At 35.5% G+C, this 72,089-nt stretch overlaps 2 protein-coding genes, 2 long non-coding RNA genes and 1 pseudogene across 6 annotated transcripts; 2 read left to right on the forward strand and 3 right to left on the reverse strand.

Moving 5' to 3' along the window:
- Positions 1 to 22,864: 22,864 nt before the first annotated feature.
- LOC143593886 (uncharacterized) lies at positions 22,865 to 23,479 on the forward strand. The gene has a single exon (XM_077073361.1). It carries the CDS (start codon positions 22,865 to 22,867, stop codon positions 23,477 to 23,479), a length of 615 nt encoding a protein of 204 aa, XP_076929476.1.
- A 7,761-nt stretch (positions 23,480 to 31,240) lies between these two features.
- LOC143593882 (delta-9 acyl-lipid desaturase 2-like) lies at positions 31,241 to 32,823 on the forward strand (annotated as a pseudogene).
- A 1,435-nt stretch (positions 32,824 to 34,258) lies between these two features.
- LOC143593883 (uncharacterized) lies at positions 34,259 to 35,472 on the reverse strand. Its single transcript, XR_013146213.1, has 2 exons — positions 35,014 to 35,472; positions 34,259 to 34,971 (listed from the first exon to the last, which is right to left on the reverse strand). It is a non-coding gene; the product is annotated as an uncharacterized LOC143593883 (long non-coding RNA).
- A 308-nt stretch (positions 35,473 to 35,780) lies between these two features.
- Positions 35,781 to 40,010, reverse strand: LOC143593884 (uncharacterized). 3 transcript variants are annotated; one of them, XR_013146216.1, is made up of 4 exons: positions 39,653 to 40,010; positions 38,322 to 38,388; positions 38,093 to 38,236; positions 35,781 to 36,063 (listed from the first exon to the last, which is right to left on the reverse strand). It is a non-coding gene; the product is annotated as an uncharacterized LOC143593884 (long non-coding RNA). The 3 variants fall into 3 exon arrangements; XR_013146215.1 differs by having other exon boundaries at positions 38,093 to 38,388; positions 39,697 to 40,010; XR_013146214.1 differs by having other exon boundaries at positions 38,093 to 38,388.
- Positions 40,011 to 41,409: 1,399 nt separating this feature from the next.
- LOC143593885 (uncharacterized) lies at positions 41,410 to 42,897 on the reverse strand. The gene has a single exon (XM_077073360.1). The coding sequence runs from the start codon at positions 42,830 to 42,832 to the stop codon at positions 41,456 to 41,458; it is 1,377 nt and encodes a 458-aa protein (XP_076929475.1). The 5' UTR covers positions 42,833 to 42,897; the 3' UTR covers positions 41,410 to 41,455.
- Between the last annotated feature and the right edge of the window lie 29,192 nt (positions 42,898 to 72,089).

The following is a 72,089-nucleotide window of genomic DNA, read 5'->3' on the forward strand; positions in this document are numbered from 1 at the left end:
AGATTTCTTCAAAATTAAAGAAAACGTAATTTTTGGTCAATCAACGTCTTCCATTAAGAGGGCTAATTCAAATAATTAGTCATTTTAATATTTTTTAGTTACCCTTTAAATGTTTTTTAAGAATGCATTTTTTTTGTAAACGTGCAACTTCAACGCTAAGAGAACTACTTACTAGCATTTTGAACGGTAAGATTTTATTTTAAACGCGTTAACACACTATATTTTATTAAAATATAATTTTTTATTAACTAAAATATAGTAAATAAAAATTAATATGTTATTAACTAAAAATTAGGCACATATAACAGAAAATTATAAACAACTTTAATATGTTTATAATTAACTATATTATACCTTTTTGATAAACAAATTTTAATAACATTGAATGTATGTTTACACATTTCTATTTTCTATTTTCTTATTTAGAAATGATACGAAACATAATTTTCAGTTATTCAATACTATTTTTTTTTCTTAAAACCAATTAAAATATATGTATTAATTAAGATGTCTATACGAATCAATTTATGTTAGTTAGAGGCGCAAAGATATTTCTCCATTATTTTTTTACTTATATTTGGTTAACTCAATTTATATTATTTCTATACTTTCCAACAAAAATTCACAAATTTAGTTGTGGTCCATATAAAAAATCAGTTTTTTGGATTTTAAGTAAGATCATACTAATTATTTTTTTATATCTTAATTCGAACTAAAATTTTCATAAACACATTATGTTAAATAAAATAAAAAAGACCAAAATTATTTTGACTCATATATTGGTTCTAAAAGTCGGTGTGCCAATAATGTGTTTCTATGGAATATGATCAGAAGAACGATTTGTGTGATGGAACTAGATTGCGAGTAATTAATTTGGGTAGGCGTTTTGTTGTAGTAAAAGTTATTTCAGGTACTAATACTGGTTATCGCACTTATATAATTCGTTTTGTTCTAACACCTTCAGATAAGAAACTTTCATTTAAATTGAAGAGAATGTAGTTTTTCCAGTTGTATTTTGTTTTCCAATGACCATTAACAAAAGTGAAGGTCAATCTCTAGCAAGAGTTGACATATATCTCAGAGACCCGGTGTTTACAAATAGACAACTCTATTTATCACTCGAAAAAACAACGCTTTCAGCAACAACTACAATCCAGGATGGAGAAACCACCCGAATTTCAGCTGGAAAGACGGAGGCAACACTCAACCCTTACCCGAATTCAAAAAAATACCAATGAATCAATCCTTCCAGCCTAAACCTCAATTCCAAGATCAAAGTTCCAGTAACCATCAAAACCCGAGCTACTCAAAGATCGAAGAGATGTTAATCCAACTCATAACCAAAACAAATGAAGCAGAGAAGAAGGCCGACTCAAGAGCTGTTGATATCAGCGGAGTATTGTTTAAACATGAAGCCGACCTCAAAAGTCAAAAAACATCATTACAGAATCTAGAAACTCAAATCGGACAAATTGCCCGACAATTATCAGAAAGACCACCCGACGCTCTTCCAAGCAACACAATAACAAACCCAAATGCAGCAGCCAACGCTGTTACATTAAGAAGTGGCACAACCACTATTGTCTCACCAACTTCAGAACCAGTTATGGAGAAGGAATCCCCTGAGAAAACGCAGGAAAGACTGATCCCGACAGGCACCGTACAACCTAAGGAACCAGTCCGAACTTATGTTCCACCTATTCCATACCCTGGACGGCTGAAACAGGAGAGATTGGAAGCTCAGAACGGGAAGTTTTTAGAACTCTTCAAACAACTCCATATCAACATCCCTTTGTCGAAGCCATTGCTCAAATGCCGAACTATGCAAAGTTTCTCAAAGAAGTGCTGACCAACAAAAGGAAGCTGGAAGAGCTCTCGCATGTCACCTTGAGTAAAGAATGTTCAGCTATCTTTCAAAGCAAGTTGCCACAAAAAATGACCGATCCAGGGAGTTTTACTATCCCTTGTCTCAAAGGAAATTTTTCTGTAAGCAATGCCCTGGCTGACCTAGGAGCTAGTATTAATTTAATGCCTTATGCGGTTTTTGCAAAACTAGGGATAGGAGAACCAAAGCCCACCCGCATGAGCATTCAATTAGCTGACCGATCTGTTAAATATCCTCGGGGCATTGTTGAAAACATGCTTGTCAAAATTGACAAGTTTGTTTTCCTAGTAGATTTTGTAATTCTAGACATGGAGGAAGACAAAAGTGTACCTCTGATTTTAGGAAGACCCTTTTTAGCCACCGCAAAGGCTATTATTGATGTTTGCACCAGCAAACTCAATCTCAGGGTCAATGACGAGGCAGTCACTTTTGACATAGGAAAATCCATGCAATATCCGCAACATCACAATGACACATTATACTGTGTTGACATCATTGATTCTATCGTGAGTTGCTATGTGTGAAAATCTTCCATTAATACCTCATTAGAAACGCAAATCTTAACTGACACTATTACCAAACCCAATTTAGAAAACGATAATCTCAATACTATCAATAACTATCATGATACATCAGAAATAGTATAGAAGATCACTTAATGTAATGAAAAATCAAAACCATCAATCGAAGAACCACCAGCCTTAGCGTTAAAAGAACTACCAAGCCATATCGAATACACCTTTCTAGAAAAAGACTCTCAACTCCTAGTAATTATTTCATCTCACCTTTCTAAAGAAGAGAAAGACGAACTTCTTAAGGTTCTCAAAAACCATAAGAAGGCTATCGCATGGAAGATCATGGATATCAAGGGAATCAGTCTATCCTTTTGTACTCACAAAATTCTCATGGAAGAAGAATACAAACTCGTGGTCCAACATCAAAGACGTCTCAATCCCAACATGCAACATGTGGTGAAGAAGGAAATAATAAAACTGCTTGATGCCGGATTAATCTACCCAATCTCGGATTCACCTTGGGTTAGTCCCGTTCAAGTAGTACCCAAGAAGGGAGGAATGACGGTCGTAATGAACGAGAAGGACAAATTAATACCAATGAGAACCATCACAGGCTGACGAGTTTGCATTAATTACCGAAAGCTTAATGACGCCAAAAGAATAGATCATTTTCCTCTTCCTTTCATCGATCAAATGCTTGAACGATTATCTGGAAAAATGTTCTACTGTTTTCTTGATGGATTCTCCGCCTAATTCCAGATTCCCATCGCTCCTAAGGATCAGGAAAAAACAACCTTTACATGTCCGTATGGCACCTTCGCCTACCGAAGAATGCCATTTGGACTATGTAATGCTCCAGCCACCTTCCAACATTGCATGGTGGCCATCTTTCATGAAATGATCGAAAACTCGATGGAAGTCTTCATGGATGACTTCTCAGTCTTCGGAGACTCCTTCGATCATTGTTTGAAAAACCTAGACAAAATGTTAGCTAGGTGTGAAGAAGTGAATCTAGTGCTCAACTGGGAAAAATGCCACTTTATAGTAAAGGAAGGCATTGTTCTCGGTCACAAGATATCCCAAGCAGGACTAAAAGTTGATAGGGCCAAAATAGAAACCACATCCAAACTTCCACCACCACTTCAGTCAGAGCAATTAGAAGTTTTCTAGGTCACGCAGGCTTCTACCGCCGCTTCATAAAAGACTTCTCAAAAATTGCTAGACCTATGACCAAACTTCTGGAGAAAGACGCACCATTTGTCTTCTCTGAAGAATGTGTTGAATCATTCAACATATTAAAAGACAAACTTGTCAACGCACCGATCATGACTACACCCGATTGGACCCTTCCATTCGAGATCATGTGCGATGCAAGTGACTTTGCAGTTGAAGCCGTACTCGGACAACGCAAAGAAAAACACTTTCACCCAATTTACTATGCCAGTAAAAATCTTAACGATGCACAAGAAAACTACACCACAACAGAAAAAGAGTTATTAGCAGTAGTTTTCGCTTTTGAAAAATTTAGATCCTACCTAGTTCTTTCCAAAACCATAGTATACACTGACCATGCCACCATAAGATACCTCTTCAACAAACAAGATGCAAAACCCAGACTCATCCGATGGATTCTATTACTCCAAGAATTCGACATTAAAGTTAAGGACAAAAAAGGTGCAGAAAATGTAGCCGCAGACCATCTTTCGCGCTTAGAATGCCCAGCTTCAAAAGGACACCACGAGGAAATTATCAATGACAATTTTCTACATGATGTTCTCATGCATATCCAAGCAGTCATGCAGGAGGAAGATGAAAGTCCTTGGTTTGCCGATTTCGCGAACTATTTAGCATGTAGAATCTTAAGGAAAGGGCTCACTCATCAACAGCGGAAGAAATTCTTCTCCGACCTTAAGTTCTACTTCTGGGAAGACCTTTACTTATTTAGGATAGGTGCTGATCAGGTAGTTCGTAGGTGTGTATCAGGAAACGAAGCCTTAGATATTCTCAAACACTGCCATGAATGACCTACTGGGGGACACCACAGTACCGCCACCATGGTCAGAAAAGTGTTTGATGCAGGATTTTTCTGGCCCACCATATATAAAGACACACATGCTTTGATCCAAGCATGCGATGCTTGTCAAAGAGCCGGAAACATCTCAGCCAAAAATGAGATGGCTCAAAAAGGCATTCAATTTTGTGAGGTCTTTGATGTATGGGGAATAGATTTCATGGGCCCATTTCTTAACTCATTCGAAAATAAGTACATCCTTGTAGCATTCGACTACGTGTCTAAATGGGTAGAAGCTCAAGCTCTTCCCACTAACGATGCTCGAGTAGTTGTACGATTTCTGAAAAAGTTGTTTTCACGATTCGGTACTCCAAAAGCCCTAATCAGCGACAGAGGTAACCACTTCTGTAATACCTTAATGGACAAAGTCTTAGCACCATATGGAGTTCACTACCGTTTGGCAACACCATATCACCCTCAGACCAGTGGGCAAGTATAAGTCTCGAATCAGGGAATTAAAAGGATTCTAGAAAGAACCATAGGAATGAATCGCAAAAATTGGGCAGAAAAGTTAGATGACGCTTTGTGGGCCCTCAGGACGGCTTACAAAACCCCCATAGGAACAACACCATTCAAACTTGTTTATGGGAAAGCATGTCATCTACCCGTAGAACTAAAACACAAAGCGTAATGGGCTCTGAGAGCAGTGAATTTTGATCTAATATCCGCCGGTAAAAACCGAGAAGATCAAATTCACGAGCTCGAAGAACTAAGAGCACTGGCATATGAAAATTCCTGGTCTTACAAAGAAAAGACTAAACGTTTACACGACGCCCATTTAAAAGGAAATAAGAAATTTCAAGTTGGCGATCGTGTACTCTTATATAACACACGTTTACGTCTTTTCCCAGGAAAATTGAAATCTCGTGGACAGGTCCACCACATAGTTGAATTAGTTTTCGACTATGGGACAGTTGAGATTTCAAATTCTGACGGCCACAAGTTAAAAGTTAATGGACATCGATTAAAACCATACATCGATGGACCATTCGAGACCTTCACGGAGGTACTAATCCTCCACTAGAACTAATGAACATATTGAAATTAGGGTATGGCCAAGACCCTGATTAAACTAGGCATTGTAAATAGAAATAAAAATAAATAAATAAATAATAATAATAATAAAAAAAATAATAATAATTTTCAGTATTATTATGCCTTGGTTGTTTGTTTGCAGTTTTATGATTTAGGTACACTACAGGAAAACGGACGAAAAACAGGGGACGCTCTATCGAAATTTCGTTGGCCCATGGGGAAGTTCCTTTCCATTTTACCCTCCATACTTTATATGAATCTTATTATTAATCTTTTTATGAATCTTTTCACATTGAGGACAATGTGAGATTCAAGTGTGGGGAGGGGAATTACTTGACCAATTGCTTGCTCAACTAATTATAAGATTCTCTAATAACAAAATTTTTGTAGCAAATAAAAACTATGTTTATAACAAAACCAAAAGAAAATCTAAGAGAATTTTTTGCAAATAACCAACTACAAATCTATTATAACTAAAGAAAAGTGAAAAGGTAAAAAGAAGTTTTGTAATATTGAGAATAAATTTATGCAAAATATGGCGTTAATACCCAATTCCTCCGTTACTGTGAGATAAACCTCATGCCATATAAATATTTTTTCGGAAGCTTTGAGTGAGTCATATGTTTCATGTGATTTAGAACTTGTCGCAATTATTCATTTCAAGACCGCATGAAGCGTTGTATAAGGAAGAAGGTAATATCTACACAATTCCATCAAACCCATTATCAAATTACAAAACCCAAGAATCTGATCACCTTATCCACTTTCACCGGTAAAATACAACACTAGTCTTTTACTGGCAGACCCTAAAGAACTGGAAATGCATTCTTTCGATTTCAATTTCCTTTGGTGCATACATTTCGCAAAAACCTAGGTTGCCTCCAGAACTTAGGGAGAGAATATTTCTCTTTAACAATGAGGTAAGGAAAAAGTGGCGCCAAGATGAACAAAGGCCACCATTCTGTGGAATTTCCAAAAACGCAATGAAGAGAAGAGCAAAAAGGTATGAACGATGCTTAGGTTGCGGAAACTGGTCCCACGAAGGAAGATGTAGAAAAATTCAAACTCAGTCTCAGCATGAATATACCGAACTAATGAGGGTGGGGGATATTAGGCTCAAAGCCAAACGATCCATTAAAGTTGGGAGTTATGTTCAGAGCAGGATTGAGGAAGAACTGATCCACATCCTCGACAAAACTGATCTTGACGATCTGACCTTAAAAGAGTCACTAGTTAAAAAAAATAGCAATCGGGAGAAAGGAGCTAACCGTTGAAGACATCTTAAGACTCCCGACAATCAGCAGAAGTTGTATTTACCATCCTCATTAACCTAAAACCCTTGAACCACCACCAAATACCAAATCCCTACCCAAAACCAACCCATATTACCTTCTAATCTATGCAACCCTTCACGAAGGTGAAGATTTGAACTTGTTACAAGCTTATTTTCACAGGTTACATTTTGACTAAGAGTGTTCACATACATACATCACAGGTATAATCAGATATAAAACCGAGAGTGAGTGAACATTGTGAGAACGTGACGTTTCGCATAAACAGAAGCTCATAAAAATAAATCGCCTTTTTATATATCACTTCATATGTTCTTATGATTTAAGGTTGGTTATTTTGTTCCCATTTTCTTGGAACTCTTTTAGGGGATGTTTAAGCTATGGTCCTAACTTGCTATTTTTAGAGAACATTTATAAGTAGCTTGCTTGAGGACAAGCAAGGTTCAAGTGTGGGGATGTTTGATGTATATAAAAATATACATCTTTTTAAGCATCAAATAATCTCTAAAACTGCAACTTCTATCGTATAATATAGTTAAAATAACTGCTTATCATATTAAAATGTATTTTCAGGTGAATCCAAGCCTCAAACGAAGAAACGAATGAAAAAAACAAAGAAAAACCAAATAAAACAGCAAAACATGGGGCTGTGCTTTTGGAAACACGGGGCTGTGCTTTTGGGAAACACAGGGCTGTGCTTTTGGAAGCACGGGGTCGTGCTTCTGGTCACTTTTCAGAAAAGACAAAATAGTGAACAGCTGGACACGGGGCCGTGCTTTTGGAAGAACGGGGCCGTGCTTACCTCTCAGAAATGACAAAAAGAATTAGCACATGTCACTAAAAAGCATGGGGGCGTGCCTCAGGAAGCACGGGGCCATGTCCAGCTGTTCACTATTTTGTCTTTTTTGTAGATTTTTTTGTCTTTTCTGAAAAGTGACCAGAAGCACGGCCCCGTGCTTCCAAAAGCGCAGCCCCGTGTTTCCCAAAAGCGCAGCCCCGTGTTTCCAAAAGCACAGCCCCGTGTTTCCAAAAGCACAGCCCCATGTTTTGCTGTTTTCTTTGGTTTTTCTTTGTTTTTTTTCATTTGTTTCTTCTTTCGAGGCTTGGATTCACCTGAAAATACATTTTAATATGATAAGTAGTTATTTTAACTATATTATACGATAGAAGTTGCAGTTTTAGAGATTATTTGATGCTTAAAAAGATGTATATTTTTATATACATCACAAACAATCTTAACTAAGCTTCACATAAAAGGCAATTGTACCGGTCGCGTAGCAACACAATCTAATGGAAGTCCAGACGTCGAACACAAAGACACGTGGGATTGGGTCAGATAATTAACCCTAATATAAGTCCTTCCTAAATAATATATTTATTTATCTTAATTACTTAAACTAACTTAACTTAACTAACAGTGAAACTTAATGGAAATAACGATAATAAGAAAACGAATCACCTAGGTAGGATGACTTAACGGTCGTAAGATGACACAGTGCTAACACATGGTTGAAACCAGAATTCTAAAGATGAGCTAACATAGGTAAGGTCAAGGCACTAGGTCCCTACGACAGTTTTACCAAAAAACCCTAACAAAGTCTAGATAGCTTTTAATTTGTGGTTGTTTATCTAAGTACCCTAATGACTCATCACTTGGCCCATGTCTAAATCACAGGTCCCACTAAGGCTCGAGCTATTACAAACCTAGGAGAATAGGGGTAATTCAATACTAAGGATAAAATAACTCAACTTACAAACTAACCTAGTCAACAGCTTGAAAACCGCACGTGGTCTCACAACGACTAACCAAATCAACTAAACCAGCAAGATAAGCCGACACCTAAGGTCTTGGTCCAACTTAAAGGTGGTGAACTCACTAACTTGAATGACTCAAGAAACACAATCCCTAATGGTATGCCTACCACAATCAATCAACACACAGAGTATTAACCGAAACATGCAATTAACGCCTACACGAAACTAATTTATGCTATGATCAACCACATGGGTCACATGCAACCTAATTATAAACTTTATGGCAGTAGGTATACATGGAATAACATCACAAATTATAAACTTTACAATATGAAAACAATCAACCACTTGTTAAGCACCCTAAACTAGTTAATTTAAGTCGTTAAACATCAAACCTAGGTGATTCTAACCAATCTAGCCAATCATAATCAATGAACATTATATAAAATAGATATGAATGATAAACATGTTCATTAGAATCTTATTACAAAAGGTTTGAATGATTAAAACTCAAAAACAAACTTACAATCGTTAAACCAATAAAAACCGACAACCGAAGGATAAAAGATAGAACCATAAGCTTATCCTTCTTGGTTTCTCTCCTAAAAAAAGTGTGGTGGCTAGAAAGATGATTAAAATTCGTTCATAGGGTTTATTTTCCTTAAGCGTATCTCTAAACTTGCATAACAAGTCAAAACTTGGTCAAAACCCAAGCCCACAAGCCCATTAAAGGACAAAACAGTTAGGCTGCTTGATTTTGGGCAGCATCTTGGACATAGGGGTGCCGCTTAGCGCGACCTTGGACCCCCACCTTGGTCGTGTGGCGCGGCCAAGGCCTTTTTCGTCCATTTCTTCGTTTTCCAGCTCGTTAAAACTCGTATAAGCGTTCCGTCTTCGATATAATCTTCTCTAAGCTTCGTTTCTTCTTCTTAGTTCTCGTTTTCTATGCACTTAAACCATGGTACCTACATCAATCAATAATATGTAACTTTACGCATGAAACAATGGATAACAGTTAAAAGTTAAACGTAAAACAAGCGCAACAATGGGGTAAAAAGCTATGTATTTTGCAACACATCAGTATACTACACAATTAGTGGGAGGGTTTCACCCGAGTGCACTGTTAGTGCATGTTTTGTGTTTGTCTTTGTACAAATATACATGGTTTAGTCTTGCATTGAATACCATGCTCATACGCACGAAGATGCCATGTGTATAACACTCATATGTATGAAATGCCTTCATATGCATTAAAAGCACTATTGGAAATTGGGCTTTAATGGCACGCGGACTTTGACACACAATGATTTAATGACGAACAAAAGTGTGTGTCATAAAAAAATGTTATCTTCTATAAAATATGAAGGAACGATGAGTCGCATGTTTCTGTGTCATGGTTTTAATGTCACTAAACACATAATACACTTAATTTGTGTTTCATATTTTCGGATGTCATTTTATGTTTTATAAAACAGCTCAATTTCTCGTCACTTTCAGATCATTATGTTTGTAACCTCAACAATTATCACTCGTTTCTTCAATCAAACCCTACACATTGTCGCTAATCAATAAGCAAATCACAAGCACAATGACATTCGATTGATCCGCCTCTAGAGACTTTGGCGGCAACGGTTTTCTCCAAGGAGTCGTTTGCCATGGGCGCAAGTTGTTCGTGGCAGAGGTGAGCTAGAATCTATCACATGGCGTTCTCCATCGATTGTTGTTACATAGCAAACGACGACGTTTTCCGATCAGTTGACGGTAACGGAGTCGCAGATGGTGGGGACGGTGGATAGCAATTTGGAAGGTTTGAAAGGTGGTAATGATGAGAACGAGAGTGGTGTAAAGGTCTGTTGGAGTAAACTCTAAAAGAATGGTGATGGGAGCTGCGGCATGGCCGGTGATTGTTTTTGATGGCACATGCCAACTTAGGGTCTGGACGTGACTACTAGTTGGTATTGGTTTGTTTAATAATGTATCAGAGTTACATTTATTTAGAGAAAGTCTTTAGTTTTAAATTTAAAATATTCGTTTATATGTAAAAAGATGGGAATTGATTACCCATTAAATTACAAATGCCGGTTTTTATAGTTATCAAAATTTGAGTCATTTGGAAAAACAACATCTCGCTCCATATCATGAATCCTTAACCTTGTATACTTTCTATGCCTAACAATCTGAAATGGTTTGGAAATACATCAGTCATATGCTGGTGAAATGTTTGAGAGACTCTAAAATATTGTAATATTCATTATTTCACAATAAATAAGTTTATTCTCTCGGAAGGTTGACGTTGACCCCGAATGCGTTCCAACCAAATCTACACATACAAGTAATTACCCCCGAGAATTGGGGATACATTGAGCACGAATACGAGCATGCCTGTCGGTAGACATATATGTATGGATCCAGACACATGTGTAATTTAGTCCGAGCTTTATTAACTATAAAGGTGCCATAGTGTTTTAAGGATTTAAGGGTTGTTTGTTAGCCTCTTAACATTAAGAGGCTACCTCTTAATGGCTCATAACCTCTTAATGGTTAAGAGGTAACCTTAAGTCTGAATGGTTAAGAGGCTACCTCTTAACCATTAAGAGGTTATGGATCATTAAGAGGTAGCCTAACATGTTTTTTTACTCTTTAACGAATGACCTTTTCGTTATGAAAAGTAAATCTGAACTAGTAAAAGGTTGAACGTATTCACCCGTTGTTTGTGTTTGATAGATCCCAATCTGTTAATATTTATCTCAGATGCTTAACTTATAATAAATAGGTTTACATAAATATCTAGATCTTCTATTGATCTAGCTGTAGACCCCAAGAGGTTTGGTTTTATACTTCAAACCCATATAAAAACATTTGCTTGTTTTAAGTTCAAAATTTTGTTCTCAAACTAGGGTTTAGCTAGCTTAATCGTAATAACTAAAGCATAACTAATACTTTGATAGCTTAGGGTATCGAGAATCAGTCAGACGACTCTTTTACCTAGGTCGGTAATTCTTCTACAGCTACGGAACGAGTATCAAGACTTCATCAGAACTCGGAATTGAACCGCCGGTCATCAGTACCAATTATTGATCGGAATGTGTGGCACGAAATCGAGGCATGGATGTGATGGGAGGTGTGTGAAAATGGTATATTTTTTTCCTTGGGCGACCATACCTGACGGACTGTCGGCCGTTGGCAGCACATGCCTGGTCACCTGCCACGTGTCATTTATGTGTGACATGTGTCAATCTTTGTCGCCACGTGTAATTCCGTCATATGCTTGGCTGCATATGATTTGTTAGCGAACACGTTTCACACATCGATTGTGTGCTTTGCGGTTATGTGATGGACCGTCTTCGTTCACGTGGAAGTTCTTTGTGTGCGATTAACCATTGACAGTCCGTTGTGAATTCCCTGGATGTCCGCTAGTGATCGTATTCACTAAATTGAACTTTGGTCCTTGTTTAATATTTGTTTGACATATTTAATACGCTTCCAAATTTTGGAATTACTCATGTTTGATTTACTTTTAAATGGCATTAAACTTATGGTGTTGTTTTGATATTTCTAATTGACAATATATATTGTGAAAGTAGACATCAAACTGACTAGTTACCGGTTAGTAAACCAAATTTGATAAGTTACTAGAGAGTATTCGAGATATTCGGCTCACATGTTATATTAGTCAACCTTTATTACGGATGCTTTGTATACTTCCCATAATAATCAATTTCCCTTTTATTAATTTCTATTTATGTATAGTGTTCAATCTTTGCATCAGTTCAAGATATAAATATAAAGATTTGTATGGTTTTTATAGGTTCATATAATCTAACTATACTATTAAAACAACAGACTTTAACTCAACATGACCTTTTCCTATTGATGTATTCTTAAACTTTTCATTTTTATCTACAACTTGTCTATTTTTCATGTGAATAAAAAAATTATAAAGTAAATTAAAATATTAGACAATCAATGATTATTAATAATTCAAGTGAATAAAAAAATTCTAAAACAAATTAAAATACTAGACAATCAATGATTATTAATAATTATTAAATATTTTTAAAATCTGGTCAAAAATCATAATTAACCTATCAATGTAATTATGATATTAATTATTCTAATTATTATAAGAATTCAAAAACTTACTAAATTATCTCATTTACATTATATAAATCTCAAGATTGAAAACCCTAACTATTTTAATCTCTCTCTCTCTCTCTCTCTTCCGGCTTATTCCTCCACCGTCTCCTATATCCCATTAATGGCCGATTTTGTTATATGTTTTTCTGGTAATGTTTTATTGTTTCCCGGTAAGGTTTTCCAGTAATGTTTTATATTTATTTTAATTGTTATATGATTTTTTTATCTCTTTAGGTTGTAAATCAAAATTCTAGATCGAATTAATATGTTGAAGTTATTACGGTTTTCCGGTAACATTTTCCAGTAAGGTTTTATATTTATTTTAATTTTTATATTACTTTGTTATAATATCTTTAGATTTTATATCAAAATCCAAGATTGAATTGATATGGTGAAGTTATTATGCTTTTCGGTAGGGTTTTTATATTTATTTTAATTGTTATATGATTTTGTTATAATCTGTTTAGGTTGTATATCAAAATGCAAGATTTAATTTGTATGTTGAAGTTATTATGGTAACCCGATAAGGTTTTATTTGATACTTTATCTTATTATTCCGGTAATTATATTTCATACTCTATTTGATACTCTTATCATATAATTCCAGTAAGGTTTTATATCAGTTACAATTATTTTTGTTTTCCGTTTTTGTTTGTATTTATATTAATAATTAGATGATTTTTTCTTATAATCTCTTTAGGTTATATATCAAAATCGAAGATTCAATGGAGATCTTCACTATTTCATTTTCCGGAACGCGATTCAAATTTTCCGGTTGTAAATTATAACATCAATTTTACATTTTTTTCACATGATTCAAATCTTCCATAATTTATAATTTATTTATTATGCAATATTAATATTGATATTTAATTTTTTCATTTCATGTTATTGTCCCCAACTTGATATAGCTAATTTCATGGATTGAGAATGATTTGATAAGATGTCTTTTATTTTTGTATAATATTTATGCATATTTCTGTTAGTATCCATGTATTTATATATTTTTTTTACAATTTATATAATTCAATTGATTATTATATAATTCGAAAATGAAATTAGTTGATTATTCTATAAGACATTAAATTATCTATAGTAAGATAATCAGTCTTATATTGTTGTTGGTTGATGCGTGTGCGCGTATGCTTGTATAAAATATGATGGTTTGGATATTTAGCTTTTGCACAAGATCGTGTTTTAAATTTATAAAAGTGATTTCTACAAAGACTAAACACACACAAAATAGGCAAGTGTACTTATCGTATATGTAGGATAGTATTGATAAGAACCAAGTATCGATCCGTGGACACAAATGTTTCTAATGATAAATCGTTGTTTTACTTTAATCGGAGGTTTTAATCATTTTTGGGGTTAATTTTTGAACTTTCTATAAAATATAAATACTTATATATAATATATAGGTGACCAAGATGAGAGATTCTAAATGAGTAGTTCAATTACATGAAGGTTACCATCTAAGATCAAGAACCCACTCCATTTTAGCATTGATAATTAATATTCAAACATGTGGTAAACTTGCCATAGCAATATATGATAGATAGCTCCTTAAGCCTTAAGTGAGCATCTTTGGCACTAAGGAGGTAACGTGCGCATTTTAAATTCCACCCTTTCCTAATGTCATGTCACCTCAATGATGTCAATTTAAGTTGGCAAGTAGTTTCGTAAAGTAGAAATATTAGGATTGACTTCGATTTCTCAAATACCAATTCTAACAACTTCGGGTGGTTGTAGTTTAGTCACACAACCTCCCCTTGGTTGATTTATGTAGGTTATAATTACACATTTCATTAACATATGATTTCTTTAACTAGCATGATATCCTAAGCAAAGCCATTTTCAGATTACCAAGACTTAGAGAAATACATCATAACTTATATCTCATCATTTCTAAGTACAATATAAGGATCCATGTTTCGATAATGTATCAAAGTATTTCTATCTTTCAAGAACATGAATCGATCATGAACGATTGCCACTAGAATTGACAACCATCAACTTTGAATTAGTGATTTAAGATGGTGAAACATTTCTCATCAAAAGATAATTGTAATATAACCATGTACTTTACTAGACTACACCACATGTTTTAAATAATCATCAAGTAAAACAAAGCTTCTTCATAGATTTTAGATTGTAAATGGAGTTTAGCTCATAATGAGCATGATGATTAACATTAAGATGGATGATGATAACAAACACATGATTAAACTAGAACAATCTAACCAAATGTAGATGAATCATCTTTCTTAATGATGATGATGATGGTTGATGGTGATGACATCCAAGCCTTCAACTCTTCACTAGATCTTCAATATGAGTGTTAGTGTGTGTTTTTATAAGAGAAAACCGGATAGAACTCTTTTCAAGGCACACCAAATGAGTGCAACATAAGCCACTATTTATAGGTAATCTAGAGAGAAATGCACGGCCCCGTGACCACGTAGGCACGCCCCCGTGTTTTATAGTGACATGTGATAAATTCATTTTGTCTTTTCTGGTAGACGTCCACGGCCCCGTAGTTGAGAGGCACGACCCCGTGCTTTTGTTCCTAGTTTTTGTCTTTTCTTGTAGATTTTTGTCTTTTCTGTTGTTCAAAAGCATGGGGCGTGTTTCTTGAGGCATGGGGGCGTGTTTCTTTGCTTTTCTTGTGTTTTCATCTGTTTTTCTTCGTCTTTTCGCTTGTTTCTTCGTTTGGGGCTTGGTTTCACCTGAAATTATATTTTATTATGATAAGTAGCCTTTTAAGCTATGTTATTTGATAGAAATTGCAATTTTTAGAAATTATTTGATGCCGAAAAGATGTATAATTTTATGTACATCATTGGTCAAAGTCCAGTTAAATCACCAATGTCTACGCAATTTAAAACATTGTTATACTTTATTATCTTACTTTACATTTTTAGTTTTATATACATTCAAACCGATTTTCCCCATTCAAATGTCACACACACACACACACACACACACATATATATATATCTGAATATCAAAATTCAATTCTCACCATTTATATGAAATTTACATTAATATGTTATTGAGTTTTAATTTCACCATTTGTTATAAAACCGAATTTGAATAAATTAACGATTTGACTCAATTTGACCATTTTTATTGAATATGTTTAAATAACATTTACATATTCAAGCATAATTCTCATTCCTAATTTGACTAATTTTTTAAACCCTTTTTAATTTTTTGAATACCATCCATAATTATAAACCCATTTCATAGTTATTTAATATTCATGCCTTAAATTAAAAAAAAATATTAGTTTCTTTTAAATATTTCAATTTATTATGAATTTAATGTCAATTTCAACTAAATCCCTTAAGTGAATAATAAAAAAAATTATTTAAACCATTTTAAAATTCGAACTCTTGACCCTTTTAAAGTTAAAAGTTAGACATTTTAATTAAAAAATTGATTTTTTTCTTGAAGGTAAGTTACTAACTATATATATTTTTCCAGTTTGATATTTGTTAGAAGTAATTCGAATTTGCAGCAGTCAAGTCCAAGAGATTCGCAATACAAAGTTTATTATTCATTTCAAAGTTTATATTGTTTGGACAAATGAGACAAATGTTGTAGGTTATTAGTTTACTTGTAATCGTCTTTGTATTACATATATAATCTTAGATATTCACTATAATTGATTATTTATCATCTTTAATTTTAATGATGCATTCTAATCATTTATATATTTATTTATTTCTGTTTTTCAGAATCAAATTTGACAACTCTTCTGTAGTTTTTAATAATTTTCAATCTCAATAAAGTTTTCATCTTTTATATTTGAACAATTTTTAATTACGCATAAATGTCAAGATTATTGTATACAATTGAAAAAGGAGTTATATAATGAAATTAATTTTAAATAAAGTAATGTTGTTAAAGAGTTTGAAACATAATTTACTGCAGATTGCAGTCACTTTAATAAAATTTTAATTAGGAAATGACTTCTATGTAATAAAATAAAATTAACCAGTTTAATTTTAATTATCTCTATATTATTTTAATTATACTTAATTAGTGAAATTAGTATATTAAAACTTTATTGGCTCGATTTAACTTAATACATTTAACTGAAAGGTATTTGAATCGAAATAACACAAAAGTTTAATTACAAAATAATTTATAATAAAATATACCCTTATTTATTTATTAATGTTGAAATGAAACTTATAATACCTTATAACTTTAGTTGTATATTTACTCAGCTTGCTATGATTTATTTTGTTTTTTATATTTTGAAGCAACATAATGTCAAAGAAGTTGATAGTGGGCTAATATGATGATAACATGTTCATGTCTTCGTTTGTTTTTTTAAGTTAGGTGTATAGTAAATTTGTGTAAGTATTAACTTTTTATGTACACAATCTAAATGTTTAATATTTTGGTTACAAACTTATGTTAAATATTTGTGTTGGTTTAATACGTTAGTTATGAAATTTTATGATTGTCTATATATATATGGTTGTTTTTATGTTTTTAACTCATGTGTAACATGGGCTACTATTATAGAAATATATTTGTGGGTTAGATACTTTTGCATATATGAATTTTCGATCATATATGTCGATTCAAGTTAATCGATAGTCTTTATATCCAGTTGAGTAAGTTGTGTTATTGTTGTTTCCTGTGTAATATTTCTGATTGTCATGTCTTTAATATCTCTGTAAACACCAAATATAAATAACCTACAATTGTCACTAAAGTTAATAGTACTTGGTTTCTCGGTTTTCTAATTTTTCTGTTTTGTGTATTAAAATCCTGCATTAAGTCAGCAAAATTGAAATATCATGCTTTATAAAATTCGGTTTTTATATTTATATTATTCATCTTTTTCATATATTAACCATATTATATTCTATTATAGATTTCTTCAAAATTAAAGAAAACGTAATTTTTGGTCAATCAACGTCTTCCATTAAGAGGGCTAATTCAAATAATTAGTCATTTTAATATTTTTTAGTTACCCTTTAAATGTTTTTTAAGAATGCATTTTTTTTGTAAACGTGCAACTTCAACGCTAAGAGAACTACTTACTAGCATTTTGAACGGTAAGATTTTATTTTAAACGCGTTAACACACTATATTTTATTAAAATATAATTTTTTATTAACTAAAATATAGTAAATAAAAATTAATATGTTATTAACTAAAAATTAGGCACATATAACAGAAAATTATAAACAACTTTAATATGTTTATAATTAACTATATTATACCTTTTTGATAAACAAATTTTAATAACATTGAATGTATGTTTACACATTTCTATTTTCTATTTTCTTATTTAGAAATGATACGAAACATAATTTTCAGTTATCCAATACTATTTTTTTTTCTTAAAACCAATTAAAATATATGTATTAATTAAGATGTCTATACGAATCAATTTATGTTAGTTAGAGGCGCAAAGATATTTCTCCATTATTTTTTTACTTATATTTGGTTAACTCAATTTATATTATTTCTATACTTTCCAACAAAAATTCACAAATTTAGTTGTGGTCCATATAAAAAATCAGTTTTTTGGATTTTAAGTAAGATCATACTAATTATTTTTTTATATCTTAATTCGAACTAAAATTTTCATAAACACATTATGTTAAATAAAATAAAAAAGACCAAAATTATTTTGACTCATATATTGGTTCTAAAAGTCGGTGTGCCAATAATGTGTTTCTATGGAATATGATCAGAAGAACGATTTGTGTGATGGAACTAGATTGCGAGTAATTAATTTGGGTAGGCGTTTTGTTGTAGTAAAAGTTATTTCAGGTACTAATACTGGTTATCGCACTTATATAATTCGTTTTGTTCTAACACCTTCAGATAAGAAACTTTCATTTAAATTGAAGAGAATGTAGTTTTTCCAGTTGTATTTTGTTTTCCAATGACCATTAACAAAAGTGAAGGTCAATCTCTAGCAAGAGTTGACATATATCTCAGAGACCCGGTGTTTATAAATAGACAACTCTATGTAGCTTTATCAAGAGCGAAGGGTGGTGTTAAAATTCTTATATTAAAAAAGGAAGACAAATTTACAAATAAAGAATAAATATGGTTTATAAGGAAGTCTTTTTAGCAGCTTATGAATTTTACATTTTTAACTTTTGATTATGTTTTCAAAGATTGTAATTTGAATGTTTTTTGGGTTTATCTTTGTATTTCACAATCTTGGATTTTCGTACCAATATTATTTACAACTTAAAGTATGTTGTCGTCCCAAATAACATATAACAACTTATGGTGTTCTTTCAAATGACATGTGTTTGTTCGAAAATTTAAATATTTCCACCCGTGTCGTACACGTTAATGACCTAGTTAATGCAATAAACAAATTCCATGATGATTTACCAATTTGAACGTTTAAATGAATATATTAACGAACGCGAACGAACGAACTTAAACAAACATAAACTAACGAACATAAATGAATGTAAGCGACTAATTTGTAATGAGCCAAAAAACTTTAAATGAATATATTATCGAACACAAATGAACAAACGTAACTAACGAACATAAATGAATGTAAGCGAGCGAGCACAAACTAATAAATGAACGAACATAAATGAATGTTTACGAACGAGACATGTGTTGATGTTCGTCCGTTTAACTAAATAAACAAAATATTTTGTTCATGTTCCTTCATTTATTAAATAAACGAACTTCCTGCCGAATGGTTCATGAATTGTTCACCAAATGTTCGGTTCGCTTTTAGACCTAACATGTCGTGTTGTGGCAACCCGGACCCATATGACCCAGTTTTCTCTTAAGTTGTTTTTTTATTGGTTTTGCTAAACGTACTTGATAGGCCTATGGTCAAAAGGATAGTTACAATGATCAAAAGTTGGATAACTTTAAAGCTATCGACCAGAGTTGCCTTGGACTTCATATCACCTAACTAGTAATTACCTTTTATATATAAACATGAAAGATTTAAATTGTCATTTATTAAAAAACAACTTTTTGGTTATGTTCTTCTATACGATTGTGTCTGGTTCTTAGTTAAACTTTAGGTTTCGTGTCATATATTTTTTTAGAACTTAGGGTTGTATGTTTTAGGTCCTTGCTACTTTACATGATTGTCAATAGCTTCATGGTTCTATTATGAGCTTAATATATGCATAGAGAACTAGTTCTAATATATCGCTCTCATTGATTCAATTTTTTTGTTAGGTTTAGGGAGAGAAAGATGAATACACTGATGTATTGATGGAATTCGTGAAGAATGGTGAACTTTTGTGACACCCTTCATCTTCCGGTAAAATTTTGTATAGACAATTATGAAATTGAAACCTTGAAATGTTGTTAATTTTTAATGCTAGTATTTTATAAAATAATATATGAAATGGATTGTTTTGCTATATTTATATTTTAATTGGTATTATGTGAAAATTAGTAATTCTAAAAAAAATTATTTTTTTCTTAAAAAAAACCATGAAACACACGGATAATACGAGTCAAAAACGCGTGTCAAAAAATGCTTGCCAAGTATGCCGTACGCGTGTCATAAACGCTTGCCATAATGCGTGTTATAAATGGGTGGTAGATGACACAAATACGGATCATCTTCATTTATGACAGGTTTTCCTTGACGTGCTTTAACATAATCATCCTGATAAAAATGACTACGAGATCTTAACATAATCTTGCCAAGTTGTGAGGAAGACTACAAAAAAGACGTGATCGTGATGCTGACATAATAAGACGTTTTGTTTATCGTTTTCGCCTGAGTTCAATTCCGTGGTGGGGGCTGAGAACATAGTACCCCACTCAAAATTATTTTTGCAAGGCCGTGATGCTTTTTTGCCGTTTTGGGAATGTTGGTAATGCATGCCATTTTTTCCGTCCAAGAAATCATATCTATACTATATATAATATGTGAAAGATGGGCAATTAAGACGTTTTGGATTTAAGTAATTTACAACATAATGAACACATTGTACAACTACAAAGCATGATAAACAAGGGCATAATGGACTTTCAAGCATAAATTGCACACGTGAATTTCAATTTATTTAATACATTTACAAATTTTTACTCTCAACTTTTGTTAAATGAAAGAATACTTACATGTTTGCCCCCTCATCTTAATCATTTATTACTAATTATTTTAATTTTAAACCAACTTCCCCCCCCTACACGATTTTTAAATCGACATAACTTTTTCGTACGCTAATATTTTTAAAAAAATGTTGCACCATAAAAACGAGCATTTTATTCTCTTTAATTTGAGTATCATATTGTTGGAGTTTTTTTCAATTAAAAAAATCAACATGATACGTATGAGTGTTTAAGGCCGGTTTTGACGGTTTAAGTTAAACATGCGAGCCAAACTATTAGTAATGATTATTTGTCATCGAAAATAGTAACTAAACTGTAGAAAATTGAAACCGAAAGTTAAAAAAAAACAATCGTTAACCTAACTGATGACCGATTTAAACGGTTGTAAGGTTTCAAACCGAACTATGAACTCCCATAATTGTTGCGTGATTAACAAAGTCTATGTTCAAATACCCGCTGCATCGCGCGGGCACCCTTCTAGTGTATATCAACGTGGGTTTACTTCATGTACTGGTGGCTATTATTTATGTTTTATTTGATTTTAATAATTATATCTAAATGTTATTTGTCAATAATAATCTCAACTAAGTTTATTGTTATTGATGGTGTCAAATTTTAAAAAAACTGGGTTCTCCGTTAAAAAAAACTTAACGGCGTTAATTTTTTTTTTTTTTTGAATTTCAAACTGATTTTAGGGCTTTTGATTGGACGGAGGATACGAGTCAATTAATGTAAAACTTAGCTCGAAACGTTACTCCAAATGACTTGATTAGTGTTTCATATCGGGTGTTTGAACTTCCAATTAACAAAAATTAAGCCATTTTTTAGAGATGATAGAAATGATATTATCTTACCTTTAAAGTAAATTTTGTAGTATTTTATTCCCAAGATTTTTTTCTTGATAGATACGTGTATATTATTTCGTCGTTTTCAATTCACGTGTCAATGTTTCTTCATGATGCTTCGTTTATTATGGAAAGTGCTTGTATCCAGAAAAGCTTCATCAAATGAATACCCATATAGATTTCAATGCCACCTCGTCCACCAAGCTCAATATAACTAGAGCAATTAGCCATCTAATTCAAACACAACTATGGAGGGTCCCAATAAAACCAACACAAAATGAATAAATTCAAGTAAATATGTAACAATTACGTATATATGTTGTTATTAAATCTATGTCGGTTCCAACTACCATGTTTTCATGTGAATCAAAGAGCTCATCACGATAGGTTTTCACTACATGTGACAGGTCTCTGTATATATAAGTTCGACTGCCACCTGAATAAATAAAACAAATCTGAATAAAGTATATAAAAAATTAACTCATATATGCTATATGCTTATTTTAACCTATTGAGCACCGTATGCTTTGATGAAATCAACCTCATAAAAAGTTGCTGGATCCATGAGGAAGTAGGACCACAAATTTCGATAGCTAAATTAGATGATACTTTTACAAAAGTTTCTATACAAACATGCCAAAAGTGCATCCCCCCCTCCCCCCCCCCCCCCCAACTCAACGCATATGTATTTAAATCAACTACTTACGTGGTTTAGAATATACAAGTGTACCCAATTAACTACTTAGAGCATCCTCAACAGCAAACGTTCACAAACCATCACATTATCACCACATTTTATTTCAAACTTTTCCTTAAAATCTTACCTTTTTCCACAACAACAAACCTCTACAAAGCTATTAAAATTATATATATATATAATGTGTGTGTGTGTGTATATATGTTGGAAGTTTTAAGTGTGTGAATGAAGGAAGTGGTTAATGTTTGTCCCACATCGGATTGGGAACAAAATAATGAATTGTTTATAAGGTAGAGCCCTTACACCCATTTGAATTCCTTGTGACATGTTTTACCACAAGTTCTACGCGCGCGCAGAGGGGTGCAAATTTGGGTTTCTGGAGCTAGAAATCCATCGAGCTCGCGCATGCCCACACGTCCCGCGGACACGAATGCAACTCCGAAAACCCGAGCCCATATTCTTTAATGGTCATAACTAAACACAAGCCCGGTTTATTCCAACAAACTTAAACAGATTACTTATTATTTTCGTTTTCAGAATGGAATCTCAAGCCATGAGTACTGCCGTTTCTTCCATCGTGACCACCGCTGTTGCTGTCACAACCGGTTTGGTCGCTCCGCTGCCTGCTGCAGTCACGTCTCATGCTGAGAAACCGGAAAAGTTCACCGGTGTGAATTTCAGACAGTGGCAACAAAATATGTTCTTTTATTTGACCACTTTGAACCTTGTGACGTTCTTGACTGAAACCGTTCCCCAAGTTGATGAAAGGGCAACGGATGCGCTGTCGGTAAGCGCGGTTCATGCTTGGAATCATTCGGATTTCTTGTGCCGGAACTATGTCTTGAATGGCATGATGGATGCACTTTATAACGCGTATTGTAAGGCCAAGACTGCCAAAGAATTATTGGAGTCGTTGGACCACAAATACAAAACCGAAGATGCCGGTACTAAGAAATTCGTGGTGGCTAAGTTCTTGGACTTTAAAATGATAGACTCAAAAACTGTTATGAGTCAAGTTCAAGATTTGCAAGTTATTATTTATGATATTCATGCGGAAGGGATGTCGCTTAGTGAGACATTCCAAGTTGCTTGTATTATTGAAAAGCTACCACCAAGTTGGGTCGATTTCAAGAACTATCTCAAGCATAAGTGAAAGGAGATGGCCATTGAAGATCTTGTTCTTCTTCGTATTGAAGAAGATAACAAATTTGCACTAAAAAGAATAGATGGTCCCGGAACAACAAAGGCCAATGTTGTTGAACATGGCCAATCTTCAAAGGGTAAAAATGGTGGAAAGAAAATCATGGGAAAGGCTTCAACCTTGGTCCTAAGAGAGTTGGGAAGAAAAAGAAGTTCCAAGGAACTTGCTATAATTGTGGAAAGCAAGGCCATAGGGCCAATGAGTGCAAGCTTCTAAAGAAAGAAAATGCTCCACAAGTTAACATGATTCGTGAGGTTGAGAACCTTGTTGCGGTGGTCACGGACCTCTCGATTATGGTCACCGAAGTTAACTTGGTTGGGCAAAATAACAAAGATTGGTGGGTCGATACGGGGGCTACCCGTCATGTGTGCTTTGACAAAAGTCTCTTTAGCACTTTCAAAGAGGTGACTAATGGAGAAAAAGTGTTTATGGGAAACTCTGCTACGGCCGAAGTCAAAGGTGAGGGGAATGTGGTTTTGAAGATGACTTCGGGAAAGGAACTCACTTTGTCAAATGTGTTGTATGTTCCCAAAATTCGTAAGAATCTTGTGTTGGGGTGGTTGTTGAACAAGTTTGGGTTCAAAATGGTGATTGAGTCTGATAAGGTCGTGTTGACCAAAAATGGTGTGTATGTTGGTAAGGGCTATGCCCTTAATGTGGTTTTGAAGATGACTTCGGGAAAGGAACTCACTTTGTCAAATGTGTTGTATGTTCCCAAAATTCGTAAGAATCTTGTGTTGGGGTGGCTGTTGAACAAGTTTGGGTTCAAAATGGTGATTGAGTCTGATAAGGTCGTGTTGACCAAAAATGGTGTGTATGTTGGTAAGGGCTATGCCCTTAATGGTATGTTCAAGTTGAATGTAATCGTGTTTAATAAAATGAATGAGAATGCTATTAGTTCTGCTTATATGTTTGAGTCTTCTAATGTTTGGCATGGTAGACTAGGTCATGTTAATTTTAATTCCATTCGACGTTTGATTAAACTTAATTGAATACCAACATTCGATATCGACTCAAATAATAAATGTGAAACTTGCGTCGAAGCAAAACAAACGAGATCGTCATTCAAAAAGATTGAACGATTTGCCGAACCCCTCGAGATGATTCACACCGATGTGTGTAATCTAAAAGCAATTCCTACTCGTGGTGGGAACAAGTACTTCATCATGTTCATTGATGATAGTACAAGATATTGCTATGTTTACTTACTTAAAAGTAAGGACGAGGCTATTGATAAGTTTATCTTATTTAAAGCCGAAGTTGAGAATCAACTAAATCGAAAAATTAAAAGAGTAAGGAGTGACCGAGGAGGTGAATATGTTTCACCTTTTATTGACTTGTGTGAAAAAGAAGGAATCATACATGAAGTCACACCTCCTTACTCCCCTCAATCAAATGGCATATCGGAACGTAAGAACCGAACCTTGAAAGAAATGGTGAATGCCATGATGATAAGTTCTGGGGTAAGCTCGAACATGTGGGGGGGAGCAATCTTATCGGCTAATTGTGTCTTAAACATGATACCGAATAAGAAGAAAGATCTAACTACATATGAGTTATGGACGAAAATTAAACCACCATATAAATACTTGCGAGTGTGGGGGTGCCTAGCCAAGGTAGTGGTGACCCCACCAAAACGCCTCCTAATAGGACCCAAAATTGTGGATTGTGTATTTATAGGATATACCCTTCCCGGTGGTGCATATCGATTTCTTGTGTATGATTCCAAGAATCTCGAAATAAACAATGGCACCATAATAGAATCAAAGGATGCATCGTGGTTTGAATATATGTTCCCATGTTTGGATAAAGGAAAACCGAGCTATTCTAGACCGGTTGAGGAAAGTATTCAAAACGAGAGTACTGGAGATGAACATCGGGAAGACACAGAGGAGGTTGAAATCTGAAAAAGTAAACGGCAAAGGACTGAAAAATCCTTCGGCCCTAATTTCCTTGCCTACATGGTAGAAGAGGAACCTCAAACGTATCAACAAGCGGTGAATTCCGCAGAAGAACCTCAGTGGAGGGAGGCCATCAAATGTGAGATAGATTCTATCTTACAAAATCATACGTGGGAACTAGTGGATCTTCCTCAAGGGTGTAAACCACTAGGATATTGATGGATCTTCAAGAAGAAGATGAAACCTGATGGCACCATCGATAAGTATAAGGCAAGGTTGGTGATCAAAGGATATAAACAACGAGAAGGCTTACTTTGATACATTTTCGCCGGTTACGCGAATAACATCTATAAGGTTGGTGCTTTCCATTGCCGCCATTAGAAACTTGGAAGTTCACCAACTGGATGTAAAAACGGCTTTCTTGAATGGAAATCTAGAGGAAGAGATTTACATGGAACAACCTGAAGGCTTCATAGCAGTTGGGCAAGAAAAGAAAGTATGTAAACTTGTGAAATCCTTGTATGGATTGAAACAAGCTCCTAAACAATGGCACCAAAAGTTTGATCATGTCATGCTTGATGCTGGGTTCAAAATCAATGAATGTGACAAATGTATATACGTGAAGGACACATCCGATGGATATGTCATTTTGTGTCTATACGTAGATGATATGCTCATTGCTGGAAGTGATGACAAAATCATAACGTCCACAAAGAGCATGCTAAAAGCAAGATTTGACATGAAGGACATGGGTTTTGCGGATGTGATTTTGGGAGTTAAAATCACACGAACCCAAAATGGACTTCTTTTAAGTCAATCCCATTACGTGAGAAAAATTCTTGAGAAGTTTAATGCAAATGACTCTAATGTAGCTAGAACTCCCATTGACACAAGTCAACATCTAGCTAAGAATAGAGGTGAACCCGTTAACCAGTTGGAATACTCAAGAATTATTGGCAGTTTGATGTATCTTATGAGTTGCACTAAACCCGACTTAACATATGCTGTGAGCAAGCTAAGTAGATACACAAGCAACCCAAGTTCAAGTCATTGGAACTGTGTGATTCGGTTGCTTCGGTACCTAAGATACACTAGAGAATACGGGTTACATTATAACAGATATCCAGCAGTTGTCGAAGGACATTGTGATGCAAATTGAATATCTGACACGAATGATTCCAAAGCAACAAGTGGGTATGTATTCACACTTGGAGGTGCTGCTATATCGTGGAAATCGTCTAAACAAAATATTATAGCTAGATCCATGATAGAATTAGAATTCATCGCCCTAGATAAAGCGGGCGAAGAGGCAGAATGGTTACGTCAATTTGTTGAGGATATACCAAGATGGCCTAAGCCGGCATCGGCCATTGTATATATTGTGATAGCCAATCGGCAATTGGCAGAGCTCATAGCACAATGTATGATGGTAAGAATAGATATATTAGATGTAGACATAATACGGTACGACAACTAATATCTACTGGAATTATCACTGTTGACTACGTGAAGTCAAAGGATAATATTGCGGATCCGCTAACAAAAGGCCTAAGTAGAGAGTTAGTTCAGAAGTCGTCCATGGGAATGGGGCTGAAGCCCTTGGAAAATTAAAGTTCATGCGAAGGAAACCTAACTCAACAGACTGGAGATCCCAAGAATTGAGTTCAATAGGAAAACCTAATTGTATGAATTAGTGCGGTCACTGTGGGGGGGATAACCCTACAATTTGAAGAGGGAGATTACCACGTAGCAAGGTAACCTTCCTAGTCCATTCCTAAAGTGACTAGTGTGAGGCTAAGCATATGGCTTTTAATGATTCGACCAGGTAGTCATACATGGTGAATCACATATGTGAGAGAGAAGTGGGGTAGCTTCGAAGGGTTTTGTTGGGCACAATACTTAATAGCTCTTGCAGAACCAGGCGCATGTTCATGACCATAACGAACATAACTATGAGGACTTGACTTTGTCAGGGAGATTCTTGTGTGAAGTGTACTGTTGTCTACACAAACGACAGACGAGTTCAAAGACATCACGGTCTACTCAGAGCCAGTGGGCTAAGTATGCTTCATAAGCAAAGGTTCAAAGGATAACACCTACCTATTGTATGCAAGATTCAACTGCTGAAATCTAATCGGAATAATGTTGTTTCGACCTCCATTCATGTGCGGGATTGTTGGAAGTTTTAAGTGTGTGAATGAAGGAAGTGGTAAATGTTTGTCCTACATCGGATTGGGAACAAAATAATGAATGGTTTATAAGGTAGAGCCCTTACACCCATTTGAATTCTACGTGCGCGCAGTGGGGGTGCAAATTTGGGTTTCTGGAGCTAGAAATCCATCGAACTCGTGCGTGCCCGCACGTTCCGCGAACACGAACGCAACTCCGAAAACCCGAGCCCGCGTGAGACAGTTTTTGAATTTGTTTTTGAAATTCAAATTGGTTGTCTGGTCAATACCATTAATAATCATAATGATTATGATTATTTTTATTCAGTTTCAATTCTTTAATAATGGTCATTAGATGAATATTATTATTATTTAATACTCTTTAATGGTTATAAATACCATGACCATTCTTTAGTCAAGACACACCAAATCAAACACACTTCTTCTACTACCTCTCTACAACAATATTATTTCGCTTTCGTTTTCAGGCAAGTGATCGAGTCCGGCAGAGCACTAATTCTGTTTCGAACCGGAGTACTCTGGGAACAGACCGCGAATCTGTTTAAGGGAATTGTGTTAAACACAAGCTCGGTTTACTGTGTCAATTGTTTCTTTATTTCTGTTTATTATTAATACAAGATTTCCAACAATATATATGAGTGTGTGTGTGATAGAGAGAGAGAGAGAGAGAGAGAGAGAGAGAGAGAGAGAGAGAGAATGTGCCACATAAGGTTTGTTTCAAGTTTACAAGAGCAAACTTTCCTCTCAAAGACCTCTCTTTAAAATGGTGGATTTGGTTTTTCTCGAGTTTGTTGTCCGTCATATAGATCCGGACTTAAGGAGATGGACCATGTTATGAATTCTCTAATGGAATAACTGAATAAGGAAATATGGTACCACCGTATAAATGCATTAACCTCTTACGTTGTATAAATTTTTCTTCAGTAAGATTTTCAGGAAAATTAAAATTTTAATTTGCCTAAGATGCGTGATAAACTTATTTTACAACCTTTTACATCTCAATTTAGGTGTCAACGCCAAAAATTGTACACACCAAGTAACTATTTGCTCTGGGAAGAATGAGGAGTTAACAATTCAACAATATAGCTAACTAGTTTGATCCTCCCGTGTTTTGAGGGTTTATTTAAAGTTTTGTTTTAAATCATTTTACTATTTTATGATGATTATTTTATCTTTTAATGTAGTTTTGTTTTAATTATACATATGTATTAGTTTGTTATTATACTTTTTAACGTTTGGGTTTTATCAGTTGAAATGCTTAGGTTTTTTAGATTTTTAACGAACAAACATAAACGAACACGAGCATGTTGATTTTTCTAAATGTACAAACACGAACACAAATATATATCTAATGAAAAAAGAGGCGTTGATGTAGTTGATGATGGTGGGTAGTATTGGAATTTAACCGATGATGTAGATGATAGACCAGCAACGAAGAACATGTAAAGTAGATAAATTAAATTAGGGTTTGATAATGAAAGTGTTTATCAATAAATGAGATCTTATAACCCATTTGAGGGCTATTAGAGTTTGGTAAGACACATAACCCGTAAAAATTATTCTTTGATAATTAAGGGGTTATTTCACAAATAAATGAGTTGTTATAACCCGTTTAAGGGTTATTCGGGGTTGGAGAGACCCATGACCCGTGAAAATTATTATTTGCTTATGAAATAGTTTTACAAATAAATGAGATGTTATAACCCATTTAAAGGCTATCCGGGTTTGGTGAGACCCATACCCGCGAATTCGGGTCAAATACATGAGAAGCCTCCATTTATAAATCAAGAAATTTGGTGGCTCTAGAGAATGAGGGAAACAACCTGAGAGCGACACATAGGATTTTATGATAGGCAATTATATAGATAGTTAGATTGTTGCACCGTTAACTAGCAAACCTCACAAAGGTTGCATATATTGTAAAGTTATTATTGCTTCACCAAATGAAAGATGCAATTAATGTGTGCGTTTCTTGATGCCATCTCTCAACCAATGCGGTCAATAAAGCATGATCAACGGTCCTATAACCTCAATTGTAACACCATGAAACCGACAAAATGAAAATAAGCCATAACACTTAATTGATGGGATTATCTGATTTCTAATAAACACCCAAAATCATTGATCACCCCGCCAAACATTAAACAAATAGTAAGCTTTATGTTCAATTGTCAAATAAAGAACATTTTCTAGAGGATGTGAGGTTTATCCTTACTTATTTTGAAAAGCTATTTCAATTAAGAAAAAATAAAGAATTTTGAAATCACCAATTTCTAGCTTTCGAATCAATTTAATAAAAAAGTTTAGTTTGTAGTTTTTAGACATTTTAAAGAATTAGGTGAATTAAAGAAGAAGTTAGTCATTCCCATTTTGGTAGGATCATCAGGAGTTTTACCTTATGTTCTTATAAGAGTTTCTTATTTTGATGTCGTGGGATTAGAATCCCATTTATATGTTATATTCCTGGGTTTTAGTATGCATGGCTTGTTGGCCATCAGATGGATTAAGCCCCATGATATCGATCGAAACCCCGGAGAGTATAATTTGCCCCGTTCAAACATAAAAACAAAAAAGATGTGAAAAAATGGTGGCTAATAAGCTTTTATTATAGTTCTAGTCTATCATTCCCCTAACATAATAGAGTTTATAGTTTCTGAGCTACTCCATGATAAGAATGAGGGAAGAAGTGTTGCCTATTCTATAACGATTCTATCACAACTTAACGAAACCTTAGACCAATGTTAACGTCTCTATGTGTACACCATAGAGGGACTTCACTAACGTACACAATATAAAAAGTTATAAGGCGATTTGCTTGTAGGCTGAAGATATGATGGGATTGGATTTTGCTTGGGAACGTCGACACAAACTGAAAATGGACGAAAAATAAATGGAATGTTGTAAGATGATAGTGACTTTGCAATGGGAAAATAAAAAGAAAATGTCTATTTGATCAACCAAATTCATTTACTGGCCCCCAATTCTATAAATACTCAAAATGACCATACCAAGAACGGTTGGGTTGACCGTTTAAATATACCATCTGACAGTTTATGAAACGAACAAGTTCTTAACACGAGTCCTCAAAACAATAAGATCTGTCATCCTACTGATCTTTCTGTCGGTCGACCGATTTATTTTGTCGACTGATTTATTTTGTCGACCCTTTGTTTTAAAATTAATCATTTTCTGAAATACTCGACCGAATAAATCATTCAGCCTACGGAAAGATCAGCTGGCCGACATAATAGATCAGTAGGATGACAAATCTTATTGTTTTGAGGACACATGCCAAAATCTTGTTCATTCCATAAACCGTCGGATGATAGATTTAAACGGGAGGTCCCCCATTTAAATCGTCGGATTGTAATGAACCATTTTGATCTTTTCCCCCATTTGCAATAGGTCGATCAATCCCCACGCTCACATACACACCTCTTTTTGTCCATAACCATCTTGTCATTAAATCTCAGAAACATTCCATGTGCTATCATAACCAGAAAATCTTGCGTTCGAGCAACATGTCACTCACTCTCTATTCTGCAACCTTTCCCACCACAATCAACAACAAATGGAGGATCCCTCAAATACCTACATCTCGTTTCAATGCCTCCGCGTCAACCAAGCTCAAAGTAAACCAAATTACACCAAACCATGTAACTAGGGCTACGTCAGCAACTCATGAGACGTTAATGTTGGAGTTGGAGATGAAGCGGAACGGAGGGTTTTGGTTCCGAGATTGGGATAAGGTGGACGTAACCCATCTTAGCTTGATGATGGGAAAGCACGTATTGGCTGTGTTCGCACCTTTCGTGCTCAACTGGGGTGCATTCTGGGTGACGGTGGTCTTGTCTATCTTTACAGGGATGGGTGTTACCCTAGGCTATCATAGACTTCTTTCTCACCGGAGTTTCAAGCTCCCAAAATGGCTCGAGTATTTCTTCGCTTATTGCGGCGTCCACGCAGGCCAGGTATGATATTTGCAAGTTGCAACGCATCATTTTTTTAACGAGGAACACTGAAAATTCTCAGGGGTTCGATGTCGTGAGGCTAAGACACATAGTGGTGCTTCACCTAGGCTTAAACCTGGGAATATGGCACAAGAGTGGGATTCAAACCCGCGACATTAAACAAAAGGTGAACTAAGGTAAATCTCCCGAGCAACCCCACAAAAGTGGGAATGGCTCAACATACATCATATAACCTCATGATGTACCATTATTTTGTGTTTTATTTATATTCTTTTACTTACATAAAATGCCCAGAGAGATCCAATATTTTGGGTGAGTGTACACAAGAATCACCACAAGAATAGTGACACAGAGAAGGACCCTCATAGCCCAAAAGAAGGTTTTTGGTTCAGTCATATTGGTTGGTTCCATTACAACGAGTATCTTGCTTCAAAGGTGAGTGTTGCATATTTTACAAAATATATATTTACATTACATGCATGCTTAAGTTGAAGTTGAATTTTTTATGTCATCACAATCCATTAGTGTGGAGAATTAAAAAGTGGACAATATTCGAACGTCCCGGAGCTAAAAGCGCAATGGTTCTATAGATTTCTTCATGATACATATATATGTTTGGCATACAATAGGACTTGGAACCCTACTATATGCGCTTGGAGGCTTTCCTTACCTTGCTTGGGGAATGGTATAATTAAATATACACAATCATACATTATTAATATTTTGATTTTTAATGTAGATTTTATGTTTCAATAAATTAATACTTTAATTATATTTGGATGAGTCAATCCATGTAGGGCATGAGAGCAGTGATGGTTAACCACTGCACCTTCTTTGCTACCTCAGTATGTCATATATGGGGTGAGAGACCATGGAAGACCCCTGATACATCCTCCAATAACTGGTATATTGTTAGTGCATATATATATATTAATTAAATAGGTGGTATGGGTATGGGTTTCATGTATGGATAAGATTAGAGATAAAATGGATGATCGATCATATGGCCATTAAAAACAGGTGGGTGGCGTTGTTAACGTTCGGAGAGGGTTGGCATAACAATCACCATGCGTTTCCAAGCTCGGCGTGTCATGGAATGGAATGGTGGCAGTTGGACTTGACATGGGAGTTGATCAAGTTTCTAGAGATGGTTGGATTGGCAAAAGATGTTAGGTTGCCGACTGAGGCCGAGAAAACAAGAATGATGTTGTGTTCCAGTTGAGTTCAAAGTTATGTGTGTGAAAGGGAAACCTTTAAAACAAAATCAGACCACCACTAACAATATTCACATTGGAGTCTATCCATATCATTTAACTAAACAATATATTTTTCTTCAAATTTTTATTACTTCTCAAAAACCATCCAACTCTCCGTCTCTGTCTCTATCTTACATTCTTATCTTATCACAAACATTTATTTCATTATTTTTCTTCATTTTTATGTACTCACAACAAAATATAAAAGATTAAATATAAACATTTATATATAAAAATGTACTTTAGTTTTTTCTAAAATTATTTACAAAATCTAATGTATTGATGTTTTAGTTATTTCATCTATTTTTTTAATTATATTATATATAAGTTATGAATATAAAAACTCGAATATCAATACTCTAAACAATGAGGAAGGAAGGGGGCACTCCGTTTGGTTAAAGTCATGAACATTTAAATTGAAATCCTTATTTAAATCAATATAATTTAATTAGAAATGCATTTATATATAAACTTTGTTCATCTTTTAAATCTCTCTTACATCCGATTCCTCAAATACATTCTTTATTCAATAAAAAATTACATTTATTCATTTTTATTACACTTTATCTTTCTTCCGCAAAAAAATAAATAAATTATAAAATAAGTATATAGAGTAAATATTGATCCACGTACACATATATATTGAGTCACTATTCCGTCCTTATATCATAAACTGGATGGAGGGAATTAATAAATAACTTATTTATTTTTAAATATATGATTAAGAATGAAGGAGATGGATTTTGGAGAAGTGATATTACAACGAGAAGTGCGAGAAGAGAAGGTGTAACTTAATTAATCTCTAATTTCACTCCCTTTCTTATTGTGTAGGTGCGCATGTATGTGTATACGTACGTGTTTTTGTATATGTGTATGTATTTTTGTATGTGTGTAGGTAGGTTTGAATGTGTGTTGGTACGCATGTATATGTGTCTAGCTAAGACATATGTACAACCAACCTACATACATATAGGTAACATCATAAGAAAGGAAGTGAAATTAGGGATTAACGGAGTTACACCTTCACTTCTCGCACTTCTCACTATAAAAAGCTTCTGAAATACACTACTAGAAAACTAAGCATTTGCAATGGCCTTTTCGGTCGGAAAACGGTTGCAATTGCCTTGTTGCGACCGTTTTGCAACTGAAAGTGTAGTCGGAAAAATGCTGGTCGCTGTTGCTCTGTTGCGACTGCCATTACATTTGCGACCAAGTAACAGTCGCAAATGTACCGACCGGTGCTGCAGTCGCCGACCGGCTGCGGTTGCAAAAAGGTTCTGACCGGTGTTGCGGTCGCAAAAGGTTCTACCGGTGTTGCGGTCGCAAATCTTCCAACAACCACTCCTTTTTGCGACCAACCTGCACCTGACTATATTTTTGACACAATGCAGTAACAATTTTTTGCAAATAAGTATTAAAATGTAAAATCATATAATTATAGATGCAAACACGAATAAAACTATTAATTTCTATCAAAGATGATCAATACAAAATTTTATTCGAGTTCTATAAACAAATATAAAAAATGATATTCGAGCTATACACGCTATCTCGTCGCATTCATGAATACAATCCTGAATATATCTCTGAAAATGTCTTCTTCTGTTCTTCGTGGCCTGCTCAACAAACAATTATTAATACTTTATACAAATATATTACCATATCCCACTTAACGAACAAACATAAATAATAAACTTTTGTTCCTTCAATTGTTTGTTTTCGATTGTTTGTTCGTTTAAAGTTAAACGAGCGAACATGAACATGCTATGTTCGTGTTCGTTCAGTTCATTACAAGCCTAGCCCGAATTCATAATGTTTCAATAATAATACTAAATTTTTAGAATACATGATTTAAACTATTCAAGAGGTTTCATGCATTAGATATGACTTGGACAATGTTTTAACACGTTTGACATGTTGATATCCTTTTTTAGCTTATGCTAAAACTTTTGACCCGTTAGATAATAAAACACAAAAGTTGATCCAAGTTCTAAGTTCTAAACGCCAATTAGTAAATGATTGACATCAAGATTACCTTTAATGATGCTTCCAGAAAATGCCAATTTGATTCCAGCTACAAATATTAATTAACGTCGCATGAGCCTTGTATAAAAAACTTTACATAACCTAATCACCAACAGTAAATAAAGTGAGATAAAATTAAAGTACCTTTAACAAGTGTCAGCCCATAAATAGACGGGCAAATTGACTATAGTATTTGATGAATACATCTAAACCATACTCTAAAGTCTGAAGTAAAACAGAGGATATTAGCATCTCTTACTTCCAAACGTTGCATAAATAGTTTTCAGAATCTACACAAGGAAACTAAAATTATATAGAAAATCACAACAAACAGAGAATTAAGGTGTTAAATATTTATAACTAGTAGCTCAAGTCTCGGAAAAAAGATTGAATAAGCATAATTTAAACGAGCTTATTTTGTTTATATTATGCAATTATGTCATCAACTTACGATCTCTTCTTAATCGATGCTAAAAGGTTGAATAAGCTAGTTTAAACGAGCTAATGTCTGGCAGCTTCACATGGTGAGCTTGAGTACGCTTCGCGATATAATTTTATACCATATTTAGTAGGCAACTATATACGGTATAAACAAACTCAGACACGCCTAAAAATAATATTTAATTTAAATATAAGTTACTGTGTCAGCTAAATTTAATAACGAGAGAGAAAGTAACACCTTAGTAAACTTTGATGCAAAAGCATAAGTGCAGCAGATGAAGCAGCCCTGAAATTAATTAAACTCGTATTTGTTATTTCCTTTCTTAGAGCCGAGGGTCTCTCTGGAAGCCACCTCTTTATTCCTTTGGATAGAGGTACGGTGTGCCTACATCCCACCCTCCCCAGACCCTACCTATAGCTCTGCTGTCGGTGGGATTTTACTGGGTATGATTGATTGATTGATTGTATTTGTTATTTCCTAATTGTCTTCATTTATCGCACCTGAAATACAAACAAAAAAAAAGTAAAACATTAAATAATAATGGCATCGTAACATGCAGTTGGCTTCAACAGTTATACGAGAAAACATACGGGCTTTTGCAAGCGAGCACTAAGATAAAATCTCTTCCAGCTCATCATATCTTCAACTAATTTATCCATACGAACAACACCGTACTTATACATCTGTCACATCTTATAGATTTAAAGTAATCTTACGACTTGACCCGTTATATGAATATTTTGCCCTTACACCTTGCCCTTATACGAACAACACCGTACTTATACAGTTGTCACACCCCAACCTACGGCGGAAATGCCGGGGCGTGAACTAATTATCACAGCTCTCAAGGTTACTATCATGCATTATTAAAAATGTCGATATATATTAATTAAATTTCCAAATAACAATTATCCATACAAAATTCAAATACACAAGTACATATATCAATCAATTACAATATGTCTCATTAAGTTTTTCTCTTAGCATAAATCCTTAAGTGATCTTGTACTTCACATCAAACGAATACCTGCATATGCGTTGAAAATAATATAGTTTTGTCAACACAAGATTGAGTGAGCAACACACCAGTTCAAAGCATAAATAAAAATATGTATTTGCAACAAGTCATATGTGAATAACAAAATAACCAAATGAGCAAGTATAACTGAGATGTCGAGAAGCACAAAGATATAACGACTGGCGTATGATCATACTAGACTGAGATTATGTTGGACCTCTCCGAATGCGAAAGCATACAAAGCAAATAAGCACATAAACAAGTAAGGTATAAGTTGTTAACACATAAGACAAAGTTGCAGTTTTATGTATAAGTATATAATGAGAAATATATTTACGCATATGTCCCCAAAACGTGGAAAACGAGTAAAAGGGAGAATGTGATACCTTGATAGACGAACAAAGTGAATGAGAGTATTAAGAATGATGATATGCGGAAATCACACGTTGACGATAAATCCTAATAAGGAAAAGAGAAATATGGATACGCTAAGTAAAGTATAAGATTGATTACGACGACTAGATAAACAATATTAAGTTAATATTATAATAATATAATACCATATATAAGATCTATTATATAAAATAATTAGTTTGTTTAATATATCTTGGAAAATATTACTTTTGATTATATAAATATATATATCATATATAAGATTATATATATATATATATATGCTTGTATACGTATATACGCGAACGAAAACGTGAGAAAAACAAGTATTATAAATTCGGTTTTTAATAAAAGAGTTTTATTTAATTGTTATTAGTAATATTATACTTAATAAATGATTTAAAAGGAAAATATATAAAAAATTGCTAAAATATAAGGGTGGCAGGGGATTGAACCCGCGACCTGCACCCCATAACAAGTGCATTTTAACCAGCTGGGCTAACCAGCAGATACGTTTAAGACCCGTTTCTGTTAATTATAAACATAAACAGTTTAATCAGTTACAATTGCAATTGATCAAATTCGTTGATGTTAAGAAAAATAGACTTATGGCTTTTGTTCAATACTGAATCGCGATCAAAACCATATACATATATTACCTTAACTTGATCTAATCGATGGTGAATGAGATCAAACAGTTGTCGGCCAGAAAACGATGACGAACGGCAAGTAAACGGCCAAACTAATATAATTAAGTATAGGGTTATGATAGGCGACGGCTTTGAGATTGTATGTGTGAGTTTAATTGCGTTTATACGTTCGTTTATATAGAAAACGATATTAGGGTTCGAGTGGTTTAGTAAAATTGGAAATCGGATCATGATTGATACAATTAACTTGTATAAAACGTCGGTGAAGCCGCGTTTGATATATGTGAATGATTTCCTAGATCAAAACTTGATTACAAACGGATTTACTAGCCTAATTTGATGATTATTGGAGTCGGGTACAAGAAAACCCACATAAACAAGGACATGGGTAAACGGATAATCCAGCTTGAAAATGGGTTATATCAAAAAGTTACAATTTGATCCTTGGATATATAAGAGGTAAGAATATATATTTTGGGCTAAGAGTGTACAAACTTTAAATATTTAATTATAGATAAAAATTTAATTAAAATAAATTAATCAATTTAAACTCAATAAACGAAATGAAAATAACCCGAACGTTGAACCAAGTCGGGTAAAAGTGTAAGTTTGAAAACCTGAGTTGTTACAAACAACACCGTACTTATACATCTGTCACATCTTATAGATTTAAAGTAATCTTACGACTTGACCCGTTATATGAATATTTTGCCCTTACACCTAATAATTATAAAACCCGACCCGTTACATAACTAAATATTAGTAAGAGAAAGAACCAGTTTTGCTCCACCGAGAGATGCCATCTTTGATTGTAACACTCTAACTTTAAACAATTTATTAATATAAAACAACGCGGAAGCATACCTAGCTTGTTTGAACACGAACACAAGTATTAACCATCCAGAGAATTAGATTTAAAACAACTTAAAGGTCGTGTAAGTTAACTTACATTTGCCTATAGGAACTTGATTACTTCTTCACCAACTTTCCTCGTTAACTTCCAAGCTTTAACATACCTAGCTTGTTTGAAACCAACATGTAATTATTAGGATACAAAATATGCAACCCTGAATACCAACATCAGTATCCTACCAAAAACAACTTCACATAAACATTTCTCAACAAGATTTAGTCATACTCGATATACATTCGTATATTGACTCAGTTGAACCGTTTTGTATAAACTTTTATATATGCATATTTGAATAGTTTTAATTCTCAAACACGCTTCAATAGGTATAATAAACCATTAGATTCCATTATTCCAAACTTAACCCAAATGTATACAAACATTTGACACTGACCGATTTATTTTTTTGTGCCGCTATATTCTGCGCAGCTGGTTTTACCGACTGATTTGACCCACTAAATGATCATGTTGGTTTTTGTTTTAAAATTCTGGGGAAACTAGACTCGCCAAAGTTTCTAACCCAAAAGGAATCAACTTAATCGGACACTCAGTTGATTTTATTTGATTTTCTGAAAACAGCCCAAAATCTGGACAGAAGCTGAAAATTCAGCATGATAGTTATTACCACTTTCGTACCAAAACATTATTTTTGCAGCTCCGTTTTCATGTTTTAAACCCAAATTAAATAATTGAAACGTATAAGACACATTAAGGGGAATGTAGGATCTTTTAAAGCAACTTTAAAGCAATAACTTTCAAACAACAAATAAGACGTGATTCACTTAGACATTTCATCAAACACCTTGTAGGCATATTCTACTAATCTCTAGTTTATGCTCATAAGCACTTCATTCAATCCACATTTTGACAACGTATTCCAACATGCATTCAAAATTAGTGACATTTTATACATCATCTACATGACATCTTCATCATAAAAGCCTACTAGACTTTTCAAGTTGTAGAGAACTTACCAATGGATTACCTAATATGAAACATATGCTAACTTACTGTATACTTAAACCATAGACTTTACACAAATCCAACACTAAATGCATGTAAAAATTTGATCAGCAAACACATAAAACTTTGATTAGCAAATACATGAAGAATGAAATTAAAAAGATATGGCAGATTTTACACAAATACAACACTAAAAGCCTATAAAACATTGATTAACAGATGAATTAACAGAAATTAGAACAATTCTGAACCTAATTCGATAAATTCTCACAAGTATCTACAATTGTTACAGCTAGGGTTTCAAATCAAGCATATATATTACTTAGCATACATGCCACGCAGCATAAATGAACATATCATATCATACAATAGAAACTGAAAGCTAGCTAATGAATAATAGAACGAACCTGCTTGTTATAGACATTTAATTCAATAGATGTTAAACAAGTACCAAAGTCCGAGCAACAATCCAAGCACTGACGCTTCCGCAAACTTTGACTTCACGAACGCCGCCGTATCGACGCCGCATTTCCGCCATTGCACAATCAGGTACGAACGCCGCTTTAACCTTGAAAAACCGGATTCATGATCCTGAACCGACGAACGAGTAGAAATCCAGTGAGTTAGGTATTCAGGTGAAGACAGACAGTAAATTGACGGCAATCGGCGAGTGAAAACACGATTAATAGGGCCAAAATTGACGGAAGATAGGTAGGGTTTATGCCTGTGATTACGAAGCATAAGATTTGAAATCAAATTGAAGATCTCGATATGGACATGTTTTGGATTGCTTCTGAAAAATGTTTTTTTGCTTATTGGAGAGGCAAAATGTCCAAAATGCCCCTCCAAAAGCATCTAAAACCTTTTTGGTGCTTTTAGATGCTTTTGGAGGGGCATTTTGGACATTTTGCATCTCCAATAAGCAAAAAACATTTTTAAGAAGCAATCTCAAACACCCCCGTAGAGGTAAAAAGATAAAGCATGTGGAGTATGGATTGAAATCTAGAGTTGATCCTTGAAAACAGACTTATTGGTGTACGATGGAGGTCAGGGGATGTGAAATAATACGAGGGCATCGATATTTTAATTTTAATTTTATTTTTATTTATTTTGTGACCACAGTGACAGTCGCAAATGTTGCGACCGATTTGGTTTGGTCGCTGAATTTGCCACCGCATCTTGTCTAGAAGGCAATTTTGCAACCGCATTGACTTCGGTCGGTGATATCGCGATCCTTTTCTTTTTGGTCGCAAAACAGTCGCAAATTTTGTGACCGTTTATTTCGGTTGCAAAATTTTGATAGCAATAACCCACTTTTCTAGTATTGATAATCAAATACCTAAAAATGAAACAGGATTTGAAAACAAAGTAAAACCACCACTTCACCACAAGAATGACCCATTCCTAGAAACAATTTTATCCATAAAGCAGATGCAATTTATACTTAGAAACAAAAAAGAAAAAAAATATGAATTGCATACCGATCACAAATTATATTTCAAAAAATAAAAAATAAGAAAACCTGTAACAAATTCTATATAAGATTAATACCACAACAATTTCTTTTACATTTTATTAATTAATTAATTTTTTCTTTGCATATGTTTTCTTTTTCTTTTTTCATATATGTTAATTTGACTAAATTATACTTGTGGGTTCAATTTGGGAACATAACGAACCTAAACGATATCAGACGAATTCACGTCACCTCACCACCGTTTTTTTATATATATGTTAATTTAATGAGTTTTTTAGGTTTATCCCGGAATCATGACGAACCTAACATATACCAACCGAATTCGTGTCAACTAGCCCCCTGCAATGCCCGTGTTTGAATGATTGAATAAGTGTAGTTTTTAATATAGTTTAAGCTAAGCGAGTGTCAGTACTATTCTAGGCGTTACTAGTTTGTTTTTTGGGTTTAGTGTTGGATACCAAAACAAACCTAATTGATTCCGGTTTAATCATAAGATGTACGAGTGTCGATATTTTTTTGGGCGTCTACAACTTTATCTAATATCAGTGCAATAACAAACTTAATCGATATCAACTGACTTTGTGTTGTTGGGTTTTCTTTAGTAGTTATAATAAAAGATATATTCCAGTCGCAAATCTGAAATATAATAAGTTCCTACGGCCAACTAGTTCGTAAACAAATTCTGAAAACCGGTGACAATATATGTCAGAAGAAAGTCACTAATGAATATTAATTACAATAAAAAGACAAGTACCGTTAACAACTGAACTAAGCCTACAATATAACTAATTCCACTGCTTGGTATAGACGTACTAGCCCGGACCGGTTCACCATCATTTGGTGCGGAAACATGTTGCACCATCTTAGCCGGGCCCGGTTTCGGCATGTCGCAATGATCGATACCCGAATCCGATAACAAACCCATGTCATCCCCGAACCCGTTTCGACCATCGTAACATAAGCCTAAGTTGTTTTGTAACATCAGTTTTCTTCTCATGTTCCAAATCATTTCTTTCCCGAACGGAATTGGCCCTACCAACTCGTTATCGTTCAACCTCAACTCGCTTAAACCGTTTAAATTCCGAAATGTTGTTGGAATGGACCCGTTTAATCGGTTCCTATCGAGGTGGAGGATACGTAAGTTTCGTAATCGGGCTATTGATTCGGGTATTGGCCCATTTAAATATGTGTCCGAGAGAATTAAGATCATTAGGTTGTTTAACCCGTCGAATGCGGTGTCGGGCATCATTGAACCGATTGAATTCCCGTTGAGAATTAGTGCTTGGAGGGAATCTAAGCCTTTTATGGATGACGGAATCGGGCCCGAGAGGCTGTTGTAGCTTAAATCCATAAGGATCAGGCCTGTTAACCCGTTTATGGCATCGGGTATTTGGCCTGAGAGCCGGTTTCGGCTTAAATCAATTTTCATGAGGAATTTGCAGTCCCCGATGGTGGTCGGTATGGAACCCGCGAGGTGGTTTTGGTTAAGGTCGAGTATAGTGAGTTCAGGGAAGGTGAGAGTTGGAATCGAACCGGTTAACTTGTTGCTACTCAAATCTAACGACTTTAGACCGCTGAACCGGCTAAAAGAAACCGGAATCGAACCGTTGAGATTGTTTTTGTGGAAATCAAGAACTCTTAAACCGGTCAGGTTACCGAGTTCAGTAGGAATTGGGCCTACATGTCCATTTTCTCTGAGAACAAGAGTCTGTAATGATGGGCCTAATTGGCCCAAAAACGACGGAATGGGCTGGGGCTTGTCCGTAAAACACCGGTAAAAGAACAGGGTCCGAATATGTGGTAATTTAGTGATCGAAGGTGACATGTAGGATCGGGTAGGATCACATATTGGAAAAGCGGTGTCATCCGATAACGCCCCGAAAGATAACGAAACAACATGAAAAACGTTGTTTTTGTCTGGCATACACTCAATCCCATGCCAGCGCCCCCGACAGACATCCGGGATATCTGTAGCCCACTCGTTACCTGTAGCTTTCATGATGTCGTAGACTGCCTGTTGCTCATCATGGTCGGTTTTAGCCCCGTTGTTCATGGAGAATCCCGTTTGAGGGGCATCTACGAGAGCAGACGGGACCCCAGAATCGGACATAATAACGGTAAACGAGAGGCATGTCGGGATGAATAATGTGAGAGTTAAGACATAAGGGAAAACAGTCATTTTCTTATACATGAATTTTTACGAGACTTGTGGTTTTATAGAATGTTTAGTAAGAGAATTGCACGAGGAAATGGGGATGTGAAGTAAATGTGGGGTTTGTGAGTTAATGTTGTTCACGAGAATTGCACGTCGTCTTTAATGTTTTTCATTGTAATATTGGGCTGGGCTGGGCTATGCAATTCGGGCTTTAGCTATGGATTTGTGGCTTCAAGTTTTGATTCGGCCGGGCGTAAACTGTACGGTGTACGGATTCGCTTCTTGGAGCGGGTGCATAAGGTGGTCCACAGTGACTCGCAGAGCCCGAGGAACCAAGAATTTATATTTAGTATTTGCGATTCAAAAGGGGATAGCGGCACAACTTGTTGCTCGCTTACCCATTATCTAGATGTAGCTCGGTTTGTGTTATATAAAATTTTATAAAAAAAAAATAAAATTTGATATTTCATCCAAATCGTCTGTTTAATTCGAAAGATCAGGTCATCAGGTGATCATTAGTGTGGTTCGAGCGGAGATCCAACTTATACTTCAACTTGCCGAAAGTTCACAACGGGCTACTAGATGAGCTCGAATAATGCGGGAGCGTGAAGCTGTTAATAACCTTTAATTCACCGTTAGTTTTTTGACAATTCCATGAATGATGCAGTTATTTTTCAGCGCCATTTTGCAAGATTCACCAAACTGTTATGAATAGTTGGAGACTTCGAGAGAGAGTTTCCATTTTTACATCAAAAGGGAAGACGTTAGATGTAAACTAGGTTTCACGAGTTTAAAATAATATAATCCATAATTTGTTAGCTAACGTACAATTCAAAAGATGAGTAATAAAATATGTCAGAAAAATACTCGTGAGATAGTCTTCACAAAGTTCATGAAGGTATGATTACATATTTAGCAGTTCTTATTATTTAATTTTTATTACAATTATAATTTAAGGTGTGACTGATTTCTACGACAAGAGATATTTAAGAGGATTCATGTGGAATGAAATTCTACAAATATAAGAGGTACATGAAGACATACATGATTGCAGACACGAAGAGAGGTGGCGCTGAATAAATACAATCATACGTTGTAACTTTTTGTTAGTTTATTTGTTTTAAACAAGCAAATATACGTAGTCAAATTCATTTAGTATGGCTTTCATTATACGTGTTAGAAAATCTTTATGAATATTGTAAACAACACACACAATAATAATTATACTGAAATAATAAATATAAATATTGATTTAACACAAAATTATATGAACAAATTAATTTAGATATGTAGAGAGAATTAAACATGAACCATTAATTACAGATCTCATATAACTGAAAAATTTTAAGAATCACAATATGATTTTTTTAGATATAGATAATTAAGAACAGTAACATTTTAATGTGACAAAGTTTATCTACCTTACCATATGATAATATGACAGAGCTCCCAAAAGCAACCCATACTAATAACATGTAATAGGCTCGCGCACACACACTTATCTATATTATCTATATTTATATTTATATTACATTATAGTAGAGATAGGCAATCTTTCACCTACCATTTTCTCTCACTTGAGACGCCGTAAAATTAAATGTTCATGAAGTCTCCGACAAAATCCCGACGTATTTGACGATCTCCGACGCATTCAAGCCGTCCGTTACACTTCCTCACTTCGGCTTGTCCATTGATTGCATTCAATATGTCATTACATTCCATTCAACTCCTTTAACCCTTAGTAACATCAACCGAACCAACCTTGTAATCCATATACATCACGGTTACACAATCTCCATCTGCCGTCTAATTGAGGGTGTGCTATGTGTTACGATTTTATTCATATAATCTATAGTCACCGATCAATTTCAGTTCCTTGTTTCGAATGCAGGATTGCCCCAAATCAGTTATCTAGCTATTGTTGATTTGTCTTTCTTTAGCTTCTAAACTTCAAAGCCCTTCTTTCTGTTGGATTTGCAAGTAAGTTTCTATTAAAATTTTAATGCATACCAACTGTTTGAAATTGAAGGTTTGTTTAGATGGAAGGATCAAATATGTGAGTCAAAAACCATTATGAAGATGAAACTTTGGCTATTATCTTTTCTCGATGGGAGGATGAATCCAATAACCCTTGCCGAATGCCTTCATGAACCTAGTAATTCACAAAATTTTGCATTGTTTTCTTACATAATTCCATAATTATCCACATAGTATATGTGTAACATGTTTGGTTTTATACTTTTATTTAATCTTTCAATCTTTTTTCTTTGGATTAGGCTAAACGTACCCCCTCGTATACTTGTTATACCCCATTCCCGGTACTTTCAATTCCTTTAACAATTTTATTTGACATATTATTACCCTATAATATTTTTAGTCATTTCAAGTCTTCTTATCAAATCAAATACTATCAAGTTTATTTTTTTTTCATTTTCTCTCTTTTTGTGTTCATCATTATTTATCATAAAATTAATATTTATTATCATTACAAAATGTAGTTACATAATAATGATATAACGCCTTTATAAGACTTATTGTATATATTTATCTTATCATATGCCTCTCGCCCGACAAAGAGAAATTCATTTAAATATTTTTTGATATGTTCGAATGCATGAGCTTAATGTCATATGAGAATAGAACTAACTTGTTGATCAATCGTAGGTTACTTAATCTCTTTTATTGGGGAAAAACATGTATTTCTTTTTTAAAGTAATTTATCTTTAAAAATTATATAAAAAGAATGAAATCCCCCTAAAAATATTAAAACGCTTACAGAAAAAAATATGTATTTTTTTTCTTTTTAATTAAAAATGTTTTTTACGTAAACATTTTTTGTTGTTATTAAAAAAATGTTTTATAGCATGAAAACAAATGAAAAGAAAAACACTTGAAATAAAAATAACTTTTTTAAAAATAATAATGATAATAAAAGATGACAAAATGACAAAGAAAAAACAGAAAGGTTTAAATTGTATCAACGTAAAACTTTAGGGAGAGGGTACGTTTAGTAAAAATGAAGGAAAGGGGGGACGTTTAGCAACACCCTTTTTCTTTATGTGTGTTATTTCACGACTTCGTTTTATTTGTATAGCTAATCAGTGTGGGAGCACTTGCAATGAGTGAACCTAATGGTATTTTAATTGAGTAATTTTGGTTATTTTTGGGTTATGTTGAGGATTTATTTTGAGTTGATTATTGCTTTTTATATTATTAGTTGTTTCAGTTGTTGGTATGAAATGCACAACTGATTGTGTAGATGCTCATATTGGGAACAAGGTGTTGTGCACCAATGGTTGCGTTGCTCACACCTTGGTAATTAATTTATATAATAATATGTTCATCATTTCTTTGTTTTTGTAAACATACTATATTATTGTGTAAAATTAGGTGGTATATGCTAGAACAGATATTGTTGCTTGCTCAAAAAGGATAGCCGCTATTATTATTGGAAAAAGGAAGTCGGGGTATATCTTCTGTTAATCTTCATGACTATAATGGAAAAATTTAGGTTTGTAAACGAACCGAACTGAACATTATCATGTTCGTTCGTCTAACTTTAATTGAACAAATGACCGAACATGAACATTTAAACAACACAATTTTCTTGTTTGTGTTCATTTGTTAAGAAAATAAACGAATGAAGTTGTAGTGTGCCTGAATAATTTAGATACATATTAATGAATGTGAACGACTGAACTATATATATATATATATTATATACACTAACTGTTTTGTTCTATTTCGTTTGAAGAAAGGAGAATGTTTAGAGGCGGTGCGCATTGAATTGGTTGATAATCGCATCTTATGCAAGGTATTATACCTAATTTAGATGATCTTGTATCCATTTTTATGCAATTATGTTAGCACGTCAAGTAATAGGTCAAAATGCGTTTGGGTCAAATATCTGCAAACAGACATGGTAACATATTCTTTGTGGTCTTTTGTATGTTTCTTAGAGGTTTCTGAGAAAGACTAGGGGTGTAAACAAGCCAAACCTCAAACTCAACTCGTTTTGAGATCTTTCTAAAGCTCGAATCTCATTGTATGCTTCTTAGTATGTTTTTCTCTTTCTTCGTTGTAATCTTTCGTCAATGTCAAGATATGGTAACATATTCTATTTGGGAGTAATATCTCAAAAGTCAGTGTTTTTTTCATTTAAATACATGCTGTTTTTGGCTCGTAATTGTATCATATGGGTGTTCTTTATTATTTCATTTATTCTCTATTTTGGGGCATAGTTACACAGTACCTTAATTAGATACAGACTACATGTTTGAGTCTCAAAATCGGACTTCATATATATGTTGTAGAGAACGTTGTGGCAACTATTACATATTTGCACATCCTCTGTTCGAACCAAAACTGCTTAGACCAGTTTTTTTCACCTCACATGAAGGTAATGCATATTGAAACTAATTATTTATATATTTGTTAACGTTAGTAACCTATGAATCTTTTCTATAATAGGGCATAGCAGGCACAATATCTTATTGTCAAAAGGATGGTCAGTTGCTTCGTGGATAGTACAATCTTTTTGAGGAAACGTTTCTTATTATGGCATTCTTTGCTGGGTAATATATTTTAGTTTCATACTTTTCAGTTTATATGCTTCATTTTCAATGTTGACTTCATTGACGGTCTTATGCATACTGGTGCAGACCTCAACAGCATCAAGAAGTTACGACCTGGTTGCTTAAACCTTTGAGTCATTAGTGAACTCAACTTTGGCAAAATGCATATTATTCTAACCCTACAGGTCTGGTAAATATGAGTGGTGAGACACAATTTATGTGGTCATTGTTTCATACTATTACATTCTTTGAGAAAACACTTAAAAGGAGTGACGTTTGAAATAACAGTGTGAACAATAATAATTCTAATTAATCATTTATTCCACATCACATCCATTGGCTTCTCATCTACCATGGATGCTTCTGCCTTTGCTGAAAGTAAGTACTTTTTATATCGTCCTATTTGCTCAGTTTTTTTAATTGGTGTTGTTTTTGTTGTAAAAGAGCAACCCTTATGCTTAAATAGTTGTTAAATTTGGCAATTTTGACCCCCTTAAGTTTGAAAAATTATTTTGGTTGACAATAGTGGTCAAAATGGGTTTTAGTCAAATAAAAGTCGGGTTGAAAATAGTGGTTTTAGAAAAAAAAATTAACCATACAAAAGCCGACCAAAATTATAAGGCTTAAAAGTTGTAACGTATGATGGACAATTTACTGAAAGGACAGTTGAATAATGGTAAGGGTAATTTGGGTATGTTGGAATGTATGTTGGTGATTTGGTGTTCGGTCATGTGACATTTGTCATTTTCCGATTCGATTCGTTTTTGCCGTCGTATTGTAAACCGACCCGATTCGTATCCCGAACCCTTCAATATTATTAAAATGATATATTTTTGTAACATCCTAAAATTTTGATAATAATAAATAAAAGAAATTATGTTTGATTAATGTGTGTTAATACTAATTAAGATTAAATATAATAAAGGAGTATGGACTTGGGTGGGGAAAGATGGAATAACGGATGAGATTGGCCTTAGGTCCATGGGCTTAAGAGAGTATAAATACTCCTTAAACCTCCCTAAAACCCTAAATCCCTCATTCTCATCTTTCTAGCCTCCCTACACCCTCAAAACACACACACAAACACCCTATAGTTCGGCCGTGACCAAGGGAAGATACAAGACCAAAACCAAGCCTAAATCTTGACAAATCTTAACTACACAAGCAAGATACGAGCTTATTATTGCATACCGGAGCTAACCATAGTCTAAGAACGCATAAATGTATGTTCTTCATCCTTAAAGGTTACGTTTTTATGAACGGTCTGCCATAAAATATAGCCCTAGAGTAGATCGGGTATAGATGAACCACTAAAATGCAAACTTGATGTTTAAAATTGACTTAATGAACTCATTGATATATATGGAAACCCTAGATCTAGCCAAAACGGGTTTTGAACCCACAAAGGTTCAAGCTTTATGGATAAACGGGTTAGGTCTTGGCCGAAAATGGAAATGGAAACGGGTTAAGGATGACATAGTGCCATAATAGGGTATTAATGTCGTGAGATATAATGAAATGATGATAAAAGGAACATATGACAGCAGGTCATTTGAATACAATCCATATATTCGAATACAATGTTCTTACTCGAATACATTGAGCGAATTCGCATACATACATACATTCGAATAATTTGGAGGACTCGCATACAATATATGTTCGAATACATTAAGGACGTTCGAATACAGTATGCATGTTAGCATACAATGTTAGACTCGAATACATTATGGACTCGCATACATATATATACTCGAATACACTAAAGTATACGAATACAATAATGTATTCGAATAGCATACTGTATTCGAGTACAAGGGTATTCATTTGAATACGAGTCTTACTTGGGGCCTGTCTACTCGAATACAATGGTACCCGAATACAAACTGTATGCTAAGAGCATGACTAATCGAGTAAAAGTGAAAGATAGAAAGAAGTGGTGTAGATGAGTGCCTATTTGAATAAATGGGCCTATTCGAATACATTAATGTATTTGAATACAAATCCCTTAGAGAAAAAAAGTATACAAGGCTATGCTTAGAAACGCCATGCCTTACAAGACCATTAGAATAGACCATACCTAGCCATTTTGGCTAAAACATGAATAATATGATTAGGACAAGTATTGATACATGTAATTAATGTATAGTTAACCGAGCTCAGTTAAATAGAGAAATAGCAATTAATGGATAACGTAACAGAATCCATGTGAGTTTCTAGCCCCATTTCCTTGTTATGTTTTCGGGGCTGTGTGTATACTCGATGTGATTAGTTAATACACTTACCTTAAGTAGTAAGTGTATGCCTTATATGGTTTATGTATGAATTAATTCTTGACGGTGCGTGAATGATCTTCGAATATTGCATGTACCGTCAGGTGGTAGTTTAAATATATGATTGTTAAATATATAATGTATGAATGACGTATGTATGTATGAAATTTATAAGTATGAATGTATAGAAAGGTACGATATGGAAGGAATGAAGGGAACAGACCCTAATAATATCTGCGAATGAAGGGAACATACCCTAATAATATCTGCGAATGAAGGGAACTCCCCTAATAATATCTGCGATTGTAGGGAACATACCCTAATAATATATTCGAATGTAGGGAACATACCCAAACAATATCTTCGAAGGTTATAGGACGAGGGGTATGTATATATGTGTGTATGTATAAAAAGAAAGAATGAAAGAATGATTGTATGAACATATGAAGAAAGGTAAAAAACTAAGTATGTTATATGTACATTCAGGTGCGTATATAAGTAAGTGTATGGATGTATTGTATGTTAATTGTATTAACTAGAACTCACTCAGCGTAGCTGATTTTTAGTATGCACGCATGTGAGTAGAATGAGGCAGCTAGCTTGAGCGGGGCACATGACAGAAGAATAAGAGACTGGCATCTGAAGACTGATGATGCTTTATAATTGATGTTTTAATTTGAAAGACAAGAATTTTTGTTTAAGACATGTTTATGAATTGTTATGTAATGTTTAATGACAGATTTATATTCCGCGAAAGTTTTAATTAACTCTGATTTGTAGAATTGTTTTTATGAGTAAATCCAATGTCCAACGTAGGGCATCGACAACGGGGCCTTACAAGTTGGTATCAGGGCATAAGTTCGAGAGAATTAAGCATCCTACATGCTTAGACTCGATAGAGAACGGGATTTAAGTAATTAAAGAAAGAAGATGCCAGTTCAAGATAGCCATATGTCACTCAAGCAAGCTCAGTAAAGGTAAAGTATATGGTTAAATAACGTGTAATGATGATAGCTAAATTGCTAAAGAAAGGATATGTGTATGTTAGGGATAGGATTAATTGATTAACTGTTTAAAAGTAGAACTTAGCTCATATAGACTCATAAGGGGAAGTGTATAGGACACGGAGAGTAACGTGATCAGCTAATAACAGCTAGCCACTGTTCTTACCTGTTAGCCTTATTATCGTTGTACTAAATAGTTCCTTGAGTGATGATGTTTGTGTTTCCTTATAGAATACGAATGGCTGGAGCTAGGAAAGTTGCTGAACAAGGAGGTCGTACGGGACGTCGTGGTAGGCCAGGTAGAATTCGAGAACCTTCTGAAGGACCAGTTGTGAACTCTGCGGAAGGGCCAAGTGAGACTCTGCGAGGGCCAATCTAGAATGAAGGGTATCAACTTGACCCTACTGTTCAAGCCGCCATTGCTCAAGCTATAGCTACGGCAATGAAGAACATGCAACCTGAAAAGTCTTGGAAGTCATGCAAGAACTGCTGAGAGATCAGGGGAGAATGGTAAGAAAGATGATGAGGGAGAGAGAAGGGTGACTCAAGTGAAGTTCGATCTGTGAAGGTTGATGACAGGAAGAGAGGCCGAGGAGGGTGGAAGTACAAGTCGTTCAAAGGTTGCGACCCGCCGAAGCTAAATGGTTTGGGAGACGCAATCGCTACTCTCCAATGGATAACCGCAATGAATAAGGTTACTCGAATTAGCGAGTGTCGTCCCGACCAAGCAGTGGGTTATGCCTCTCAGTCGTTTGGTGATGAAGCCATGTACTGGTGCGAAAGTGTGGAATAAAGGAAGGCCCAGGAGGAGATTAAGGCTATGAGGTGGGATGACCTGAAGGAGTTGGTAATGAAGAGGTCCTGTGCTGATGCTGAGGTTGAAAGGGCAAAGATGAAGTTTCTGAACTTGAAGGCGGGTAAGATGACACATCGCGAGTATACTACCAAATTCAACCGAATGTCTAGGTTGGTTCCTGATATGGTTAACATTGAGGCTAAGAGGATCAAGTGTTATGTAAGAAGACTGCCGCATAACGTTCGCACGCTAGTCAGGGAAAATAAACCTGATACGTTTGACTCAGCAGTCGAACTCGCTGAGATGGTTTATGATGGCTAGGCTGTGGATGATGTTGTGGTTGGGGATGAGAGAAAGGATAAGAAGTGGGTCAATCATGCAAAGCGACCCGATACCCAGTTATGGAACTCCAAAGACAAGAAACAGAAGGTGTGGGAAAGGAAGTCGTGCAAGACTTTCGGTAAGATGCACGGTGGCGAGTGCAAATGAGGCACTTATTCTGATGTGTGCCACAAGTGTGGAAAGTCCCATGGTGGGGAATGCAATTTAGGGTCAAATGCCTGTTACAAATGTGGAAAGATGGGGCATTCTGCTCAACATTTCCATGTGAAGCCCGCATGTTATAGGTGCAGATTGGTCACCTAGCGAGGGCTTGCACGGGAGGTGAAGCTGGAGGAAGTGAAAAGAAGGATGCTGATCAGGCTAGACCAAGAACTAGGGCGTACATGCTAACTCAAGAGCAGGCCAAGAAAATTCCAGATGTTGTGACAGGTACGTTTCTAGTAAACGGTATTTCTGCTTCAGTATTGTTTGATTCAGATGCAAATAAAAGTTTCATAACTACACCATTTAGTAAATTAGCTAAAATGAAATGTTACCGAGTGCCTGAAACCTTTATAGTAGAAACCGCTAGTGACACCTTGGTTAAAATAATGAAAATGGTTAAGGATTGTAAGATAGAGTTAGAGGGAAGTGAGTTCCCTGTTACCCTGTGTGTGATGACCTTAGGAGGGTTCGATGTAGTTTTGGGAATGGATTGGTTATATGAGTTTGAAGCTCAGATAGCGTGTAAGAGTAGGATAATAAGGTTAAAGTCCTTAGATGGTAGTGCGGTGACGGTTTATGGTGATAAGGAAAGTTCTGGGTTTAATGTCATTTCAATGATAAAAGCCGAGGGTTTGTTAAGGCGAGGGTGCGGTGCCTACCTGGCGTATGTTGTCAAAGCTACGGCCGAGACGAAATAAATGAAAGATGTTTTTATCGTGTGCGACTACCCAGAAGTATTCCCTGAGGATCTTCCGGGGTTGCCACCGGAGCGAGAGATAGAATTTCAGATAGATTTAATACCTGGAGCACAACCCATCGCGAAAGCGCCTTACCGTCTAGCGCCATCCGAGATGAAGGAATTGATCTCCCAACTACATGAACTCCTCGACAAAGGTTTTATAAGACCGAGTGTTTTCCCGTGGGGCGCACCGGTGTTATTTGTTAAGAAAAATGATGGGAGTATGAGAATGTGTATTGACTATCGCGAGTTGAACAAACTTACGGTGAAGAATAGATATCCGTTGTCACAGATTGAAGATTTGTTTGACCAACTGCAAGGTTCGAGTTGGTTCTCACGAATAGACCTTAGATCAGGTTATCATCAGCTAAAGGTGAAAGAGACAGACATCCCTAAAACAACGTTTCAGACGCGGTATGGACACTACGAGTCCCTCATGATGTCATTCGGTCTAACCAAATGCACCCGCAACGTTTATGGACATGATGAATAGGGTGTGTCGGCCGATGTTGGAATACTTAGTTATTTTTTTCATTGATGATATATTGATTTACTCAAAGAGCTAGTCTTATCATGCTGATCATTTAAGGGAAGTGTTGGAGACTTTGAAAAAAGAGAAATTGTATGCTAAATTTTCAAAATGCGCATTCTGGTTGCGTGAAGTGCAATTTCTAGGTCACGTGATCAATCCTAAAGAGATTACCGTGGACCCAACTAAGATTGAAGTGATAACAAATTGGAAGACTCCGTAGAACCCGACGGACATACGAAGCTTTTTAGGGTTAGGGAGCTACTGTAGGAGATTCATCGAAGGCTTCTCCAACATAGCCGCACCGTTGACTGGTATTCATTTGGGGTAAGTTTCAAGAAGAAGATTTTGAGGAATTAAAGAAAAGACTCACACTAGCTCCAATCCTTGCTTTAACCGATGGTGACGAGGATTTGGTTGTTTGCACTGATACGTCGCATTATGGTTTAGGTTGCGCGTTAATGCAACGAGGGAAAATTATAGCTTATGCATCCGGACAGTTGAAGGTTCACGAAAGTACCTACCCAACGCATGATTTAGAGCTAGCAACAATAGTGCATGCTCTCAAAATATGGAGACATTATCTGTATGGTACGAAGTGTACTATTTACACATATCATAAAAGTTTAAAGTACTTCTTCGAGCAGAAAGAATTAAACATGAGGCAGAGAAGATGGTTAGAGCTGATAAAAGACTATGACTGTGATATAAAGTACTATCTGGGTAAAGCTAATTTGATCGCCAATGCGCTAAGTCGTAAGAATGAAGAAGTCATTGCAACAGTGAAGTCATATCAATTGATCATGAACTCAAGTCTTTTTGAAGAAATCACCAAATTGCAGTCAGAAGTGCTTGCAGATGAAGGGCTAGTGAAGAAGGAAAGGATTTTTGGTCAGCAAGACGAGTTCATGGAAAACACTCATGGTGTTAAGACTAGGTTTGACCGTATTTGGATTCCACGTCATGGAAATCTTAGAGGTCGAATCCTAGATGAAGCTCATAAGTCAAGATATTCAATCCATCCGGAATCCACTAAGATGTACCAAGACTTGAAGAGATACTATTGGTGACCGGGTATGAAGAATGATGTAGTGGATTATGTTAGTAAGTGCTTAACTTGCTTACAAGTCAAAGCTGAACACCAGAAACCTTATGGGAAGATGCAGCCGGTAGAGATAGTTGACCGCAAGGAAAAGCAACTCCGTCACAAGGTTATACCCTTAGTGAAAGTGATATGGAATCATCGCAAGGGATGATACGCTACTTGGGAAGTTTAAGAAGAGATGCGCAAGTTTTACCCAGTTCGTTTTAGTAATAGTTAGGTTTCAGGGACGAAACCTCTTTAAGGAAGGAAGACTTGTAACATCCTAAAATTTTGATTATAATAAATAAAAGAAATTATGTTTGTTTAATGTGTGTCAATACTAATTAAGATTAAATATAATAATGGAGTATGGACTTGGGTGGGGAAAGATGGAATAAGGGATGGGATGAGCCTTAGGTCTATGAGTTTAAGAGAGTATAAATACTCCTTATACCTCCCTAAAACCCTAAATCCCTCATTCTCATCTTCCTAGCCTCCATACACCTGCAAAACACACACACAAACACCCTGTAGTTCGGCCGGGACCAAGGGAATATCCAAGACCAAAACCTAGCCTAAATCTTGACAAATCTTAACTATACAAGCAAGATACGAGCTTATTATTGCATACCGGAGCTAACCGTAGCCTAAGAACGTTACGTTTTTATGAACGGTTTTCCCTAAAACTTAGCCCTAGAGTAGATCAGGTATTGATGAACCATAAAAATGCAAACTTGATGTTTAAAATGGACTTAATGAACTCATTGATATATATGGTTCACTTAAAAACCCTAGATCTAGCCAAAACGGGTTTTAAACCCACAAAGGTTCAAGCTTTATGGATAAACGGGTTAGGTCTTAGCCGAAAATGGAAATAGAAATGAGTTAAGGATGACATAGTGCCATAATAGGGTATTAATGTCGTGAGAGATAATGAAATGATGATAAGAGGAACATATGACAGCTTGTCATTCGAATACAATCCATATATTTGAATACAATGTTCTTACTCGAACACATTGAGCGAATTTGCATACATACATACATTTGAATACTTTGGAGGACTCGCATACAATATATGTTCGAATACATTAAGGACGTTCGAATATAGTATGCATGTTAGCATACAATGTTAGACTCGAATACATTATGGACTCGCATACATATATATACTCAAATACACTAAAGTATACGAATACAATAATATATTCGAATACCATAATGTATTCGAGTACAAGGGTATTCATTTGAATACGAGTCTTACTTGGGGTCTGTCTACACGAATACAATGATACCCGAATACAAACTATATGCTAAGCGTATGACTAATCGAGTAAAAAGGAAAGATAGAAAAAATGGGTGTAGTCGAGTGCCTATTCGAATACATGAATGTATTCGAATACAAATCTCTTAGAGAACAAAAGTATACAAGTCTATGCTTAGGAACGCCATGCCTTACAAGACCATTAGAATATACCAGACTTAGCCATTTTGGCTGAAACACGAACAATATAATTAGGAAAAGTATAGATACATGTAATTAACGTACAGTCAGCCGAGCTCAGTTAAAGAAAGGAATAACAATTAACGGAGAACGTAACAGAATCCAGGTGAGTTTCTAGCCCCATTTCGTTGTTATGTTTTCGGGGCTGTGTGCATACTCGATGTGATTAGTTAATACACTTACCTTAAGTGGTAAGTGTATGCCTTATATGGTTTATGTATGAATGAATGAATGCTTGACGGTGTGTGAACGATCTTCGGATATTGCATGTACCGTCAGATGATAGTTTAAAGATATGATTGTTATATATATGATGTATGTATGTATGAAATTTATAAGTATGAATGTATAGAAACGTACGGTATGGATGGAATGAAGGGAACAGGCCCTAATAATATCTGCGAATGAAGGGAACATACCCTAATAATATCTGTGAATGTAGGGAACATACCCTAACAATATCTACGAATGTTATAGGACGAGGGGTATGTGTATTTGTATGTATAAAAAGAAAGAATGAAAGAATGATTATATGAACGTATGAAGAAAGGTAAAAATCTAAGTATGTTATATGTACCTTCGGGTGTGTATATAAGTAAGTGTATGGACGTATTGTATGTTACTTGTATTAACTAGAACTCACTCAGCGTAGCTGACTTTTTGTATGCACGCAAATGAGTAAAATGAGGCAGCTAGCTTGAGCGGGGCACATGTCAGAAGAATAAGAGGGTGGCATCTGAAGACTCGTGATATTTTATAATTGATGTTTTAATTTGAAAGACAAGAATGTTTATTTAAGACATGTTTATGAATTGTTATGTAATGTTTAATGAAAGATTTGTATTCCGCGAAAGTTTTAATTAACTCTGATTTGTAGAACTGTGTTGATGAGTAAATCCAACGTCCAACGTATGGCACCGGTAACGGGGCCTTACAATTTTATGTTTCATAATCATCTCACGCTTGTCGGATCGCGAAAACACTTTTTACAGCTCTTAAAATGCTCCTATAACGCTCAAAGCACATCGAAACGAACTACAGGGACCAAATCTACCAAAAAACCAAACCTACTGACCAACCCAACCCCCCTAGCACGCCGCGCCGCACGGCCCGGGAAGCTAGGCTGGGCGCGCGGTGCCTAGCCACATATGCAGTCACCAGCCATTTTTTTGTTGTTTTGTTGCTTTGTTTGACTTGTCTAACCAATCAAAAACTCATGCAAGCCTTGAAATAAAACATAGAAATAAACCTTGACCGTTACCCTATATAAACAAGCTCATCTCTTCCATTTCAACTTATTCATTCATTTTCAAACTCTCTCAAACAAATTTCTAAGCTTCAACCTTCAAGTTCCTTCTTGTTTGACTTCTAAGAGTCAACAATAATCATTCTTTGATTCTAACGAACTCCATATGATTAAAGCTTGTTGTTGCAACATTTTAAGGCCCGGTTACCGGTGCCTCACATTTGGACGTTGGATTTACTCATTAACATAGTTCTAATCATCAGAGTTAATAAAAACATTCGCTGAACATAAAAACTTTCATAAAACATTTCATAACAATCCAAAACTTGTCATAAACAAACAACTTGTCATTCAAAAACTAAGTAATTAAACATAACACGTCTTGAGTCTTCCAATGCCAGCCTCTTATTCAATGCCACGTGTTCCCCTCAAGTGAGCTGTCTCATCCTACTCACCCGCATGCATACTAAAAGTCAGCTATGCTGAGTGAGTTCTAGTTAATCACTTAACATGCAATACATACATACTTACATACTTTTATTCATACTTTCATACTTTTATCTCATTCTTACTTACCTTCGTTTCTTATGTTATAAAGATCATATCTCCCTATAACCTTCGCATATATTATTAGGGTATGCAACCCTTTAACCTTCGCATATATTAGTAGGGTATGCAAACCTTTATCATTCGCATATATTATTAAGGTATGCAACCCTTTGTCCTTACTTTTCCTTTCATTATCATTCCTATTATTACATTCATTCATAACATACATACATATCGTACCATCATTTAACATAACATTACAACTTGACAATGCGTGCAATATCCGAAGATCGTTCAAGTACTGACAAGCAATCATCCTACTTTTCACATAATCACGTAAGGCATACATTTATCACTTAGGATAAATGTATTAACAAACATATCGAGTATGCACACAGCCTCGAAAAACATAACAAGGAGGTGGGGCTAGAAACTCACCTGGATCCTGTTATGCTCGTTGTTAATCGTTATTCCCTTCCTTAATTGTGCGCGGCTAACTGTTAAATAAGTATGTGTTAAGTAACGGTATAATTATTTAAGTTGGTATTTTAATTGCCCAACACACTTTCAAAGTTAGGCTTGTTTAGTTTAGATGGGTTATGGGCTTTCAGTTTGCGGGTTTAGTTAGCTCAGGCCCAACTGTCCCTTAAAGCACCTAGGCCCAACTAGGTTCAGGCCCAAACAGAACTGGGTTAGCCGAGAACTCTTGGCAGAGAACCTATGTTGACCGAGATCCCGTGTTTGACCGAGAACTCATGTTGACCGAAATCCCATACCTGGCCGAGAACATGGGTTGACCGAGAACCCGTATTTGACCGAGAACTCGACCGAAGACCCATTTTGACCGAAAACTCAGGTTGACCTAGAATTCAACCGAAAACCCTTTGTCTGATGTTTTTAGTTCATATTTTTGTACCTTATCTTAATATCTAGGCTCAGGTATCAGTTCAACAGCCCATAACATATATTTTAACCATCATATCCACACTCCTTAATCGTTTAATCCTCCAATATCATCCCTCTATCAAGATTAACCTGTTTCTAGTATAAAGCTTGGACCTTTATCACTTTTTAGGTATAAAGTTTACATCTTTAAGTTTAAAACGTTCTAGGCTAGATCTAAGGTTTCCTTTAAGAACCGTATCCAACCATGAGTCCATTTTAATCATCAAGTTTGCACTTTTATGAAACATTTAGACCCGATCTACTATAGGGTTAAGTTTTACGACAAACCGTTCACAAAAACATAACCTTTAAACGTAAAGAACATACCTTTAGACGTTTGTAAGGTCACAGCTAGCTTGATACGCGATTTTGAACTTGTTAGCTCACTTGTATAATCGAAGATCCTATGCTATGATGCTTGGTTTTGGGTTCGGATGGTGGTCGACGGCTAGGGAGGTGTATTTGGCTTAAGTGTGTGTTTTATGGTGTAGGCAAGAGTGCAGAATGGATGGAAATGGAAAGGATTAGGGTTTAAGGGGTATTTATACTCCCTTAAGCCCATGGACCTTAGGCCCATCTTTCCTTTTTAGTCCATAATTAATTCCATCTATTTAGCCTACTTATCTTTCACTCTTTATTATTATTCTATTTATTTACTAACTCAAGTAAACTTTTCCATTTTAAGAAATAATATATAAAATATTATTATTTGAAATTTCGGGTATTACAAGTCTTCACTCCTTAAACAGGTTTCTTCCCCGAAACCTAACTATCATCTAAACAAAGCAGGGTAAAACTTGCGCGCCTCTTCCTCGACTTTCCACGTAGCATCCGATCCCTTGCGGTGATTCCATATCACCTTTACTAAGGATATAACCTTATGACGAAGTTGCTTCTCCTTGTGGTCAACTATCTCGATCGGTTGCTCAATATAGTTTAACTGTTCATCAACCTCAATGTCCATCAATGGCACGTGCGACGTGTCATCAGCCAGACATTTCCTCAGATGAGAAAATGGACGGTTGAATGAATTCCTTCTAACTCTTTGGGCAAATCCAGCTTATAAGCTACTTCACCCACATGACCCGTAATCTTAAATGGTCCAATGTACCTCGGACTCAACTTTCCCCTCTTTCTAAAACGAATGATTCCATTCCAAGGCGAGACATTGAGCATCACATTGTCACCAACGTTAAACTCAATCGGTCGTCATCGCTTATTAGCATATGACTTCTGTCTGTCTTGAGCAGATTTCATTCTTGATTTAATCTGATCGAACTTTGAAGAAGTTTCTTGAACTACTTCTAAACTTCCCATCTCTTTCTGACCAATTTCTCCCCAACACACGGGAGTTCTACAACGTCTACCGTAGAGCATTTCGAATAGCGGCATTCCAATACTCGAGTGATAGCTGGTGTTATAGGAGAACTCTGCCAGATGCAGATGATCATCCCAACTTCCTCCAAAGTCAAAAACACAAGCACGTAGCATATCCTCAAGGGTTTGAATAGTCCTTTCAGACTGCCCATCTGTTTGAGGATGGTACGCTATACTGATGTTCAATCTCGTCCCCATATCTTCATGGAACTTCTTCCAAAACCTCGAAGTAAACCGAGTGTCTCTATCAGACACGATCGATAACGGTACTCCATGCTTAGACACAACCTCTTTAACGAACAAATTTTCTAACATTTCTGACGAGATAGCCTATCGTATAGGCATAAAGTGAGCACTCTTGCTCAAACGGTCCACAATCACCCAGATGGTATCATGATGCTTAGATGTACGGGGTAGCTTAGTTATGAAATCCATAGTGATGTATTCCCATTTCCATTCAGGTATCTCAAGCGGTTGCATCTTTCCATAAGGCTTCTGATGCTCGGCCTTGACTTGTAAACATGTCAAGCACTTACTAACATAATCCACCACATCATTTTTCATTCCTAGCCACCAGTAGTCCCTTTTCAAATCTTGATACATCTTTGAAGCTCCAGGATCAATCGAGTATCTAGACTTATGAGCTTCATCTAAGATTCGACCTCTAAGATCATCATGGCGTGGGATCCACATGCGGTCAAAACTAGTTGATGTGTGAAAATCGTATATAATATTAAAAACCAAGTTTTACCGAATTCACCTAAAAAACCACACAATCGGCAATTGTACCGGTCGCAATGTAGCTAGCAAGTAAGAACGGATATCGAACCTTGGACACTAAGGGTAAACTCTAATTATTAAACTTAATGATCACTAACCTAGACTTTCTTTTGATTTTTTAGATTTTTTTTATTAATTAAACTAATAAAACTTAAATAATTAAAAATTAACTAAAAATAAAACTTTATAAAAAATTTGGTTTTAAAACAAATATGAGAAACGACTACCTAGGTAATGGAATCTCACTAGTTAAATTAATAGTTAACGAACTTGACTTGATTGAAAAATAATATATTAAAAATATGACATTAAAGACCACTAAAATACGCTAGATCGCCTCCCGGCCTCACCAATGACACCCTAGAACTCTAATGACATGTGAAGCTTAATTGTTAAAGGTTTGGATCACCTCCCGGTCTCACCTTGCCTAATAATATTATGGTACCCCAAAATCCAAATCACCTCCCGGTCTATTCGAATACAATATATATTAATATAAAGGGGGTATTTTTAAATAACTTGAACACAATTTGTATCACAATAATCTTAGGGACCTAGGATAACTCACTCCCGTGCAATTATTACCCAAACCCGCAAAAGACAAAGATGACACAACACTAAATCACCTCCCGGTCTCTCTAGTGAAAGAACAATAAAAATCTAATAAACTTTTATAAATTACTCCTACGGTTTTTTCGACCATAAACCGCAAACAAGTTGAAAACACAAAGTAGACAACCTTATCATGTGTCTAACAATCACCAAAAATTATTAAACACAAGTGGAATAAATATTATAATAATAAACTAGATTAAATCACTCAACAATATCATGAATAAACCAATAAGAAACTTTACCATACTACTAAATCAACCAAAGTCAAATAAATAGTTCGTCAAACCATTAAACTAACATAGTGTTCAACCAAAACCTAGGTAGTATGAAGTATTTAGCTACTCATAATAAAATACGAAACAAAAATAAAATAGAATTCACAAAAGTAATTCATAATAAAAGTTTAATAAAACAAACCAACTGTGAAGAGTAGCCTTGTATTTTGCTTTGCTTTCTTTCTTGGTTTTGAACTCCTCGACCTTTTGTTTTGTCCAGAACAACTATCTCCAATTGTGAGACCACAAAGTAATTGATGTATATAAATAAAAACTCTTCTTCGTTGATTTTTGTTCCAACGTAGCCGGCCTATTTAATAATATTCTTCTGCTTCTCCCAAAAACCCTCACGTGAGCTTCCAATACAAAGAACCCACTTATATATTTTATATTATGTTCTTCGCCGTCAATTCACACCAAAACCACCAACAAAAAACCCTTACTAATATTATTATATAATCTCTTATTAATGTTATAGGGTTTCTTTCTTTTTATCCAAGTAACAACCTTATAAAAACGGGCTCTCACCATTAATCTCTTGGCCCAAATCAGTATTTTTCTTTGCCTTGAAAGTTCTTGTGACCAAACATAAGCCCAACCTTCCTTGATTTTGTGGGCCACTCTATCATCAACCCATTTTTAACATTTCAACGAGCTCTCCTGCACTTTGTAAAAAAAATAAAAATCATAAGTAATTGGAGCATGGTTAACGTGGAATTTTATCTTTTATTAAGCATGTGAACATGAAACTCCATAAAATATGTGGCCATTTATTCCACCAATTATTAATTTGATACCATTGTGGTCTCAAGTTTAGCATAAATACTTTAATTTAGCTCATTTAAAAATTTAAACTTTAAAATCCAATTATGAGCCAAATAGAAATATATTCAATAAAAAACCGGCTCAAAATACTTGTAAGTGTAGGAAATATTTATATAATAACATGTATATTTCAAACCATATCACTAGTCTTAACACCATGAGTGTTTTCCATCAACTCATCTTGCTGGCCGTAAATTCTTTCTTTATTAACCCTTCATTTATTAACACCTCTGATTGCACTTTGATGATTTCCTCAAAAAGACTTGAATTCATAATCAGCTGGTATGACTTCACTGTTGCAAGGACTTCCTCATTCTTACGGCTTAGCGTATCGGCGGCCACATTAGCTTTACCAGAGTTGTACTTAATTTCGCAGTCGTAATCCTTTATCAATTCTAACCACCTTCTCTGTCTCATGTTCAATTCTCTCTGCTCGAAGAAGTACTTTAAACTTTTATGATCTGTATAGATAGTACACTTAGTACCGTACAGATAGTGCCTCCATATCTTGAGAGTATGCACTACTGTTGCTAGCTCCAAATCATGCGTCGGATAAGTGCTCTCGTGAACCTTCAACTGTCTGGGTGCATATGCTATATCCTCTCTGCATCAACACACAACCTAGCCCTTGATGCGAGGCATCAGCACAAACTACTAAATCCTCGTCACCATCGGGCAAAGCAAGGATTGGTGCTTGTGTGAGCCTTTTCTTTTAATTCTTCGAAAGCTTCTTCTTGATACTTACCACAACTGAATACTACCGACTTTCGGGTCATACCGGTCAACGGTGCGGCTATCTTGAAGAAACCTTCGATGAATCTCCTATAGTAGACAGCTAACCCTAAGAAGCTTCGTATATCTGTCGGATTATGTAGAGTCTTCCAATTTGTTATTGACTCAATATTAGCTGGATCCACGGTAATCCCATCAGGATTAATCACGTGACCTAGAAATTGCACTTCTCGTAACTAGAATGCGCATTTCGAAAACTTAGCATAAAACTTTTTTTCCTTCAGCGTCTCTAATACCTATCTCAAATGCTCAGCATGATCAGTCTTGCTCTTTGAATAAATCAATATGTCATCAATAAATACGATTACCGATTTATCCAACATAGGCCGACACACCCTATTTATCATGTCCATAAATGTTGCAGGGGCATTCGTTAGACCGAATGACATTACGAGGAACTCATAGTGTCCATACCGCGTTCGAAACGCTGTTTTAGGGATGTGTGCCTCTTTCACTTTTAACTGATGATAGCCTGACCTGAGATATATTTGCGAGAACCAACTTGAACCATGCAGTTGGTCAAACAGATCATCAATCCTTGGCAAGAGATATCTATTCTTTACCGTGAGAATATTCAATTCTCGATAATCTGTGTGCATTTTCATACTTCCATCCTTCTTCTTCACGAATAACACTGGTGCTCCCCACGGGGAAACACTTGGTCTAATAAAACCCTTGTCGAGGAGTTCCTGCAGTTGGGACATCAATTCTTTCATCTCGGACGACGCTAGACGGTAAGGCGCTTTTGCGACGGGTTGGGCTCCCGATACTTAGTCTATCTGAAATTCTATCTTTCGCTCCGGTGGCAACCCCGGAAGATCCTTAGGGAATACTTCTGGGTAGTCACGCACGATAGGAACATATTTCAATTCTTTCGTCTCGGCCATAGCGTTGACAACATACGGCAGGTAGGCACCGCACCCTCGCCTTAACAAGCCCTCGGCTTTTATCATCGAAATAACATTAAGCCCAGAACTTTCCTTATCACCATAAACCGTCACCGCACTACCATCCAAGGACTTTAACCTTATCATCCTACTCTTACACACTATCTGAGCATCATACTCAGACAACCAATCCATGCCCAAAACCACATCGAACCCTCCTAAGGTCATGACATACAAGGTAACAGGGAACTCATGTCCCTCCAACTCGATCTTACAGTCCTTAACCATTTTCATTATTTTAACCAAAGTGTCACTAGCGGTTTCTACTATAAAAGTTTCAGACACTTGGAAACATTTCATTTTAGCTAATTTACTAAATGGCGTGGCTACAAAACTTTTGTTCGCACCCGAATCAAATAACACTGAAGTGGAAATACCGTTTACTAGAAACGTACCCGTGACGACATCGGGAATCTGCTTGGCTTGTTCTTGAGTCAGCATGTAGGCTTTGGTCTTTGGCCTTGTTGGTTCAGCATCTTTCTTTCCGCTTCCTCCAGCTTCAGTACACTCTCCGGCCATTTTGCCCGTCTTGCCACATCGGAAACATGCCGGCTTCTCACTGCATTCATGAGCATAGTGCCCCATCTTTCCGCACTTATAACAGGCATTTGACCCTACTCTGCACTCTCCTCCATGCGCCTTTCCACATTTATAACAAATATCTGATCTATTACCCCACTTGCACTCACCACCATGCATTTTACCACACGTCTTGCACGATCTCTTCTACCACACTTTCTGCTTCTTATCCTTTGAGTTCCACAACTGAGTACCGGGTCGTTTAATAGGAGCGGCCCACTTCTTATCCTTCTTTTCTTCTCCCACCACAACGTCATCCGCAGCCAGGTCCTCGTAAACCATCTCTGCGAGTTCGACAACTGAGTCAAAAGTAGCAGGTTTACTTTCCCGAACTAGTATGCAAACTTTTTGTGGCAATCCCCTCACATAGCACTTAATTCTTTTGGCTTCAGTGTTGACCATATCGAGCACCAACCTAGACATTCGATTGAAATCGGTGGTGTACTCACGATGTGTCATCGTCCCAGCTTTCAAGTTCAGGAACTTCATCTCCGCCCTCTCAACCTCGGCGTCAGCACATAATTTCTTCATAACCAGTTCCTTCAGATCCTCCCATTTCATAGCCTTGATTTCCTCTTGACTCTTCCTTTGCTCAATCGATTCCCACCAATACATTGCCTCATCACCAAACGATTGGGTGGCATAACCGACAGCTTGATCGGGACGGTACTCGCTAATACGGATAACCTTGTCCATAGTGGTTATCCATTGATGAGTAGCGATTGCGTCTCCCAAACCAGTCAGCTTCGGCGGGTCGCATCCCTTGAAGGACTTATAGTTGCACCCACCTCGGCCTCTTTTCCTATCGTCGCCTTTCACAGACTTAACCCCACTCGAGGCCTCCCGTTTTCCTTCCCCATATCTCCTACCATCACCACCCGTCCCTTAAGCAGTTCCTTCACGGCTTCGAGCAGTTCCTTCAGGAGTCAGGTTCTTCACAGCAGTGGCTACAGCTTGAACAATAGTTGCTTGGATTGCGGGATCCATTTGAATCCCTTCGTTGTTGTTCGGGTTTCCTCCAGTTGCGCTTCCTTCATCTCCGGTATAGAAAGCTGTTCCGACCGAAGGTTGTTGGACACGACGAGGCCTGCCACGACGTCCAGTGCAACCTCCAGCTCTCACGATTCCTCCATCTGCCACATTACCTCCCGTTCCAGGCATTGTATTCTAAAAGGAAAACACAAACATCATCACTCAATGAACTATTTAGTACAAGGATAGTAAGGCTAACAGATAATAACAATGGCCAGCTGTGATTAGCTGATCACGTTACTTTCCGTGTCCTATACACTTCCCATTATGAGTCTATTTGTGTTGATTCTAATCTTAAACAGTTAATCAATCAAGGATCAAGAAATCCTATCCGTATCACTAACATATCCTTCCTCTAGCAATTTTAGTTAACATTTATTATTGTACCATACACTTTTACCTTTATTGAGCTTGCTTGAGTGACACATGGCATTCTTGAACTGGCATCTTCTTACTTACATCCCATTCTCTGTTCAAGTCTAAGCATGTAGGATGCTTAAATCTCTCGAACTTTGATCTGAAACCAACATGTAAGGCCCCGTTACCGGTGCCTCACATTTGGATGTTGGATTTACTCATTAACATAGTTCTAATCATCAGAGTTAATAAAAAAATTCACGGAACATAAAAACTTTCATAAAACATTTCATAACAATACAAAACTTGTCTTAAACAAACAACTTGTCTTTCAAAAACTAAGTAATTAAACATAACACGTCTTGAGGCTTCCGAAGCTAGCCTCTTATTCAATGCCACGTGTTCCCCTCAAGCGAGATTTCTCATCCTACTCACCTGCGTGCATACTAAAAGTCAGCTACGCTGAGTGAGTTCTACTTAATCACTTAACATGCAATACATACATACATACTTACATACTTTTATTCATACTTTAATACTTTTATCTCATTCTTACTTACCTTCATTTCTTACGTTATAAAGAGCATTTCGCCTTATAACCTTCGCATATATTATTAGGGCATGCAACCCTTTAACCTTCGTATATATTAGTAGAGTATGCAACCCTTTATTCTTCGCATATATTATTAGGGTATGCAACCCTTTATCCTTCACATATATTATTAGGGTATGCAACCCTTTGTCCTTACTTTACCTTTCATTATCATTCCTATTATTACATTCATTCATAACATACATACATATTGTACCATCATTTAACATAACATTACAACCTGACAATGCGTGCAATATCCGAAGATCTTTAACGTACTGACAAGCAATCATTCATACTTTTTACATAATCACGTAAGGCATACATTTATCACTTAGGATAAATGTATTAACAAACATATCGAGTATGCACACAGCCCCGAAAAACATAACAAGGAGGTGGGGCTAGAAACTCACCTGGATCCTGTAACGCTCACTGTTAATCGTTATTCCCTTCCTTAATTGTGCGCGACTAACTGTTAAATAGGTATTTGTTAAGTAACGGTATAATTATTTAAGTTGGTATTTTAATTACCCAACAAACTTTCAAAGTTGGGCTTGTTTAGTTAGTTAGGTCAGGCCCAACTGTCCCTTAAAGTACCTAGGCCCAACTAGGTTCAGACCCAAATAGAACTGGGTCAGCCGAGAACTCTTGGCAGAGAACCTATGTTGACTGAGATCCCGTGTTTGACCGAGAACTCATGTTGACCGAAATCCCATACCTGGACGACAACATGGGTTGACCGAGAACTCGTATTTGACCGAGAACTCGACCGAAGACCCATTTTGTCCGAAAACTCGGGTTGACCGAGAATTCAACCGAAAACCCTTGGTCTGATGTTTTCAGTTCATATTTTTCTACCTTATCTTAATATCTAGGCTCAGGTATCAGTTCAACAGCCCATAACGTAAATTTTAACCATCATATCCACACTCCTTAATTGTTTAATCGTCCAATATCATCCCACTATCAAGATTAACCCTTTTCTAGTATAAAGCTTGGACCTTTATCACTTTCAAAACCCGTTTTAGGTAACATTCTAGGTTTAAAACGTTCTAGGCTATATCTAGGGTTTCCTTTCAGAACTGTATCCAACCATGAGTCCATTTTAATCATCAAGTTTGCATTTTTATGAAACATCTAGACCCGATCTACTCTAGGGTTAAGTTTTATGACAAACCGTACACAAAAACGTAACCTTTAAACGTAAAGAACATACCTTTAGATGTTTGTAAGGTCACAGCTAGCTTGATACGCGATCTTGGACTTGTTAGCTCACTTGTATGATCGAAGATCCTATGCTATGATGCTTGGTTTTGGGTTCGAATGGTGGTCGACGGCTAGGGAGGTGTATTTGGCTTAAGTGTGTGTTTTATGGTGTAGGCAAGAGTGCAGAATGGATGAAAATGGAAAGGATTAGGGTTTAAGGGGTATTTATACTCCCTTAAGCCCATGAACCTTAGGCACATCTTTCATTTTTAGTCCATAATTAATTCCATCTATTTAGCTTACTTATCTTTCCCTCTTTATTATTATTATTATTCTATTTATTTACTCAAGCAAACTTTTCCATTGTAAGAAATAATATATAAAATATTATTATTTGAAATTTCGGGATGTTACAAACATATATATAATAGATATCCCTTGTTTCTTTAAGTTTTCACTTCTTCCGTTCATTGGTCGGTTGTGGTGGGATACTATAAGGCAAGGCTACATGGAGGACTATTATAGTCCTTGTTTATATATAATTCGTTTAGGCTTACTAATCTTTTTTAATTTCTGTTTACTTTAGTTTTGTAAACTCATTTTTATAAGTTCCATGGTATTGGATATGTGGCCACCATTTTCGGTTTCATCCCGAGTCAAGAGCCGAACTAAAACCGAACTTTTGTTTAATACTTTATTGCTAACATATTGTATGAAAGATTTGAATATTATTATTTTTACGTTTATCTTAATGAGTTCTATGGTATTGGATATGTGACAACCATCCTCAGTTTTTTTCCGAGTCAAGGACCGAACCAAGACCGAACTCTTGTTTAAATGCTTTATATTTAAAATGATTTATTAATATCTTACAAGCAATATTTGTGTATTATAATTTCTAAGTTCATTTTAATAAGTTCTATGGTATTGGGTATGTGGCAATCATCCTCGGTTTTATTCCAAGTCAATGACCAAACCTAGACCTAACTAAACGGAGTTCACTCGCTTAAGACACACTAGTGTGTTTTGAGCCACCGAAGCTCACATTTTCTCTAAAACTATTTTATAAACTAATTTTAAATGTTTTCTTAAAATACTTGGTATGTCGGATCCAACTTGATTATAACAAGGTAGGACCGACAAAGCCAAAAACTCGCTTAACGGACGTTGAGGTTCTTCCTAATAGAACTACACACTTGGTTAAGTTTCTTTTAATTTTATTGAGTTATCTCATGACATGTATCACTTTGGAATGCCGAGTTCGGACTTGACTATTTATCAAGACCCGAACCGACTAACCGGACACTCGTTAAAATCCCGTTTTGGTAAATCTAACAAGGGGCCGTGCACTATTGCATTAGACCAATCCCCACATATTTACTTAACAAAGGTTAAGTAAAACTAATGAGTAGAATACCGAGACCCGATTTCGAGCAAACTTACTTTTCAAAAACCGTTACTTCAAGTTCTTAAATATTTACGTTTTAAACCTCAAACTTTGATTAATTATTTAACTTGTCATTTTATTTTACTTTAAAGTCTTTCAAGACCATTTTCTAAACCGAAACCCTTTTAACCTAGACCTCACTCGTTGAACTTATTATCCCGGTTTATCACAAACAACCCTTCAAGTTATTTATTTCATGCGAGTAGTTTTTCATCCCCCGTTTTCCATCTTACGTTTTGGGGGTGACATTGCATACTTATTCAAACTCAAATGATTTGTACTTGTGTCACAAACCACAAACTCTTTATTATATGTTACTTAAATAAATGCTCGATTTGGTTTTATATGCTTTACAAGATTACATGCTATATGTTTATTGCTTTAGGTGGGTTGACCTCTATGAAATTATTAAGTATGATCATACGCTCCCCTAACTACTTTAGCTTAATTGCTAGTAGCATAGGGCAACTATTATCCGAGTATATTTGGTTGTTACCATATAGAAAGGTGTCTCAAACTATTTACTATTTGCATATCTAAATTGTTGTTATTATTTATTGTTCCATATACGAGTTGTGGATTTCATCTATTATATACTTATTGTTCAAAACTATGAAAATTGCTCACCAACGTTCGTGTTGACAAATTTTATTTTATGCAATGTTACAGGTTGATAATTGCTTGAACGAAGAATTGAGGAACGTAGCTTGTTTGAGACCACTAAGAAATTTGTCGAATAAGCAATATATATTTGTTTACTTGTATTCAATTTGTTTTGTAAGAACAACATGTGTTGTTTATTGATTTATGAAATTAATGAGTTGATTAAATAATTGTCACTTTAATAGTGTCTTGTGAACTTTGGTAATCCGTTGCACCCCGGCATGTTCTGCCGCCTTTGGTCAGGGTTTGACAGGTCATGCGGGACTTTTTTGTTTGATTTTTTTTCTTAAGAAATCTGCATTTTGTTTCCCTGGTTTATATCGTCGCGAGATGGGTTTATCCCTGAAAAAGATTTTGCGAACTTTGACTCCCTGTATTACTCCGGCAGGTTCTTCTGATTCCTACCATCAGTTGACCCGTCGTTGACTGACCAAAAAAGGATGAAATGACTATTTTACCCCTGAGCCTTTAATTAATTCTAAAACTAATAATCCAAATCGTGTAGAGTGTGGGGTTCGAACCGGCGACGTCTCGGTTAACAACAAACAAAACAAACATCATCATCATCTCCAGATTTTATTAATCCAAAAATCCAACTTCATCATCATCATCTCCAGATTTTATCATCATCATCATCATCATCATATCTTCAACATCTCAAGTTCATTATCATCTCCATATTTACAAAACAATTAAGATCTAAATATCAATATTCATCCAAAAAATCCAATAACAACAAATATGACACAAGAATTAATAATTATTAATAAATTTCAGTGACAGGAGAAACGGGTGCGATGGGGGTGGGCTTGCGACGGGGTGGAGGTGCGACGGAGGTGGTGGCTTCGATGGATGCCGTGGTGGTGGCGTTGCAGAAGGTCGATGAAGACACAAACGTGTGTGCCGTGGCGGTGGCTGCCGTGACCGGAAAAACGAGATGGACGGAATCCATGGCGGCGGTGGCTGCCGTGGCGACGGCGTGGTGCCGGAAGTTAGAGGTTTTGATCGGAATGATTTATGGGTGCGGTGGTTGAATTATTGAAGCGATTGGTGGTGGGATTTGAGAAATTTGAATGTTTGAGTGATGAAATCTAGGGTTTGATGATTTGAGAGATTTGATTACTTGTGTATGAAACTGATGATGAAGATGATGATATTAAGAGGGATTACTTGGTGGTGGGTTTGAGAATTTGAGGTTGATGATGATGAAGAATAGATGATAAAGATGAACTGCTGATGATGTTGAGAAAGATGAACTGCTGTTTATGTTGTTGTTAATATGCTGATGTTATGAATAATATATGAATATAACATATTTATATTATTATATGATATGATAATATAACATATTAATAATATTAGTATATGATTATCATTATTAGCATATGAATCCAAATCGTGTAGCTGCTGTTTCTACTATTATTATTATTATTATTATTATTATTATTATTATTATATTTTTTATTTATTATTTAGTAGAAGATTACTAAAATACCCTTGATATGTTGGTATTATTACTAAAATACCTACGGTCAACTAACGGTCAACTGACCGTAGGAGTCAGAAGAACCCGTCGGAGTAACACAGGGAGTCAAAGTTCGCAAAATCTTTTTCAGGTGTAAACCCATCTCGCGACGATGAGACAAAATGCAGATTTCCCTTTTTTCTTTTCAGATTTGCTATTTATATTTTAGGATTAAAAGTGATTTTGGTCAACTTTGACTTTTTTTTTAACATTGTTGACCTTTTTTAGTTCAACGTGTAATTAGCATTGAGTGCTAAAATTTGGACTCTTTTATGCAGAATTATGACACTGTCATTAACCGTCTACTTTGATTGCTTATTTATGTCAGGAAAAACATGTATCCATGGTTGTCAGAAGATGCATGCTGAGTTGAAAAAGGTCTATATGTTACAATGAGAAGTAGAGGAA

The sequence above is a fragment of the Bidens hawaiensis genome, unplaced genomic scaffold (genome assembly GCF_021521415.1).
Source record: "Bidens hawaiensis isolate Kalapana, Puna unplaced genomic scaffold, B.hawaiensis_p1.1 tig00042881_1, whole genome shotgun sequence".
Taxonomy (NCBI): Eukaryota; Viridiplantae; Streptophyta; class Magnoliopsida; order Asterales; family Asteraceae; genus Bidens; species Bidens hawaiensis.

What these genes read in the sequence shown, in the direction of transcription:
- LOC143593886 (XM_077073361.1), top strand. Translation starts at nt 22,865, where the DNA reads ATGGAATCTCAAGCCATGAGTACTGCCGTTTCTTCCATCGTGACCACC.
- LOC143593885 (XM_077073360.1), bottom strand. Translation starts at nt 42,832, where the DNA reads ATGTCCGATTCTGGGGTCCCGTCTGCTCTCGTAGATGCCCCTCAAACG.